A 72,089-nucleotide genomic window follows, 5' to 3' on the forward strand; every position below is an offset into this window, starting at 1 on the left:
GCTGCTGGAGTTTTTAAACACCTCACTGTCACTGCTGGACTGAGAATAGTCCACCAACCAAAAATGTCCAGCCAACAGCGACCCGTGGGCAGCGTCCTGTGACCACTGATGAAGGTCTAGAAAATGACCAACTCAAACAGCAGCAATAGATGAGTGATCGTCTCTGACTTTACATCTACAAGGTGGACCAACTAGGTAGGAGTGTCTAATAGAGTGGAAAGTGAGTGGACACGGTATTTAAAAACTCCAGCAGCGCTGTTGTGTCTCATCCACTCATACCAGCACAACACACACTAACACACCAGCACCATGCCAGGGTGAATGAGAAGTGGATGTCAATGAGAGTGCTGGCGCTAACATGCTGAAGTGTGGTGAACACAGATGATTGAGCAAGCGCTTGCTGCTATGTTGACGTAACAGCACTTCCTTCCTGCTGCTCTAAATAAGTCGGTTGCATTTATAGGCGATCATGGTTGAGCTCTGAAAGCCTGCAATAAGCACTGATGTACAAATGCACTTTTATGCAGGATTTACCCACAACTGGCTGGCTGGAGACCATGCCAGGCCGAGCTACCTGTAGGTACCTGTGCTGTAAGCTACTCTACAAACATTAAGCATGGTAACACTACAGCTTTCCTTCAGAGCAATGTTTCACTTTGTGAAGCTCCTCCAGGCGGTCCAGGTGACCTTTAAAAATGTTCTGCTTTCTCTGCAGCACAGAACATTTTAAATCCAGCTCAGTTTCTGTTTGCACACTGTTACAGAGAACAGAGAGAGAACAGAGAGGTTTTTATACATGTTTAGTCAGTAAAATTAAAGTGCATTTAGGCGCCAAGGTGGTGCAGCGGGATATTCCGCTGACGCACCAGCACCGAGTCTCGAACTCGGGAGTTCAGAAACTCGGTGTTGCCACCGTTCGGCTGGGCGCCATCTGGCGGGCATAATCGGCCACCATATCTGCAGGGTGGGGACCGGACTATATGTGGGTGGGTCTTCATACGCTGTGTAAGGACCCTGATTGGCTGAAGAGACAAGAAGAGGAGGGCTGTACCCGTGTAAAGAAGGCGTGGGCAGCGGCGTGCTCTCCTTGGATGCAAATCTGGAGTCTGTCAGCAGCGGAAGACAAATTGGATGAGCTAAATCGGGAGGAAAAATATGGAGAAAATGCATAAAAAAAGTGCATTTAGTCTTCAAACAAAGATTATAGGTAACACACATACTGTATATCACGGGTACGACTACTCAATCTTCCGAGACGTAAGTTTCCCCAGTTCTTCCAGTAAAAAATAACACCCGGCTTTACACCACAAAACAGATGCCAGAACAGAACAGCAGCAGCTCCGATGGATTAGATGCGTTAAGAAGAGAGGGACGACTTGCTACGAAACATCTGATGTGAATTTTTAACACAAACAGCCTGAATGTGTTTAAAATAAGCTGCAAGGAGGTGCCATGTCATTTCTTTATATTTAAGACTTACTAATACTGGGTCTAAGGACGACTCAGGGGAGTGTTGGTGGTGCTTGTGGGTATTAATTTGACCTGATTGGGGTCACAGTGTGTTTGTGACACCCTAAACACTGGGTGTAAAGTAGTCAAGAACCCTGAATGCCAACCACTCATATATTTAGCAGATTAATAAACAACTAGGCCTTCTCCTTCTCTCTCTCTTTCCCAAAATGTAAGATTTAAAGTAGCTTTATTGGCATGACTGTAATGAGGACCACATTGCCACAGTATTACAATAACGATAAGAACAAAAATGTAAGTAAAAGCAACAATTACAAAATAAGTGAGAAGAGAATTATTATTATTATTATTATTATTATTATTATTATTATTATTATCTATTTATTTAATAATTGTTGTTGTTATTATTATGATGTAGGATTATTATTATTATTATTATTATCATATGTATTTATGTATTTATTTATTTAATAATAATCGTTATGATGTAGGATTTATTAATATTATTATTATTGCATTTTTATATATATATACTGTATATATATTAGTAAAAAAATAACACAAAATAATTAAAATAAACAAATAAATAATCATAACATGAGAAGATTAAGTAATTATGTTGACCACTTTAACTTGTCCGAACTAGTTAACGACTGCTGCAGTTCAAGGACTCACCAGTGTACGAGTGTGTTGGCCATAAACTGAAATTAATCTAAAAGGGGGCAAATACTTTATATGTATTAAAAGTATGTTTGGATTCACAGTGTATCCTAGTGTGAATATGAACAAAGCCACACAGAGAGAGCGAGAGAGAGAGAGAGAGAGAGAAAGTATGTGACCCTGGTATGGGCTGAAAGATAAAGTCTGACTGTTACAGTTGAAGATAGCGGCTCTGCCAGGAATAGAACATTATTTTAGTGAGAACACATTTCTTCACAAGTACGATCAGTGTGGCATTTACACCGAGCCGCAATAATGAAACATTCTGTCAGACGTGTATCTAAACGTGAATATTTACTGTAAATGCTTCATTAAACAAGCACATTCAATACTTTGGGATAAATTGGAACTTCTACTGCAAGTCATGTCTTTTTTATTAACTTCAGTGCCTAATCTCACAATCTCATAAGTTCTTTTTTGACTGAATGGCCACAAATCCCCACACACACTTCCAAGTCCTCTGGGAAGCCTTCCCAGAGAAATGGTGGCTTTTATAGCCAGAAAGAAGGGAAACCTTCATACCAATGTCAGTGGTTTTGTAATGCGCAGTCAGACAAGCTAATAGTTTGGTGTCCTCATACTTTTAGCCATATAGCCCGTGTGTAAAAGTAATTGCAGCTCTTTGGCTCTGTTATTACACATTTATTAAACTGAATAACCAACAATTTGAGATTAAAAAGTAATCCTAAATAATCTAAAAATAAAAACATAATTTCATGTATTTAAGGTAAAACCAAATTAACCAATCAACGCTGTGTAAAAATAACTGCTGCAGGTTTAATATTGAAATGAAACAACATTCCTACGGGACCCGTACCAGTGCAGACCATATAAACAAAAAATATATGGGACATTTTTGGGACCAAAAGACACCATGAGATCAAAAACAAGTTGGTGAATAAATAAATAGAAGATAATAAATAGAAAATAAAATAAATAGTAAAAAATAGATAATAATAATAATAATGTAAACACACAGTTTCATGTATTTAACGTACAGCCGTATCACCACTGTGAAAATGTATTTGCCCATTAAATAAAAAATATTAATAAATAAATAAATAAATAAATAAATAGAAAAAAAATAATTACATAATAATAATAATAATAATAATAATAATAATAATAATATAATAATTATATTGTTGTAAACACACAGGTTCATGTATTTAACGTACAGCCATATCATCACTGTGGAAATGAATTTGCCCATTAAATAAAAAATATAAATAAATAAATAAATAAGTAGAAAAAGATAATTACATAATAATAATAATAATAATAATAATAATAATAATAATAATAATAATAATAGTTACATAATAATAATAACAATGTTGTAAACACACAGGTTCATGTATTTAACGTACAGCCATATCACCACTGTGGAAATGTATTTGCCCATTAAATAAAAAATATAAATAAATAAAAAAAATTAAATAAATAAATAAATAAATACAAAAAAATAATTACACAATAATAATAATAATAATAATAATAATAATAATAATAATAATAATAATAATTACTACTACATAATAATAATAATAATAATAATAATAATAATAATAATAATAATAATAATAATAACAACGTTGTAAACACACAGTTTCATGTATTTAACGTACAGCCATATCACCACTGTGGAAATGTATTTACCCCTTAAATAAAAAAATAAAAAAATCTATTAATACAGTAAATGTATGACTGTGCATACTTTTAATCAACCAAAAACTTTATATAACAATGTGTAAAAAAATAATTTCTGTCATGAATATATTTATTTATTAATTTTATATAGTAAAATAATGATTTTTATGAGAAACAAGTTCAGGAAGTTGATTTGGATGTTTGCTGGTAACTACAAGTAGAGAACGGCGAGACGTCAGCCCATCAGACTCTAAGTTTAGCTTATCAAACAATGAACGATACAGTGTGTATGAGTGGCACTCGTGATGTAGAAGACAGAGTGCAGCTCAGGAACGAGTTTGTGCTGGTGGGCTGAACCCACAACAATCAAACTAATGTGAGAGAAGCAGTAAAAGGAAGTGAAACAAGGTGGGGCCAACTGACAGTTTGACTGACTGATTAAGCTGGACTGTTGGACACCGAGACCTGGACATCGTTCACCGATTTCATCATGATCAACAAGGTAAGCACAAATGTTCTTAATTTATAGTGAAACAAAGATAGAAAGTAGATCAACTGTTTGATTTGGCCATGAATGAGGAAGACAATAGACGAGATGATGCAGGGCATCATGGCAGAGCAGATTACAGAACATGTGCTCCATGATACAGAGGGCAAAGGCCTCTCTGTTCAGAATCACCAGCTTTGCATATCTGGAGTGTCCAGAATAAGTCAAAATAAGCCGTTAAACTGACTTTATAAAATTCTAAACATAAATTCTTTGTCTGATTTTATCTGAAAAACAGCCGGATATTTCAGCCTTTATGTGACATTGCTTACAGATCTACAGTTGTGGCTTCATCACTATACACACACGATATACAATGTGATTAGATTATACAGTATATAGATCACGGGGGTCTGGATTACATTCTAGACTCAAGTTACTATCTGGAAAGTGACAATGTTCGTATCTTGTCAGTCCTTATTCACTTTCCACCAGGTTAAAACTTGGTGGAATGTAAATTATATGGTGAAATGCATCACTGTGCCTGATCAGTACATTTAACTTAATATAATAATATTAATATTAGAAGGTTGAATAAGGTGTTTCATACTTGGTGACCTTACAAAGCAAAGGCTCAAGAGAAATAAAATACACAGTTAAAAAAAATTTAATGTAACGTAGCATCAGTCCTCACCAGTGAGATTCAGGTGACCTTTAGACAAGGAACTTTTATGCTTCAATAATTAAACCTTTTTTTGATGTGGTGGAGAAACCCTTAATGAAATACCTTTTTTACATCATTTATCATTTTATTAATATGGCTACTGGCAATCATGCCATAAGCATGTCTACATGTTCTAAGTAGTTACGTACTCTCGCACATGCAAGACAGTGTAACACAGTTACAAGTTCAGCTGTGCATAACAAACAAAAGTTTTATTATTATTTTATTATTATTATTATTCTTTAATTATTACAAACCACATTTTCAAAAAAAGAGGGTTAGGACAATTTGTAAAACGCAACAGAAAGACGAATCTGAATTACAATGGACAGAAACGTCTATTCTCATTTCAATTAGCGTCCTCGGTTCCCAAATCATTAGTGCAATTAAATCCAAAGGTTTGAGATGACACAATATAGTAATAGTATTAGTAAGGGACATAAGGGACGTTTTTGGGACCTGAAAAATGAAGGAGACAGGACCAAAAGACACCAAGAGACCAAAAACCAAAGTTTGGTGATTGGCCAGTACATACAGACAGATAGACAGACAGACAGACAGACAGACAGACAGACAGGCAGGCAGGCAGACAGACAGACAGACAGACAGACAGACAGACAGATAGATAGATAGATAGATAGAAAGATAGATAGATAGATAGATAGATAGATAGATAGATAGATAGGTAGGTAGGTAGGTAGGTAGGTAGGTAGGTAGGTAGGTAGGCAGGTAGGCAGGCAGGCAGGCAGGCAGGCAGGCAGACAGACAGATAGATAGAAACACAGACAGACAGATAGATAGAAACACAGACAGGCAGACAGATAGACAGATAGATAGATAGAAACACAGACAGACAGATAGATAGAAACACAGACAGGCAGACAGATAGACAGATAGATAGATACTTGCTTACTATAGATACTGGAAACTTGCTTTTATTTTATACACTTCCTGTCCACTTTATTAGAACCACATGTATATCTGCTCTTAATTGTAATCATAAAAAATTCAGTCATTTGTCGGCAACAAAATGCATAAGTTAGAATTAAATAGTACCAAATGAAAGAGTAACAGAGCTTTGATGATCTAAAATTCAGGGGAATTGGAGAGTTTATCATTAAATTCCCCACATGATTTCTAACTAGAATAAGTTCAGATGATGATGCAGGATCAGCTCCACGTTTAACACTGATCATGTTCTGTATTTATCACATTACTCTAACCTGCCTGAGCTGTAAGTCTGTAGCTTTGTGTTTATGCTGAATAAATGAACTGGTTGATTGTATTTGAGCTGATTTGTGCATGCGAGTGTGTGTGTGGTTGTTTATGCGTGTGACCTGTTTTACAGAGAGTCTGGAGAGGAAGCTCAATTTTACTCTTCCTCTTCATTAGAGGTGAGTCAAGTGAAACCCACACACACTCACATTTACTCAGAGTCGCTCAGAGATGACATTTCTAAAAGTGGGTTCTGTAGTAAGATTAATTCCTGTGGCTCGGTCTGATGGGTTGAATCAAACTGGGCATAATTATGTAGGCACAGAGAAGTCCACTGCTAAAGACATGTATTCATAATTACCAACAAGGAATCTAACATTAAACATTATAGAATTAATAATCTTAGTTGTATGTTAATTTTTATCCCAACTCAACATACTTAAAGCCATATGTTTTATTATTATTATTATTATTATTATTATTATTATTATTATTATTATTATTATTATTATTATTATTATTATTATTACTATTATTATTATTATTATTATTGCTTATTATTATTGTCATCATCATTTATTATTATTATTATTATTGTTATTATTATTACTGTTATTGTTATTATTGTTATTATTATCATTATTGTTATTATTATTATTATTACTATTATTATTATCATTACTATTATTATCATTTATTATTATTATTATTTTATTTTATTTTTTAATTTTTTTTATTATTATTATTCATCAGTTCACAAGTTTAATGTCAAACACAGTCATGGACAATTTAGAATCTCCAATTCACCTCACTTGCACGCCTTTGGACTGTGGGAGGAAACCAGAGCTCCAGTAGGAAACCCACACAGACATGGGGAGAACATGCAAACTCCACACAGAGAGAACCCGGACCGTTCCAGCTGGGGCTTGAACCCAAGACCTTCTTGCTGTGAGGCGACAGTGCTACCCACTGAGCCACCATGCCCCCCGTTATTTATTTATTTATTTAGTTAGTTAGGTAGTTAGTTAGTTAGGTAGTTAGTTAGTTGTTTTATTAAGTATGTGTACTAATCAACAGTGGCAGTAACGTTCTGGAATGTCATCTGCACGTCCCTCTTAAGAGTGTAAAGCTAAGCTCATCTGTAATACCTAATAATGAAATAACTTTAAATAATTCCTTTTTAGTGCTTTTACATGCACTCAGGATTTTATTCTATTTTGCATAATTACTTTTCCATTTCCAGTGTCTTAATAGCAGCACTATAACTGCAGTTATAATGTTCACATTAGGGCAGCACGTTGGCGTAGAGGATAGTACTGCCACCTCATCAAGAAGGTCCTGGGTTCTATTCTCCGGCTGGACGGCCAGGGTTCTTTCTGTGTGGAGTTTGCATGTTCTCTCTGAGTGCGAGGGCAGTTGTAGCCTAGTGGTTAAGGTACTGGACTAGTAATCAAAAGGTTACTGGTTCAAACTCCACCGGTTGCCACTGTTGGGCTCTTAACCCTCAATTGCTTAGACAGTACTGTAAGTCGCTTTGGATAAAAAGCGTCTGCTAAATGCCAAAAATGTAAATGTACAATTGAGTGGGTTTCCTCCGGGTGCTCCGGTTTCCTTCAACAAGTCCAAAGACATGCAGTCAGGTTAATTAGTGCTATGGAAATTACCCTGTAATGGACTGGGCACCTGTCCAGGGTGTTCCTACATTTTGCCCAATAAATCAGACCCACCGCAACCCTGACCAGGATACAGCAAATTGAATAAATAAATGCTCACACTATTGCATGATAATAATTCTCTTCAAACCCTAAGCAGGGGAAATACTGCAGACTAAAAACCTCACTCCGGACAAGCATAACCAGCTTTATTGTTATCAAAACCCTGTATAAAGTGTAGGTTTTGTTCCTGAAGATCATATTTTCTTCTAATGTATCATTATATAATAATTATTGAATTTTTTATTGATATTTTGTTAGTGTGCAGCTATCAGGAGATGCTCAGACATGTACAATTTCCAGTTCAGCAAATAATGCTCTGGCTTTTTAGCCCATAATGGGCTTCTAGTTTTTTTATTGTTTGTTATCGACTCTCCTGAGGAGATGTCGGGTCCATGTAAATGAAATTACATGGTTTAACTTTTCTACATTCTTTGTTCTTTTAGCTTATGCAGAAATAAATGGGACGGACGTATCAGAAGTCAACAGTTCCTCACCGAATTCCGTCACCTCTGGGCCTACAGAAGCAAACACAGGTAGTACTTTATTCTACTTAAATACATATTAATTCCCTTTATTATCCTAAAGTGTGGGTCATGTTTTAACTTTTACATCTGTAAATAGTTCTGTGTGTTTTATTAAGGACTGAATTCAGAGTTAAATAAGTAACTGAAGTAAACAATATGTCGATAGATACTAAGGTTTGTTTTAGAGTTGCATTACACAAGCACTTAAATTTGGGGTGGCACGATGGCTAAGTGGGTAGCACTGTCGCCTCACAGCAACAAGGTCCTGGGTTTGATCTCCAGGTGGGGCGGTTCAGATCCTTTCTGTGTGGAGTTTGCATGTTCTCCCTGTGTCCCAGTGCATTGTAGTGCTGGTCCCAAGCCCGGATAAATAGGGAGGGTTGTGTCAGGAAGGGCATCTGGTGTAAAACTGTGCCGAATCAATAATGCGGACCACGATCCACCGGCGACCCCTAACGGGACCAGCCGAGGAAATGGATTCCACAAGCACTTAAATTTAGGTTCACATTTACAGATTATTAGAAAGTTGGGACATTAATTACAATATCAGCAAGACTGTGATGTTTTTTGTGTACATCTTATCAAGCTCATATGGTGAACAACAGAACTATTGCAATTTTTGGGGTGTTGGTGGTGCAATGCTCTAATTCTTTAACGTTCTAGCCCACCACTGCTGAGACCTTGAGCTCTTGAGTTCGAATCTCAAGTGTAAATAATCTTAAAAATGATAATCTAATAATCTCTGGAGGTAAATTTATTTGCCTTTTTATTCAAGCTTCAACAAATATTTGGCAGAATTAAAGCTCACCTCCATTGTTAAAATTCAAACATTCGTAAATCAAAATTCATTAAATTATAAGCAAAATTGTGTTTATTTTTTCACTTCAGTTATTTAACTTTTTTTCCTTCATTTCTAGGTATCTTGCAAACGAATGACTCCTATACTTCCCCTGACAGTGAACAGCACACTAATAAGACGACTGCTGCAATTACAATGGGTAAAAAAGAAGTTACTCCTTCATTAACCTGATGTTTGAAATAAAAAAATTAAGACGTGAATTAAATAGCCAGTTACACTGTCTGTAATTAGACATTTTTAACATAATTAAAACAGAAGTTCCTAACCTGTTTTGGCCAGTGATGCTTTGTTAGCCCCCTTTCATGCTGTTCTTCAATGGTCAGGACTCTCCCAGGACCCATACCGAGGAGGTATTATTTGGGTGGTGGATAATTTTCAGCATGACATGGTGGTGGTGTGTTAGTGGTGTTGTGCTGGTATGAGTGGAGCTGATAAAATGGACAGTGAGTGTAGGAACAAGGAGGTGGTTTTAATGTTATTGCTACCCAAAAACTAAACTGTAGAAGTTAAATGTAATCGCTTGTTGAGATATTTTAAATCCTTTGTGTCAAAGTGGTAAACCTCCACCTGCCCTCCTCTATTTATTTTATTCTTATGTTTCTGATTTTATTTTCTGTACAACTTCTGGCACAAGAATTTTATTCAGGATAAATAAAGCTCCGTCTTATCTCTTCTTATTTACCCAAGAATGGCTGTGTCATTTGTCCAAATCATTTCTTATCTTAAATTGCTTCTTTCCCAACTTTTTATGAAACATGTTGTTATTTTAAGACATTTATTTTACGGTGAATGTAAATTTACAGCAAGATTTGAATACTTCATTCTGAACACACTTTATTAGGGGCAAAAATAATAGTATTTGTTTAATGTTCATCACATCACATGGCGGTGGGATTACAAGGATGATCAATTTTACTGCTACAAAAGGTAAAACACAATTATAAAACTGCTTTTCTTTTAACCTTATATAAAAAGTAATACATTAATAATTAATGCAAACATTAAATAGCTAATTATGTCATTAGTAAAATTAAATAATAGATAATAGTAAATAATAGAAGCAGAAGGATCATTGACATGTTCAGTACTTGAGCTTGAGGTGCTTAAGGAACCTCGTAATCTCTAAACTGTTTCCTTATAAACATTAAGCATCCTTATGGCAGTGGGACTAAACAAATAGGCATTTATCCTCTACATGAAGGAGCTGCCAACTGGCACCTGGAGGGCATTGATTCAACCTGCATTAAACACATTTGCTTTTATTTTTCAGCCTGTGAGACCAATTTAAGGTGATATAAACACAGCAGTATCGTAAAATGCCAGCAGAGGATAAAATATAGAAAATAAAGACTAGATTTACAAGACCATTTGGCCATTGCTTGACCCTTGATTAGGGTCCTTCCTATGTGTGTGTGTGTGTGTGTGTGTGTGTGTCCTGCCTTATGCTTAATGAATCAGACCCACTGCAACACTGACCGGGATAAAGCGGTGATAAAACAGACACTGAATGAATGAGTGAATGAATGATGTGGATGGAGAACTGCTCTTCTTCAGATGACCTCAGTTATTCACACTTAATGATTTGCTTTATAAAGGACCTCACGGCTCCAGGGTCCTGTGGACCAAGATTTAATCCTCTATTCTGGCCACAGTCTTTCATACTACTTCAGGTACTTCAGTTTCCTCCCACCTTCCAGAAACATCCATCAATTTGGTGCTTTGAGTTGCAACTTGGTGGAAGTGAATGTAAATTAATGTATAAATAAGCGTATGAAGCGTAATGCAGTTGTAGCCTAGTGGCCAAGATACTGGACTAGTAATCGAAAGGTCACTGGTTCAAGCCCCACCACTGCCAGGTTGTCACTGTTGGGCCCTTGAACAAGGCCCTTAACCCTCAATTGCTTAGATTGTATACTGTCACAGTACTGTAAGTTGCTTTGGATAAAAGTGTCTGCTAAATGCCAGAAAATGTACATGTATGATGACAAGCAGGGTTGCCAGATCGCAACAGTGGTTTCCAGCCAAAAAACGTCTGAAAATCCGCCAAAATGCATGAAAAACCGCCCAAAACAACACAGGATAAGCAGATGATGTTTAGCATTTCAAAAATAATAAACCAGTTAAACCACCATGACCTACAAATTAATATCTTAAAATGTACAGATCAGTAATTATAAATTATAAACAACAAATTATTATTATATATTATGCGTCTTACAATCACCTGTAGCAGGTAAAATCCAATGCTTTAATTCAGGGTCACTTTTCTACTCCTTTCGGTAATTTCTTTTGTATTTTCCCCACTGTGGCATTGTGAGCGCTAAACAAGACAAAGCCTAGAAAGTCCAAAAAAAGCCTAGCCTATGCCGTTGCCATCTAATATATGAATCACTGTATTGATGGGTGTGGCAACGGTGTCTTTTGAACTGGAAAGAATAACCTGTCAATCAAACTTTTGACAACGGGTTGGATGTAGTGGTGGGCGGATCGATCCAAATATCGATATTATCGAAACCAACGTTGGTATTGGTATCGGATCAATACTAGTGTGATGGGATCCATACTTTAGTTTTACTTTTTCTCCGCTACATTCAGCACGTTTCTCTCATTTCAGCAGAAAGTAAAGACCATGTCTGTACAGACTCCTCCACTCCGCTCACATCTTACATGCTCACCTCGCTCCTCCCCTCCTGCTCTGCTGTTTTTTGTTGTGGTACCGTTACCTTGTTATGTTGTTCAAATCCTAACACACATCAGTACGTTGGTAGGCATTGGAAGATTGTACGTTTTTGAATACTTTGCTTTGCAGATACAGAAATAGGGGCGATTTTATGGAAATAATAGTGTAAACTATACGTACGTAAAGTACGGACGCACCTTACGCACATGAATCGGAGCATGTGCAGTGAGGCTCTTATTCTGTGTGTTTTGGTGAATGAGAGCTCTTTTCTTTTGACTTTGTGCTTAAAAATGTAAACAGAATAGCATCGATTTTTTTTATTTTAAATAAACAAGGACACGTGTATTCGGTCACTATTAAAAATTGACTAATTTATTCACCCAGCAAACACAACTTTGTGGTATGAGTTAGCCGCTTTGTGGTGATACTTTAGAAAGCAATAGTTTTTTATTTATATTTTAAGCTGCCAAAATGATTACAAACCAGCCCAAATTTTGTCCACCCGCCAAAGCGAGTTTTTCCCCGCCAACAAAATCCACCCAGTTCGGTGGAACACTGATGACGAGTAGCCTCTAGATTCACCACGACCCTGACCATGACAGAGCATAAAGTCCTGCCTCTCTGTCTGAGATACCCAGCATATTGTTGGGTATTTCTAGGATCTGAATCCAAAACCTTCCGGTCTGGAACACAGTAGTAACACTGAGCTTTTACTGAATGTCTCTGTGCTGTGAAATGACGGCAGCCTGTGAGGAAAATGAAGCAGCCTGGTTGTCACTATTCACACTCTAATTCAGAGCATATCAAGGGCACACAACTCAAAAACTAATTAGCAGGTAATTAAAAAAAGTGTTCGACCCTCACTGCATGTTAAGAGGCTTAAAGATATGCAGGATTTTTTTTAGCTGGTGTGCTTTATGGCGCTCTATTAAAGCGAGCACGTACCCTGCTGAAATAAAAGGAAGGAAAAAATTGAAAGACTGTTCGGAGCAGAAATGAGTGCACTTGGAAATTAATTAGAAGTAATTATGGCTGAATTCTTGTGAGCATGATAAGCTTTGCTTCCCGGCGCAGGTTATTTCACGGCATGGCGACCATTGTTCTCTACTTGGTGGGAAAAATGCTGGTGTTCATAATGAATTATATTATATTAGATAGATTCTTTTTTCCTACAGTCATTCTCTTTTTCCCTAAAATTGCAGGTCCCCCTTCAGCTGTTTCAACATCTAAACCTCAGCCTGAGACGACCACCATCTGGGGTAAATGCAAATTTTTTACATACATTTAAATTCTATTCAGGATTTAAACCATTAGAACCAGTAACACTGGTGTAGAGTTAGTATCAGTCCTGTATTAGCTGGGATGATAAGTTTGGGGTCATTACTGTCTCTTAACCTGTATAAACCCTACACCAGACATTAGAACAGTCTTTGGGATCACAGGTAGAGGGCGACAAAACATCTATTGTGTACCACCGAATTGCTTGAATAGCCCTCATGATCTACCTGGAAGCTTTTCACAGGAATAGGGAATGTTTCTGTAGGAATTTGTTCCCAGTCCCAATCGGTTAGAGGAATAGTTGTAACGTCAGGCACTGATGTTGGACAGAAAGGCCTGGTTTGTAATTGACACTCATCTCATGAATGTTCAGCTTGAGTTTCTCCACACCAAAGTCATCAAACCATTTACATTTACATTTTCATTTTCAGCATTTAGCAGACGCTTTTATCCAAAGCGACTTACACAGTGAGCGGAACACAATGAGCAATTGAGGGTTAAGGGCCTTGCTCAGGGACCCAACAATGGCAACTTGGTGGTGGCGGGGCTTGAACCGGCAACCTTCTGTTTACTAGTCCAGTACTTTAACCACTAAGCAAAAAAAAACAAAAAACTAAGCTATCACTGGCCATTTATTTACTTTATGAACGTTGCTTTGCACACCGTGGCACAGTCATGCAGACAGTAAAGGGCCTTTTCTAACTTGTCTTTACACAGTTGGAGTTATATAATTTGCATTATATTTTGGATTGTATTCACCTGTTATGAATTGGGTGTGGCTGAAACACCTGAATCCGATAATCTGGATGTGTCCACATACTTTTGGCCATAAAGTGTATAGGCAAGGCAAGGCAAGTTTATTTGTATAGCACCTTTCATACACAGTGGGAATTCAAAGTGCTTTACATAAGGAAAAAATTAATTAATTAAAAGCATTAAAACATTCCTGAGATCTAGAACCTCAGAAAGACTTCTTGCAAACATTTAGTTACAATTAAGACAACATGAAATTAAAACAAGAGAGATAAAAAATTAAGAACATGAAAACTAAAAGAAAATATAGTAAAATATACCCTACAATTTAGAAGATCTGTTGATGCATGCTCAATAATCCAGGTACACAAACCCACAAAGTTGAATCAGTTCATCTGGACACAAGTTTGTTGTAGAGATACGTTTTGTCACTCAATCCGAATGACTTCTTCAGTCTGGAGAAGTCATTCTGATTGAGTGACGAAACGTATCTCTACAACAAACTTGTGTCCAGATGAACTGATTCAACTTTGTGGATACAATTTAGAAGAGCATGAAAAACTAAAAGAAATATGGTAAAATGAGGGTAATAGCAAAAATTTCAAGCTCAATCATAGGCACAAGAAAAAAGAAAAGTTTTTAACCTGGATTTAAAGATTTCTACATTTAAGGAACATCTATCTCCTGGCAGTCTGTTCCAGTTATATGCAGCCCAACAGCTAAATGCTGCTTCACCATGTTTATATATATATTATGTTTATATGTATATTAGTGTATAGAGATTAATTTGAAAATCTGTAATGTGTTTTAACTTTGTTTGATTTTATATATACACCGATCAGCCATAACATTAAAACCACCTCCTTGTTTCTACAATTACTGACTGTAGTCCATCTGTTTCTCTACATGCTTTGTTAGCCCCTTTTCATGCTGTTCATGGTCAGGATCCCCACAGGAGCACCACAGAGCAGGTATTATTTAGGTGGTGGATCATTCTCAACACTGCAGTGACACTGACATGGTGGTGGTGTGTTAGTGTGTGTTGTGCTGGTATGAGTGGTCCACTCAATGTCCACTCTATCAGACACTCCTACCTAGTTGGTCCACCTTGTAGATGTAAAGTCAGAGATGATCGCTCATCTGTTGCTGCTGTTTGAGTTGGTCATCTTCTAGACCATCATCAGTGGTCACAGGATGCTGCCCACAGGGCGCTCTTGGCTGGAGTTTTTTGGTTGGTGGACTATTCTCAGTCCAGCAGTGACAGTGAGGTGTTTAAAACCTCCAGCAGCGCTGCTGTGTCTGATCCACTCATACCAGCACAACACACACTAACACACCACCACCATGTCAGTGTCACTGCAGTGCTGAGAATGATCCACCACCTAAATAATACCTGCTCTGTAGTGGTCCTGTGGGGGTCCTGACCACTGAAGAACAGTGTGAAAGCAGGCTAAAAAAAAATATGTAGAGAAACAGATGGACTACAGTCAGTAATTGTAGAACTACAACGTGCTTTTATATGGTAAGTGGAGCTGATAAAATGGACAGTGAGTGTAGAAACAAGGAGGTGGTTTTAATGTTATGGCTGATCGGTGTATAGCGCTAGTTTGTATTTGCTCATTAGGCTAAGTCTTAAGCATTATCTAAGTCAAGAAATAATCATTTTAAATAGGGTGCTTAATATGGGAGCTTTTAACAGAGTTCCCCCGACTGTAATATGTTTAGAAACATCTGTTTTATTTAAGGGTGGCACAGTGGTGTAGTTGGCAGTGCTGTTGCCCTTACAGCAACATGCAGTCAGGCCAACTGGAGCTCGGGATCACAGGTAGAGGGCGACAAAGCATGCATAAATAATATAGGAGTCCAGACACCCTGACCACCACCACCACCACCATTTGCTTGAAGAGCCCCAATTCTTCTATTTGGAAGCTTTTCACAGGAATTGGGAATGTGTCTGTATGAATTAGATGTGCTTTCAGTGGTGGACAGGGGTTAAATATGCCATTAGGTGGATTGGCAGGTGGTAAAAGTAAATAAAGAAGTGTAAGACGCATCCAGCATGCAAACTAGCGTTTCCAGCATATGCTTCAGGGAGTGGCTACAGATGTACAGATGATGAATGACCAAAATAATACATTCCATTCCATGCAAATAGGTGACAAATTAAAGGAAAATAGAAAATATTTATTTAGTTGTAATGATGTTTGCTGTTGTTTTTATTACAGATGAAGAATGGGACAAGCCCTTCAAGAGCGGTTAGTTAACTCATTCACTCTTTACTTCTTACTTTTGATTGTCAGTAGCACATGGCGTGTGTGTGTGTGTGTGTGTGTGTGTGTGTGTACTGTATATAAACACTGTATAAAGTAATTGCTCCCTTTACTGTTTGCCTTAGATATTGCATATTTGTCACAATAACTGACTTAATATTAATAAACAAAGCGTAATATTAAACACAGAGACAGGGTTACACACTTTATATATTTACATTCATTGTGACCACTTTTAATAATAATGATAATCTAAGACCGACGGAACGCCTTTGTTGGTCGTATATACATCTACACATGTACAGCATGATGTACGGCGCCCCTGGAGCCAAGAGGGTCAGGGGTCTTGGTCAGGAGCTCAACAGTGGTTGAACCCACAACCTTCCAGTTGGTAACCAACAGCTCTACTGAGCTACCACTGCATCTTTTAATTTCCAAAGAAGGTCCTATCGCAGCACTTCTATTGAGTCTAAGTCAATACTTAGAATTTTGTCTGCTGTAGATCCAGATTTTTGCCTCAGCTTCATCTCATAGACAGATTCCCAAAAAGACTGGATGTTTTCCCTCTAAATAAAAGCACATTGTGTAGGTCAGGGGTTTTCAACCTGTGGGGCGCGCCCCCTGGGGGGAGGGGGGGGGGGTGCGGAAGTACTTGTCTAGGTGGCAGTGAGCATTCAAAATAAACAAGCAGGAAATACCTTAATGATCAGGGCATCATAAAGGGGGCTTTACATTTTTACACTGCTATAAATACTGTACTGAGACCAGTGTGTGGTGCAGATTACACAAATCTGAGGAAGGTTGGACTGACCATTGCGGCGGTGCTTTTCCTGATGGGCATCATGGTGATTACATGTGAGTAAAGGTCATCAGGAGTTTGAAGTTCTGTTAATGTAAATGAATGTGTACATTAATAATGATCTGTTTTTATTTAAGGTGGTAAAATGAGGTGTAACCAGCGCTGTCAAGTGGGTAAAGGGAGGTAAGTGTGGCTCTGTGTGTGTGTGTGTGATGTCCAGTATGTTCTCTCTTGCTCCCTGTGCTATAATGTGTTCTTTTGTCTGTCCAGATCATACGAAGTGACCAGAATGTGAGTCAGAACATCAGGAGCAGATCAGCAAGCCAAAGTGACCACAGCGGCACGAAACGTTACAGAAGCCGATGTGTTATCAGTGCACAGTGTGAGTGTGTGTGTGTGGGTGGGTTGTGATGTAATTTATTCCCACCGTTTGATAGATGGATTGACATGTGGAACGCCGTTAGAGATTAATTAAGTGTGTGTGTGTGTGTGTGTGCAGTGTGCGTGTGTGTACATGTGCTCCAGTGTGTTTGTACAGTGTAAACCTGAACTCCTGGTCTGTTGGAAAGGGCATGTAGGAGAACCAGACATGTACCATCATGCCACGCTAAAGGGCGTCCACTCCTTTTAAGAAACCATAAACACTGATGTACACACACACACACACACACCCACACACTAATACACTTCGATCATCAATACAGACATCCTTATCTGATCATGTATTTTTCTAACTGTTTATATGTATTTTTAAAGTAATTTCCTCGTGAATCAGACCTAATAGAGTTTCAGGGTGTGTTAAAAATGACTCGGCGTGCCCTCAGGAGGTCGAATATCGTTTTTGGAATGAAAGCAAAGCTGAAAATAACGTCAGCGAGAGAAATAAAGCTTTAATAAAAGAGTGAATAATGATTAGTTCCTTGTGTGCTGAATCATCTGACTGATCTCTCGGCTCTCTCAGCCGGATCTGTCGGTACTCGCCCGCTGTTTGTCAGAGTGTGAGCGTACGGAAAATGAGAGGCTTTTCACGTGTCCCGAAAGCTCATGAGAACAATGGAAAGAGATGAACATGCTGACAGCGCAGAACAGCTATCATCAACATTATCTCACTGCTTGGACGTTTCCATCAACATTAAGTCAAACAGCAGTTGTGTAATGCTAAACATGGTTCATACACACAGCATTTGAGCCTTTAAATCCCATCTGCGTCAGGACCTTTATATTTCTGTATATACCACATGGCCAAAAGCTTGTGGACACCCCTTGTAAGTCCTGGGTTTAGGCATTGTCTGTTTATCAATGCTTTATTCTTGTCAGGGTCGCAGTGTGTCCACTGAGCGAAAGGCATGAACACCCTGATCAGGTCGCAGTCCATCACAGGGCAGACATAAGGTGTGTTTGAAAACCTAGTGAGCTCTCTACATAGATGCATTTTACGTCATCATACCGCTCCAGAAAAGGAGGCTGTTCGAATACATAGATGCCTTAAAGTGCTGCCTAGTAAAGTACCTTAAATCTGAACGGTATTTGACAGAATAACGAGGGAGCATCCGATGCCGCCTTAGCGCTGAAGGCAATCCCAGCATTCAGTGGTTATAAATGTAACAAATCTTTATTTAAGAGAAAGAAAAGCTTAAAAATTATATGAAATGCTTTTTATTATTGATTTTATTATTATAAAAACTAAAATAAGAGTTCTCAGCAGTTCTGTTGGGGAAATGTAATAGTTTTCTGAAGTTTTTAGAAGCCTCTGTAATAGGTTTGTACTTTGGACCTTTCAAAACTTTAAACCAAACAAGCTTGTAGGATGCTGTAATTAAGCCTTTACTCTGTATCCCTGACATTTTCTACTCTTAAAAACAACAGGGTTTAGTGGGTTAAAGAAAATGTTCTTTTTTATATTTGCATTTTTGCTGTTCCAAAATCCTAAAAGGTTATAAATGAAATAGTTCTATTTACAGCTGTAACCATTATTTTTGATACAAAACCCACATGGATGGCGGTGCGTGGTTGTTCCAGGAGTTCTTGTTATTGTGAGGATTTTGTGCACCTACACCGATCAACATAACATTAAAACCACCTCCTTGTTTCTACACGCACTGTCCATTTTATCAGCTCCACTTACCATACAGAAGCACTTTGTAGTTCTACAATTACTGACTGTAGTTTATCAGTTTCTCTGCATGCTTTGTTAGCCCCCTTTCATGCTGTTCTTCAATGGTCAGGACCCCCACAGGACCACCACAGAGCAGGTATTATTTAGGTCGTGGATGATTCTCAGCACTGCAGTGACACTGACATGGTGGTGGTGTGTTAGTGTGTGTTGTGCTGGTATGAGTGGATCAGACACAGCAGCACTGCTGGAGTTTTTAAACACCTCACTGTCACTGCTGGACTGAGAATAGTCCACCAACCAAAAATATCCAGCCAACAGCACCCTGTGGGCAGCGTCCTGTGAGCACTGATGAAGGTCTAGAAGATGACCAACTCAAACAGCAGCAATAGATGAGCGATCGTCTCTGACTATCTACATCTACAAGGTGGACCAACAAAGAGTGCCTAATAGAGTGGACAGTGAGTGGACACGGTATTTAAAAACTCCAGCAGTGCTGCTGTGTCTGATCCACTCATACCAGCACAACACACACTAACACACCACCACCATGTCAGTGTCACTGCAGTGCTGAGAATGATCCACCACCCAAATAATACCTGCTCTGTGGTGGTCCTGTGGGGGGTCCTGACCATTGAAGAACAGCATGAAAGGGGGCTAACAAAGCATGCAGAGAAACAGATGGACTACAGTCAGTAATTGTAGAACTACAAAGTGCTTCTATATGGTAAGTGGAGCTGATAAAATGGACATGTGACTTTAGCAATTTCCAAAATTAAGCAATTTTTCCCTGCATTGTTTTTATTTATTTATTCATATTTATAATTTTTATTTATTTATTTTTTATTCCCCCCCTAACAAGACCAACATATAAAATAATGATTTTCCATTGGTTCTACATAATCATGATGCAGAGCACCTTAATGTACAAATTTATTGTTTTATAACACATGTAAAGACAGAACAAATCAGATACAACAACAATATCAACAAAACACTTTCTCAACACCAAGAGACCCAGTGATACAACATAAAAAATAAATGAACCTAAAATATAAGAAGATGCTACTGATCATTATTTACAAATAACAAGACCTGATATTTCTGTATTAAGTGATCAGAAGCTGTCGACTGACTCTATACAGCATAATTTGATGTTTAAATGGTTGTTTAACAATAAAATATCCAGCCTAATATGCTGTCAAAACAGCTTTGACCCACTGAGACATGGATTATACAAGACATCTGAAGAGTACCTTACGTTGGTCTGAAATCAATGAGTCTCAGCTAATGTTTCAGGGTGAGGTCGGCATTTCAAGTCAGCCGATTTGGCACTGCTGATCAGATCTGCTGTATTTCACACAAATATCTACCATCGGATCAATATTTATTTCCCTGATCATGATGTTTTGCCTCTATACAGGGTGAGTCAAAATTGTTAACACTAATGGATCTATTCCCCACAAAATGTGTGTCCAGGCTGGTACTGTCGCTTGCTGGTTTTTGTGTGTTTAACATGATGGCGAATAGGTTAAGACTGTAAATCATCTTACACATATGAAGTATGTTGTATAATTACTCCTGCCAGTAGCTGTCACTGTGTATCAGACAGAGAGGACAGTGAGTGAGAGAGAAGAAGAAATTCGGCTCAGTAAAGTATTCTTCTTTCGTGCAACTACACCTACAAAATACAACACTTCTGAAATAAAGAAGGAAATAATAGAGAAATATGAGAGTTATATCTGGTAGATACGTTTTATGAAAAAAGAAGGAAATGTATTATGGTGTATGGTACAGCACACGTACTGTACTGAAATGTGATGTGTTTTTATGTACAGTACTACTGTGTATTGTTGTTTATTACAGTAATGTCTATTCTATAATTTAAGATTTTAGGGAAAATATACTTGTATTTATAACAAAAAAGACCATTTAAGACATTAGAAAGGTTAGGTAAGGGGGGGTTTGGAAAGTCTGGCACAGATTAATTCTAATTACATGATTTCTTATGGGAAAAATAGGTTTAACTAACAAACATTTTGACTTAAGAACAGCCCTTTAGAACCAATCAAATTCGTAAGTCAAGGGTCTACTGTAAATGGTTTCCGCCATTCAAGTGTTAACATCATTTTGACTCACCCTGTATTTATATTATTGCACTCATAAGTGCTATAATAAATAATCCTAATTATAGTCCAATAATTAGACAAATACAGCTTCAAATAATCTGTTTTAGGATAGAACAGGTAGATCTGCTGGTTGTAAAAAAAACTTAAAATTTATTTAAAAAAATAATCACCACCATATAAATTCTGCCTATATGAAAAAATCATAAACCTTTAAATCTAAATAAAGAGCATCTAAATACTACTGAAATGTTTATATGAAATGGCACAAAAGCAAAAACTCTTAGTGACTGACTGTATATCTACATTGTACTGTAGTCTACATTGATTAGCCTACACACACACACACACACACACACCATACACACACACACACACACTTCTATTTCCCTGTCAAGCTCCAACACCTCGAGGCGTCAGCAAACAGAACGTTTTTCTTATTTATATGAAAGACCTGAAGCTAGAAAATGGAATGAATGTGAGGATTATTGCATTACACCTTGTTAATAGGTGAGATTTACCCCTCTTGACATGACATGCAGCGATGCCTCAAAGAGATTCATCTTAGAAAAAGTGCCCAGATGCAATCGTACCCCCACTCAAAAAAGAAAATCTAACAGGGTTTATTTGTGGCATAGAGGACACACACACACACACACACACACACACACACACACACACACACACTCACAAAAGAACTAGAAACACATAAAAAATAAAAGAAAAGTTCACTACACTTTGTCTCTCTTAAGCCAGCAGGTCATGCAAATTAAACAATTACCCTGCAGTCACTATGGGCATTAAACAAATAAATAAATAGGAAAAACTGTTTACATAATAGAATTATTGTAAAATTGAAGCAGATCATTTAGCAGGGCTAATTATTAGGAACCATTAAAAAATAAGTAGTTAGGCTGCTCAGGTGGCACAGCGGTAAAACACTCTAGCACACCAGAGCTGGGATTTCGAATACATCGTATCAAATCTCAGCTCTGCCATCCGGCTGGGCTGAGCGGCCACATGAACAACGATTGGCTTGTTGTTCATCCAGGGAGAGAGCCAGATAGGGACCTCATAACTGATGCAATTACGACCTCTGCTGGCTGATTGCTTGCTGATTAATGTAGACAGGGTGTGGCTCTCCGTGCACAAGGCTGATCCGCATATGAACTCGCCTCGTGCATGTGTCGGAGGGGGCGTGTGTCAGTTCGGTCTCCTCAATCGGGGCGGGGGTCAGCACCAGTAGAGAGGAAGCGTAACGCAATGGGGTAAAAATTGGACACGCTAAAAAAATCTGAAAATAGAGTAGTTCATTAGTTTTAGGTCCAGAATAATAATAGGAAAAATTATAATTATATTAAAACAGTATTGATTATATTATATTATACATAATATTATTTAACCTTTGGTCTTAAATCTAATAAAAGCTATAATAGTAAAACATAAACAGACAGTTGTCAGAGGAGAACAAACACGGTGCTCTGAGGAGAACAAAACAACTCTTTGCTATGACTAATGTGCTGAACATGACAAACGCTGATTTACCAGAAGAGGTAAATAAGCAGAACGTTCAGCTGATGGTCTTCAGCTGTTTAAAGTGCACCAGACGTAGAGCTGATAAAGAACAACGAAGCTCGGCTAAGGCAAAGTGTCACGTTCAGGGACTTAAAACCGACAGTGAAACACCTCGTCCTTACCCAAAAAAAACAGCAAAAGTGGAGGAAAATAAATCTCAGGTCCGTGATGTGGACGATAAAACACTCGACGAGGACGTTTGAACAATAGAGTGCATTCATTTAAACCTGATCCCTCTGAAAACAAGAATAAGCCCATGAGCGGAGGATGAAAAGCCCAGGTCGCTGTTAATGACGGCGGTATAAATGAAGGGTTTAGCAGCAGGCGTGGTTTGACAGGGGGTGAGTGGGACAGAGGAGATGGTTGGAGTTAAGAGCCTGGTGTTTATGGCTGTGCTGGGGCGTCCCCGATGAGATCCGGGAAGAAGCGGCGCTGGATCAGACACCTTTTTGGCCCTGTTCTACTGGTACAGTGTACACACTACAGAGAGGCAGAAAGAAAACACAATTAGAGTCTGATTTAATGTATTTATTGAACATTTAAGCCCAAGACAGGTCCTTAATACCTAAAGGTTTATCAGAAGGTCTAAACCTGAGGTAAAATACAGTTCATACTGGTTTGACACCCTTATTATTATTAATTTAGGATCCATTCCTCAAAGCCTGACATTTCTTGCTGATTATATAAACAAAACAAAACAAAAAACTGGGTTTTATTTATTGATTTATTTTTATATTTTTTGCATGACAACCTTTGAGCCCATGGTGACGTAAAGCTTGACTATTAAAGCGCTTGAGCATGTTCTCAGCAGCCTTTTGTTAATGGACGTGTTTTAGTGAGTCTGCGTTTGGATCTGACCCCTAAAATTCACGTACTCACTCACTTTCTTAACCGCTTTTCAATGGGTGCAAGGCACACAGTAACACTCTGGTTGGGTGCCAGTCTAGCGCAGGACAGACACATACACATGTTTTTGGACTGTGGGAGGAAACCGGAGCTCCCAGAGGAAACCCAGGCAGACACGGGGAGAACATGTAAACTCCACACAGAAAGGATCCAGACCAACCCGCCTGGGGATCGAACCCAGGACCTTTTGGCTGTGAGGCGACAGTGCTACCCAGCATTAATTTGCCAGATTGGGTTTAGTATTTAGATTTGCCAGATAGTATTTAGTATTTAGGTCAAAAGTATTTAGATACTTGGCCACTTGACCATGGCCTTGTTTGACATCCTATTTCAAACCTCTATGTGATCTTGTCAGCTATTACAACAGCCACTCTTTTAAGACGGCCTCTGACAAGGACTGTGGAAATTTGTGCCCATTCAGTCATAAGAGCAACTGATCTTGGTCAAAAAAAGCCTCAGCTGAGGTTCCAGTTCATTCCAGAGCTGTTGAGTGGGGCTGAGGTCAGGACTCTATGCAGGACACTGGAGTTTCTTTAAACCGAGCTACAGTATTTCAAACCTCTATGTGATCTTGTCAGCTATTACAATGGCCACTCTTTTAAGAAGGCCTCTGACAAGAATTGTGGACCCATTCAGTCAGTAGAGCAACTAACGTTGGTCAAGAAAGCCTCAGTTGATGTTCAGGTTCATTCCAGTGCTGTTCAGTGGTGCTGAGATCAGGACTCTTTAAACCGAGCTTTTATTGTCTTTATAGAGCTCGTTTTGTGCACAGGAAGACATTCATGCTGGAATAGGTAAGGGCCTTACCTAAACTGTTGCTGTAAAATCTAAGGCATTGATTTATTACACCTATTGGCATTTGTAGCTGAAATGTGTTTATTAATTATTAAATTTCTGGATTAGCCCCAGGAAAGCCACAGTGGTACACAATGTTCCTCCAGATTGCAGATATAAGGAGACGATGACAATGAAGGCTGGGTAACTTGAGTAAACTTGAGTGTATTTTCAAATCCTTAAACCTATAAAACACTAGACCTCATTGTGTAGAACATCTCATGCTGTGGTTTTATGCGGCTCAGGTTGCACGGTGATTAAGTGCTGCTGGCAGCTTTGCTTGAACTTGACGTTTGAATAGAGAAACATTTAATCATTGCTTAGAAAACACGAGAGTGAATAAAGCTTATTGTAGGTGGGTGACGTATTCATGCTGTTCAAACAGCCCAGATTTACCTGCACCCTTCCCATCTGTTGGATTTCTCCTGAGTGTATTCTGAAACCCTGGGTATAGGTTATGTGTATATGATTGCTTCTACAGCTGCTCTCATTAACTTTTATTTATTTATGCAGTAACCACTTTATTTTGGTCAGGCTCATGATGCATATGGTGCATTTCTTTTCTTTTATTTTCATGTTTTACCGCCGGTTTACCCTGGTCAGAATCACTGGGTGCAATGCAGTAACATATACAGGACGTCATTCTATCTCGGGGCCTGGGCCACCCCACCATCCCCAACGCGCCCCAGACACAGCCAATCATGGGGGATTCAAACCCTGGACCCCAGCAGTAGTAGGCTAATGTAATTTACCACTGTGCCACCCGAGCACCTAAACTTATTATTATTATTTTTCTTCCAATTCAGCGCATAGTCAGTTTGTCTTCCACTGCTGGTGGATCCCTGATTGCAGTCGAGGTGGGTATATTGCTGCTCACGCCTCCTCTGACCCATGCACAGCCCTTAGTGGAACCTTTTTCACCCATGCATTCTGCACAGGCGCCTCTATATCTGCTAATCAGGGTCCTTACAGAGCGTTTGAAGACCCCACTTATATAGTCCGGTCATCCCACCCTAGCAGCAACGTGTCTGCTGCAGGCACTGCGGAATATGCCCACTAGATGGCACCCAGACGACCGGTGGCAACTGTTTTATAACTGTTTATTGCCCAAAACAGGCTGCCAATTCATTACAGGACATCACATATTCACACTTTCTCAACAAGTGGGAATTTTAAGCAGCAGATCCCCTGTCTGCATGTTCTTGGGAGGCAAAAACACACATAAATGCATGATTCTTATCACTGTATCTATGTTTAAGATAAATCAGTTTGTCCTGCACTGTCCAAAAACTAAACTTTATCTAGTTAGTTAGTTCCTGGTCTGGAAACATTAAAAAGAACAACTGCCATTTAAAGAAGCTAAATAAATGTACCAGAAATGCTTTGCCTAAACGTTCTGCTACTGTTTTTTTTTTTATGTATTTTTATATGTAGATATAATCTCGAGAGCTGAGTTTATACTTTTTAGGCATCTGGTAAAAGGGTGTCTTGTTTTTGCAGTCGTGCAAGCCCGATCTTGTTCATGTTTGTCCACCCCTGCTATAATCTTAAACATCCCTGCCGGTGATGTCACCTCACGCTGCAGTTCAATTCAACACTTAAGTACACAGACAGGTATGGCGATGTGCTAAAAAGCACCGGTTTGAACAATCTCTGGCTTTATTCCAGCGACTACTGCCAAATCCTACAGCAGCTGCAGGGCCGAGTGGTGGAAACACACACACACACACACACACACACACACACACACTGTCAGAGTATTGATGCGAGTAATTTAGCTGCACCTTTATCTAGATTGGAAATCAATCATATCATGTAGAAAGACTTTGATCAAACACACGTTTATCACTGGAACTTGTTCTGTCTACTGTGCTGCGTCTGTTTTGTAATTTAAAATACACTATAAAAATATATAAACTCGTTGCCCTTTACTGGTTTTATCTATTAGGCAATTTTTATTAGACTATAATTTTGGATCATGAAACAAAACTGTAAACTAATCAAAAACAGACTGAGTCTAAACACAAAAAAGTGTCTGTTAACTAAATAACTAGCTGCCCCACCCTTACTAATGACTACCACTAATGTACTGATGTTTAAGGTGTCACCAGGGTCTGTTTTAGATCCGTCCTGACTTCCTGTACATGTTATTTTTAAGTAATGTGAGAAGTCTCAGCAGACCAGCCACTCCTGGGTAGATTTATCACCATTTCAAGTTTGTTCCATATGACAAAAATACAATCACTGTGGTTCATTGTAGTCCTAATTCTTTTGAAACTGATTTGTAATTATTTTCAGGTGTATTTTATGTATTCATGTATTTTTTTATTGCATATAGAGCAACACGTTACATTTTAAAAGCCTCATTTTACAATTTTTAAATCCTTCACATAGAGAAAAATTGCTTTAAAATGCAGGAGAGAAGCAGTTATGCAGTACAATTAGAACGTAACCACTCGTTCAGATACTGGTGCCCACCTTTGAAGTGATTTTCCACTATTAGTTTAGTCTAGGCTGTTTTGTGCACGATGAGTGTGGTTAATGCATCAGTGGTAAAACATCACACTATTCTAGTAGTGCTTTACACATGTGATAAACTATATGGTGCAAAGATGTAGCATGTGATTTCAGATAGAAGCTGTAATGGATGACAGTGAAGTCAGTGAAGTCTACTGCCAATAGTTTTACCACAATTCCCAACAGCTTGGTGGTGGTATTAATGCTATTTAAATCAGTTGTTTTCCTACTTAAGTAGTTTTGCTTTATAATGCATTGTTTTATTTATTTTATTTATTTTTAGGTTCTTGTTACAGTCCTATTTTAGAATAGAATATTTGTCATTTATACATATACAGACGTACAGTACAACAAAATTCTTTCTTTGCGCATCCCAGCTTGTTTTTTGAAAGCAGAGAGGGGTAAGGGCCTTGCTCAAGGGCCCAACAGTGGCTGTATGGCAGAGCTGGGATTTGAACCCTTAAACTTTCAATTAATAGTCCAAAGCTCTATAAATTAGGCTACCGCTGTCCCTAACCCTAACAAAGCATTACATTTGATATTAGCGTTTCTGTGTTTAGTCTCACAGCAAGAAGGTCCTGGGTTCAATCCCCAGGCGAGGCGGTCCTTTCTGTGTGGAGTTTGCATGTTCTCCCCGTGTGTCTCACAGTCCAAAAACATGCAGTCAGGTTAATTGGAGACACTGAATTGCCCTATAGGTAAATGGGTGTGTTTTTGAGTGTGTGTGTGCATGTGTGTATGTGTGTCTGCCCTGCAATTGGACTGGCGCCCCATCCAGGGTGTTACTCTGTGCCTTGCGCCCATTGAAAAGCTGGGATCTTGAAAAGATTGGATAAGCGGTTAAGAAAGCGAGTGAGCGAGTTACTGTGTTTATCACAGTAGCACCACAATGTCCTCAATCCTAATACATATTTGTACTTCTGTTAGCTTTATTTGTCTTGGATGAGTTCAGTTGGACAGATTTCTAAATGCGGTGGCTGATGTTTACATTGTGTGCTGTTCTTTTATTATATTCTGTCCTCCACCCACGGCCTGTTACAACAGTTACAGCAGATTTATCCCAGTACATGCTTCAGCGAGCATCAAATGCAATCACATTTCTTCTTTCTTGGTAGGAGTTCATTATCTAGTCAATGATATTAAGTGTTTGGGAACCCCTGATTTAAAAAAACCTCCTGCTCTGTTATTGTATGTTTACAAATTAGCGAATGAGTTCCTACCCTTGTTCCTGGTTATGCAAATAACGTCTGAAAAGAACCACAGCTGTGAATGAAAAACAAAACAAAAGCAATGTTAATAAAAAATTGGCCAGTGATCGCTCTGAGCATAAAACAAATGACAGTAATACTGGTTCGTCATAAAAACTCATGACCTTAAGTGGCCTTGATGATACGTGTTGTAACATCACCACTCCCTAACCAACCTGACACAACTTGAGGGTTTTCATAAGAAAGAAATTAGCTTTCATCGTGTACAAAATTAAGGCTTCACTGCTGGCTATAACATTCACAAAGAGTTGCTCAATCATTAGACATTAACATAAAAGCCGTTTACCTATGACCGCCACGACGGCCAGCGCAACCAAACTCACTGCTGCTATGATGATGCTTGTAGTGGTTCCATCTGTAACACACACACACACACACACACACAGAAGAAGTTGATTAAGTCTAGGCATAAAGTAATTCAGTGGTTTGTTGTTTAAATATTTATAGTCTCGTATGGAAAAGCAAAATCAATTGTGACCACGACCACAGTCTTTCTGAAATCTGATTCTGTTTAACACCTCAAACTTTAGTAAATGGCATATTCATTTTATCAGCTTTACTTACCATATAAATGCACTTTGTAGTTCTACAATGACTGACTGTAGTCCATCTTTTTCTCTACATACTTTTTTAACCTCCTTTTACTCAGAGCAGGTATTATTTAGGTGGTGGATCATTCTCAGCACTGCAGTGACACTGACATGGTGGTGGTGTGTTAGTGTGTGTTGTGCTGGTGTGAGTGGATCAGACACAGCAGCGCTGCTGGAGTTTTTAAACACCTCACTGTACCTGCTGGACTGAGAATAGTCCATCAACCAAAAATATCCAGCCAACAGCGCCCCATGGGCAGCGTCCTGTGACCACTGATGAAGGTCTAGAAGATGACCGACTCAAACAGCAGCAATAGATGAGCGATCGTCTCTGACTTTACATCCACAAGGTGGACCAACTAGGTAGGAGTGTCTAATAGAGTGGACAGTCAGTGGACACTGTGTTTAAAAACTCCAGTAGCGCTGCTGTGTCTGATCCACTCATACCAGCACAACACACACTAACACACCATCACCATGTCAGTGTCACTGCAGTGCTGAGAATCATCCGCCACCTAAATAATACCTGCTCTCTAACTATACCACTGTGTCCACTGTGCAGTTTGGAACACAGGCAGTTTTAATCACTGATGTTTTATTGATCTTTAGCTTTAGGAGACAAATACTGATTAATGAAATTAGATTTAGGTTTAGTCTCGCCCTAGTAACACTTCTTTCCCAATCACTTCTTTGTCCTTCAACTAAAATCTCACACAAGTCTCTCCAGGCTTTGTGTGTTTATACTTGTAGTTCGGTTCTCTTGGTCCGGACCAAACAACGAAATGATGCCTTGTTACATTTTAGTCCTGGTTTGCTTAGAATTCACACTGACAAATTTATAATTGAAGCAAAATAAATAAAAAGAACAATGCACCATGCTGAGCTTAATGCACTTATCGGGGCTGTGTGTGGTGGTGTGGTGTTTTTACCAAGCAAGAAGTGAAATGGATAAAGGAATCAGAAATAACAGCACCACCAATTTCTCCTTTGCACGCAGCAAAAACCTGCTTTATTTTAGTGTCACATCTTGTGACATCACATCCTGTGTTCATGGTTTATATTGTGTACATACTGGAAACAAATTGCACCAGAACTTGTTAAGGAATAGACCAAGACCCCCCTGTTTAAGCGAGTTCAAAAGGAAGCGTTCACACTTACTGTAACAAACTGCACTAACAAAGCAATCGCACCAGGGTTCAGTATAAACACAAACTAATTCTGGTTAGATGTCAAGTCTGGTTTTGTGAGATAAGGGTACGTGTGCACCTTCCAGTACGTCTGTTTAGCAGCAAAGCTGAATCTGGTTTAATAGATGCCATCTTACCGTTGCTCACGTCTTTGACTGATCCAAGATTAGGAGGTTTTGTTACAGCGTCTAACTCCACTGCACACACAAACACAAACATGGTAAATGTAAAAAAATCATATATCTATATATTCATATATTTATTTAATTACTAATTCACAAATTTCAGTATACATTATATTTTAAATAGAATAGTGGTGGGTCCAGAGTCTACCCAAAGAAAACAACCATAACATTGAAAAATAAGGCACCGGTCAGTGTTAGTTCATGGTTGTTTTTCCAAGTTGACACCCTTGGTAAACATGGATAAAAGGGTCATAACTGCTGTCAGTTTCTCTGGAAATGTTAAGCTAAGCAAATGGTTTGGTAGCAACACCTAAACTCACTAAACAGCTGAGGTGTCATATACACCGATCAGGCATAACATTATGACCACCTTCCTAATATTGTGTTGGTCCCCCTTTCACTGCCAAAACAGCCCTGCGACCGTGCTGTGATGCTCTGTGTATTCTGCCACCTTTCTATCAGAACCAGCATGAACTTCTTCAGCAATTTGAGCTACAGTAGCTCGTCTGTTGGATCGGACCACACATGCATCAGTGAGCCTTGGCCGCCTTGACCCTGTTCCTTCCTTGGACCACTTTTGATAGATACTGACCACTGCAGACCGGGAACACCCCACAAGAGCTGCAGTTTTGGAGATGCTCTGACCCAGTCGTCTAGCCATCACAATTTGACCCTCAAATCCTCACGCTTGATCATTTTTCCTGCTGCTAACATCAACGTTGTGGATAAAATGTTCACTTGCTGCTTAATATACCCCCCCCCCCCCACACACACACACACACACACACTAACAGGTGCCGTGATGAAGAGATAATCAGCGTTATTCACTTCACCTGTCAGTGGTCATAATGTTATGCCTAGGCGGTGTATAATTTTGGCCATATAGTGTACTTCCTTAATTTATTATTTTTAACTCATGTGCAGTTACAGTTTCACAAAAAAAGTGTCAAATAATTCATCTCATTAATTCAGATGTGAGGAGTGAAGATTAGCGCTGGGCTAACCACACCATTCACTGTTTCTGTTAAAGAAAATGACGTATAATGTGTTAAAGTACATAAACACCTAACGTTGTGCTAGTCAGAACATCCTGTTAGAAAATGTTCAAAGAAAGGAGAACTGGGCTCTCAAATTCTCTCTTCCTTTTGTGGTTACAGTGAAGTGAAGTTGATTATATGTGCTGTTTGCTAGGTGCTGACGGTGTGATTTTTCACAGAAAGTTCAACAGGCTCATTCAGCTCATTTCTCTTCTCGTGACACGGTCTGAGGTGAGCAGTTCCTTTTTTAAAGTTCAGCAATCCAATCGCAGGGTGATTGCTGAGCTGATGTGTTAGACAGTGAGACTTTAGCATGACTAACAACCTTTTGTCGGGCTAAAGCAGACTTACTTTCAGTATCATCGCCAGATTCAGTATCATCTGAAAAAGAGGAAAATGAAGTGTTGTTATTTTTTTTTAAATCTCAACGGCTTGCTCTACCTTTAAAATACACATAGTGTAAAGTCAGATCAACCCACTTTTCTACAGTGATTAAATGGTAAAAAAGGCACTTACCTGTTACCAATCCACCTGAACCTTCAGTAATGTCTGGTGTAGCAACTAAAGACACAGAAAAAGAACAATATAATAATAATAATAATAATAATAATAATAATAACAACAACAATAATAATAATAATAATAATAATAATAATAAATACAAGCTGTTTTTGTTCAAATTCTATCTATCTATCTATCTATCTATCTATCTATCTATCTATCTATCTATCTATCTATCTATCTATCTATCTATCATCTATCTATCTATCTATCTATCTATCTATCTATCTATCTATCTATCTATCTATCTATTTATATGTGTCTATCTGTCTGTCTGTCTCCATCTGTCTGTCTATTAATCTATCTGTCTGTCTATCCATCTATATATCTGTCTGTCTGTCTGTCTATCTATCCACCTATATATCTATCTATTAATGTTATGGTGCCAGTACTAGACCTTGCGCTCCTTTAGAAAACCAGCAGGAAAATTACTCAAATTTGTACATAGTTTAAAACTGGTACCATTACAAAAGTTCACCAAAACATGTAGAAACAAACTGGGGTGGCTGAAGTAGCAAGAAGATTTTTGGTATTAATTTAAAACAATATTTAAGTGAAAGTATTTATGGGCTGTCGGGTGACTCAGTGGTAAATTATGCCAGCCCACTACTGCTGGGATCCAGGGTTTGAATCTTTAACGGTGCTATCGGCCGGTCCACATACAGACATGATTGGCTGTGTCTGAGGAGGAGGACGACTTAGGTCCTGTGATGGATTGGCGTCCTGTGTGGGGTGTTTTACTGCATTGTCAGGACCCTGTGCAACCATGACCAGGATAATGTATTGATTCAAATCAATAACTGATGTGACTGCTTGAAAGACGTCCTTCTGCAAAGCTAAGCTTTAACAGCCTGCTACAGAACCGTACAAGCATCATGCCATCTTTTCTTTCTTCACTTCTGACTCTACCGCCTCCTGCTGATGACTTCTTTCAGCCACAGTCTTTCAAACCCCTCAAACCCCCTAATTCACTCACCTGCTTCTCCCCTCTTTCCCTAGAATAAGAATAAGATGTACCAATACTCTGGATCCTACCCCACATACAATCCTTCAAACAATCTCCAAGGACCTTCTCCCCTTCATCACACCCATCATCAACAACACCTTGACTTCTGGCATTGTCCCTACAGCTACAGGAAGGTACAGGTTATCACCCTTTCTTAAGGAACCAAACCAGGATACCACAAACATAAACAACTATAGGTTTATATCAGTCCTCTCTTTTCTGTCCAAAATTCCTGAACAGGCTGTCTACAGTCAGTTATCTCTTTGTCTCACCCAGAATGACCTTTGCGATCAGTATCAGTCTGGCTTTAAGAAACAGCCCAGAGCAGTACTGATCCTTCTCGAGTTTGACACTGTAAACCACGGCATTCTCTTGTCCACCTTATCCAATCTACCTGAAGCGTTCATACCAGGTGTCATGGAGGGGATCTACTGTACATTCAGTCCATGCAGACTTTCAACTCAAGTCCCACAGGGTTTTGTACTTGGTCCTTTTCTATTTTCCATATACACCCTTTCTCATATCCTCCCATGACTTATTTTACTATTCCTAGGCTGATAATACTCAAGAAAGCTCATCCTGTCCTTCTCTCCTTTACACACCCTAGTCTCAGCTCGCATCTCGGCGTGTCTGGCACATATCTCATTACGGATGTCAACTCATCACCTGAAACTTAAACTCAGCAAGACTGGAGAATCTGTCTCCATGCCAATACCTAGTCGTTTCTCTCGATGACTCCCAGATTAAACCATCTGATAATGGAAGCAACCTTGGTGTTGTCCTAAATAGCAAGCTGCCCCCATCTCCACCCTGCAAAGATCTTCCTGGTTCTTCCTCTTAAGATCAGAACTATTTTACCATTTTTCTCTAAATAAGACACATAGATAATTGTCCAGTCTCTTGTCATCTCGAGTCTGGACTACTGCAGCTCCCTCTTGACACATCACCCCACTGTGTGCTCGCTTCACTGGCTTTAAAACCAAAAACGGACCAGCCCGACATACCTTAGAGGAACTGTCAAAACCCATTAGGTCCCACATACCCTTCAGGGCACAAGTTGGACTCGTCTTGATCTACTAGTCAAAACTTGAGGAAGACGGGCATCAAGACTTTTCTCTGTACTAGCATCATAATACTAGCACTAGAATTAACTTCCTTTGTCCGATCGAACAGCTATGTCATTATAAATAACGTCACTGATGTTTGTTTTTTGGCAACAGATTGTTTATTTGACCAATTTTTGTCCAGCCTTTCAACTGGAGTCCCACAGGGTTTTGTACTAGGTCCTCTTCTGTTTTCCCTTGTTTTTTGGCAATGTTTATTTGACCAATTTTGCTTTCAATTTTCAGTCGAATACACTAGATAGTCAGCTAACATTGTACAATTGTGTAACCAGCATTTTAATAGTCGTAGATTAACAAAACACGGTCAACGTAAAAATGTACTTAAAAAAAAAAAGTAAGATGAAATTAGTTTTACTTCACATGTTTACATTTTTATGACACTTGTGCATTACTCACTCAATTTTAATGGCTTTTATAAATACTTGATATTTTAAATCTATAGACGCTGCACTGAATGCCACTATGATCAGTGCAGCAGTTACCAAAAAGTTGGGGTTGATTCATTGAAACAGTGCTTGGACCCAACCGGAAATAAAATATCATTAATCTTTTGGTATTATAATTGTGAGACACTGAACTTACGCTTAACTGTGAGGGTCAAAATCAGAAGGAGTAACCGTAACATTGTCGGAATCTGCAATGAGAGGAAGAAAAATACAAATGTAAGCATATAGGAAATCTCTGGATATGACGATGGTATAGTTATAGTTATAACATGTTACATTACAATAACTTCAGAGCTTTAAAAATTAAACAGTCTGAACCCTGAATGTTTCGATCATTCAGTATTAAAAGTGTGCACAAAAAAGGGCTCATGCAAAGTGTTTTTATGTAAACTCGGATCAGGATGATGCAGTTACAAAAGATTATTTATATATGTATTTAGTTAGTTAGCTAGTTAGTTAGTTAGTTAGTTAGTGTAGTCTTTAACACCCTTAGGTCATTATCATTAATCGTTGTGCCCCTTTAGGTAAAAAGAAACATTGCACAGTCATGTCAACTACTTACAAAAGTACAGTAAATAAACAAAAGTGTTTACCCCCTGAATTCATGCGTTTTAGCCATAACACTAGCTAACAGGTGTAATACATCAATTATATGCTTTCAACTTGCACCAACAAGGTTTATGAAGGACATGAAGAAGAAAAGCTCTGTTTAAAGAAACTCCAGTGTCCAGCACAGAGCCCTGACCTCAGCCATATCAAACAGCTTTGGAATAAACTGGAACATCAACTGAGGCTTTCTTGACCAACATTAGTGCCCAGCCATTCAAATACAGTTATCATATTTGGACTGAATGGCCAGAACTTTCCACAGATGTACTTCAAAGTCTGTTTTCTGTTGGGGGAGGAACAGTGGCTGATATAAGGACCCTTCTCGATCCCCACTGTACAGCTTTGGAATGAACCGAAACATCAACTAAGGCTTTCTTGACAGACATCAGTGCCCGGCAATACAAATGCATTAAAATTTGGACTGAATGGGCACAGATTCACACAGACATACTTTAAAGTCTTGTGAGAAACCTTCTCAGAAAAGTGGATGTTGTTATAGCTGGGAAGATCTCACAGAGGTCACTCTATTTGTTTCCAACAGGCTTATGGTCATGTGTTCAAATACTTTTGGCCATATAGTGTATTTCAATAAAGAAAACAATGGGGAATTAAAATCTATCCATGACAAGCTGACGTTATTGTGCGTACACTGTACATCTGAATTTATTATGGTAGTATCTGGATGAGATCTCTGGCTGAGGCCTGTGGGAAGCAGATTGTGTGGGAAATCTGGCAGGCATGTCATTGTGTCGAGTCGGTACATGCTGGCTGTACATGACACGCTGAAGATTCTCGGTGTTGCTCTAGATTTAATGCACAGCTCAGCAGGAATCGGGAGTCTAGGTGTCGTGTTGTGTCTTCCTGACCAATCAGGGCGTCGCAGATCTAGATCGAGGTACAATGTGACATAGTGTGTTAATGCGCTTCAGTTTGGCCATACATTTTTGAATGGCAAATATTGCCATGTTGCTTGAGACATGCTGTATATACTTTCATATAAATGTTAGGACATTCAAAAAGTCTTTTTATCTGCTTGTAAAACAAAACAAACACACAATGAAAGCAGTTGAAACAGGCTGTGTCCCAAATAGCACATGTTGCACTAAATAGTGTGTCTACTTAGTGCACTGTTAGCAGCAGAGTTTATACAGTATGTAGTTTGGGACCCAGCTAAGAAATCCCTTGGAAATATTGACAGCATGTCAGTTCTGAGTCATTCATTCATTCATTCATTCACTGTCCTATCATCTCTTTATCCTGGTCAGGGTCTTGGTGGGTACGATTCATTGGACGTAAGGCAGGAAACATCCCGGACCGGTTCAACAGTCCAGTGCAGGGCACAAACACACACACACATTTGGAGTAATTTTTATTAGCTCTAATTGACCTGACTGCATATCTTTATATCTGTAGGAGGAAACCGGAGCCTCAGAGAACCCTAGATGGACACAGGGAGAACATGCAAACTCCACACAGAAAGGACGTCCAGGGTCTGTGTGTGTGTGCCCTGCGCTGGACTGGCAACCTGTCTGGGGTTTTTACTGCCTTCCGCCCAATTAATCGTACCCACCAAGACCCTGACCAGGATAAAGCAGTGATAAGACAGTGAATGAATGAATGAATCCCTCAGAACTGACATGCTGACATGTATATATATATATAGTGGACTGAAGCTAAACAATAGGCAGCTTACTAAGAGAAATGAGTGCAACTTTGCTGGTTTATTAACCCCCTACGATTGTATTTAATCCTTGTTATATATGGGGCGTCTAGGACCCCAAAAACCCCAACATTAATGTATTGATTTAAATGTAATTTTGTGTGTTCTGTTTAAGAGATGTAATGGTTCTCAGGTTGATCTACATGCTGCTCGTAACAGCCAACTTCACACGTACACAAACCCACATTTACTCTTCAGACCAGCCGATAAGTTTTGCATACAAGATAAGCTTCACGATAGCGAGCTGTGACAGCCGGCCTGTTTTTTCTACCCCCTGCTTAGAAATAACATTTCCATTCAATGTGTTAATTATTATAGAAGCTTTATGGGAAAGTGTCTTTGTTTCAGTCCTCTGAGAACCATTCAGTTTACAGAGTGTGTAACGTTTAGACAAATAATGATTATCCGAGGCTGATTTAGATAGTTTGGGCACCTTAGTTCTAGTGGAGGAAAATAATGCTAATATATGCAAATATATATACACTGATCAGCCGTAACATTAAAACCACCTCCTTGTTCCTACACTCACTGTCCATTTTATCAGCTCTACTTACCATATAGAAGCACTTTGTAGTTCTACAATTACTGATTGTCAATGGTCAAGACCCCAACAGGACCACCACAGAGCAGGTATTATTTAGGTGGTGGATCATTCTCAGCACTGCAGTGACACTGACATGGTGGTGGTGTGTTAGTGTGTGTTGTGCTGGTATGAGTGGATCAGACACAGCAGCGCTGCTGAAGTTTTTAAATTTTCACTCACTGTCCACTCTATTAGACACTCCTACTACACAGATACATGGGGTAGGGTATAAGAAAATAATATAAGAAAATAATTTTCTCCACATACTGCTATATTAACCCTTTCTTAACACCACCATTCACATTCAGCTGCTTATAGTGATACTTTGTGCCTGCACAAGTGGTGTACAATTCAATTAGGACAAAACGTGGCTCTCTATATGCAATAGAGCTTTCTGTGCGAATCCACCAGTGGTGATAGTTTGCAGCTCTCCTCAGCCAGCACGGGGGTGATGCGTGCAGCACTGCGAATTCCAATAGAGAATAAAAAAAAAGAAGTAGATCTAAGTAAAAATTTATAATGTATACATCAAATGATAGTATTTAAATTTTGAAAAAAAGGAATTAAGTAATAGCTTAAACATGTTTAAGGTGGCGCACCCAGCAGAGCACATTTATTATCCATTGTAATCACCAGGAAGTAGATTTTGAAACAAAGGGTGTCAGTGACAATAAACAAACTTGTTAAAAATATTTGGGTAAAGGTTGTGCTTAGGATAAGACCCTTTTTGAGGAGGAAGGAAGCAGCTCGGCACCATTTCTGAACACTTCCACGGCAGAATTTAATGAGAGGTAATTCCTGGCCATATGCTATTTGAGAGATTGAAACAAAACAGGCTCAATTGTGAGAGCTCCCGAGCAACGGAAGCTCAGCCCGGCCAGCTGTTTGTCTCGAACACATCTGTGTGGCGTATTAAGTGAAACAGGTGGCACAAGGAAGTGGAACTGGGGATTTGTGCTAAAGGAGGGGGTGCTGGATCCACGCCAGGCATCAAAACTTTCTTTATCGCTCGGTTTACTGAAGTGAAACCATGTACAGATTAAAGATTTAACTTTATTTTGAACAGCAGCTCGTGTGTAAGCCGGCTGAGTCACAGACGTGCTGTTAATGTATCACCGACTGTATCATTTAGTTTCTATGTGATTCACTTTCACAACAAAACACTCATTTCCCCGGTGGGCAACAGCACTAGGCAAAGATGCCAAAATGTTTGTGCTTGTTAAACACCTCATTTCAAAAGCTGACACATTTCATACGGTGTGTAATTGGTTCTGTTTTGGGAATGTCTTCACGACTGCAGGGATTCACTTCCAAAAGCACTACTTTATACACACATACCTGTGTGTGCTGTTTAATAAGTAGCCACGAATTCAAGTCCCATAACTTTTGAAAGCTTGGGAATTATAGAATAAGATAAAAAGGTCACACTAGAAGAGGTCTTCTAAACCAGTGGATCATTATTACCAAGTCGCACAGAAATAATAAATAAATAGAGATCGCTACATCAGCAATGAAAACACTACTTTTACGGGTGTTATTGTCTCCAATCACCTCTAGGTGGGAGCAGCGTCTCGTTGCAGCAAAAAAAAAGCTCATTTGTGAGTAGTATAGTTATTCTATTTTAAATCCCCCCGCCCCGCCGGTCCGTGAAATTACATCTTATATGAAATCAGTTCATGGTGCAAAAAAGGTTGGGGACCGCTGTTCTAAACTGTATCATCAAAGTTGGAATCATTCCTTATATATAACTGATTTAATACACCTCTAAAGAATAGTTGTGGCTAAAACACATGAATTGAAAAGTCAGACGGGGCGTCCCAGTCTGTAATCAGACTATTATTCCATACCGTATCAGTCTAGTCTACAGGAATAACACATTTCTAATCTAAAAAACTCGAATGAACCTGGAGCCTTTGGTACATAGTGTGTTTGTGTAGCGAACAGTGTTTGCACACTCAGGACATTCTGTGTGCATTTGCTTGCATACATTTGTACAGGAATGTGTGCCAGAAGTAAATAAAATCCGAATCCTGGAACACTTTTAGGTCGTCAAGAATTCATTTATATATTCAAATCAAGTGGTTCTACTTAAACAAGGTCTCATCAGTGTTTAATACATTCATGTTTTTAGTTTGTTTTGTGTAAATAAAGATTATAATGGAGTTTAGATCAGGGGACTGGGACAGCTATGGCTTTAAAAGCTTCATTCCGTGATCATCAAACTCTTTTAATGTGGATTGAAAATTAGATTTTTATAATTGTTCTTTTAGGATCCAGTTTGTTTGTATATTAGGATTTTAACGTCATGTTTTACACTTTGGTTACATTCATGACAGAAACGGTAGTTACTCATTACACAAGATTCATCAGTTCACAAGATTATATCGAACACAGTCATGGACAATTTAGTATCTCCAATTCACCTCACTTGCACGTCTTTAGACTGTGGAAGGAAACCGGAGCTCCTAGAGGAAACCCACACGGACACGGGGAGAACATGCAAACTCCACACAGAAAGGACCCGTACCGCCCCACCTGGGGATCGAACCCAGGACCTTCTTGCTGTGAGGCGACAGGGCTACCCACTGAGAGACTTAGAGACACTTATAGTACAGATCCAGTTAAGTTAATGGTTAAGAAGTTTCCCAGGGCCTTTGGAAATACAAAAAAGCATATTACGTACATTCACCTACACCATATAACAGTTCATAATATATTATATTACAAAAAATGTTGGCAGTTAGTTAGGGTCTAATAATATAAGAGGCTAGGTGAAAGGTCAAAATACTACTATATTCCCAGGTTTTTTTTTTAAACTTGTACGAGGGATCTTCAAAGAGTATCCGCATATTTTAGTTGAAAACGATGAGGGTGGGAGGAAAAGTAATCGGTCGTGTCTGAGAGACGCTTTTAGTCCGGATTTAGCTCCATCTGATTTCCACTTTTTTGGCTGCTCAAAGAAGGGGAAGAAGATATTAATGTGATGATGATGTGAAAGCAGCGCTGCATCAGTGGCTACGAGCTCAACCAAAAAAATTTTTCTGCTGACGGCATTAAAAAAGTTGGTTTGTTGGTGTGATGCTGAAAAAAAAATGCATTGCAAAGGAAGGTGGCGATGTAGAAAAGTGCCTCACGGCATGGGGTGGCAAAAATATTCATGTGTTTCTTCTTCCAGTCACGTTCAACACAGCCCTGGTTGTTAAAAACAGGTGATACAGACAAAAAGTTGTGTACCCTGTCTGGATTAGGGTTACCAAGACCCACCCCTGGAGCCACGTATGGGATGGCGTTCACCAGCGAACGTCTGGGCTTATATGGGCTCAACACGGTGAAGCTTGAGGTTGAAATGGCTTTGGAAGCGTAGACTGTCCTTTTCTTGGAAAGGATAAAGCTTGAGTTGGTGTTTGAGATGGCAAGGTCTAAACTGGATATAGTCGACCTGACGTCCACTCACAGCATTGGTTCCAGAGTGGAAAAAATGGTTTTAGACTTTTGTGAGAGTCATGGACTGTCGATAACAAACACCAGGTACGGACACAAGGCTCCTCATAAGTGTATTTGGTCCCAGAGAACCTAAGGCTAAAAGTCAGTGATTGATTTTGTGATTGTATATCCTGATTTGATGCCATATATTATGGAAACTGGGTGAAAAGAGGGCAGAACTGGCAACTAATCACTACTAGGTGGTGAGTTGGATTAATTACATGAGGCATCGACCGGATGTACCAGAAGACACTTCCATTTAAGACAAGTCAATTTTAGGGCTTTATTATGATATTTTGTTGTCATCTTTACTTTCTGTGTGAAATTGGGCTTAACTGATTGAAGCCAAGGGCGCATGAAGCGTTACCCACAGTGCAAGAGTTTATAAACATGCAAATATTTTTCACTTCACCAGATTATGTAACACAACAATATGCTAGCTGATTATTTGTCAGCTTTATTTCTGGTGTTGTGTAATTAATAACCAATATCTAGTGAAATCAAAACAGGGAGATGGTGTCTGATTTCAACACGCTGACCAGACAGAAACAGATAAACAAACATTAGTTCCTTCGCAATGTGCAAAAAGAGCTACACCAATCAGCCATAACATTAAAACCACCTTGTTTTTACACTCAGTGTCAATTTTATCAGCTCCACTTACCATATAGAAGCACTTTGTAGTTCTACAATTACTGACTGTAGTCCATCTGTTTCTCCACATGCTTTGTTACCCCCTTTCATGCTGTTCTTCAATGGTCAGGACCCCCAAAGGACCCCCACAGAGCAGGTATTATTTAGGTGGTGGATCATTCTCAGCACTGCAGTGACACTGACATGGTGGTGGTGTGTTAGTGTGTGTTGTGCTGGTATGAGTGGATCAGACACAGCAGCGCTGCTGGAGTTTTTAAACACCTCACTGTCACTGCTGGACTGAGAACAGTCCACCAACCAAAAGTATCAAGCCAACAGCGCCCCGTGGGCAGCATCCTGTGACCACTGATGAAGGTCTAGAAGATGACCGACTCAAACAGCAGCAATAGATGAGCGATCGTCTCTGACTTTACATCTACAAGGTGGACCAACTAGGTAGGAGTGTCTAATAGAGTGGACAGTGAGTGGACACGATATTTAAAAATCTCCAGCAGCGCTGCTGTGTCTGATCCACTCATACCAGCACAACACACACTAACACACCACCACCATGTCAGTGTCACTGCAGTGCTGAGATGATCCACCACCTAAATAATACCTGCTCTGTGGTGGTCCTGTGGGAGTCCTGACCATTGAGGAACAGGGTGAAAGCAGGCTAAAAAAAGTATGTAGAGAAACAGATGTACTACAGTCAGTAATTGTTGAACTTCAAAGTGCTTCTATATGGTAAGTGGAGCTGAAAATGTGTAATGAAAATGTGTCCAAACTTTACATTTCCAAAGTTCGCTCAGTTATTCAACCAATCAGACGACTCAGGCTCACTTTAGCTAAATCTCTCCTCATAATCACAGAGAGCAGCGGCACAAATAAATCCCTGCACAGCCAGTATGATGAGCTGAGCCGGATAATAAGCTGAACCGATTTGGAAATGTGACCTGATGATTGCAATTTTTAGTGTCTTCTAAATTTAAAGCTACTGTACAAATTGTGGAACGGCCTTGTAGATATAAAATCATATTAAATTAGCTTTTTACGTGGGTTTGTGTCTCAGTTCTAATCCCCCAGTTATTAATCACTCCTGCTTTATGAAACGGAGCTGGTGGCACTCAAAAGCAGGGTTAATAGTTCCAAAACTTCCTATAGAATTGTGGGAAATAATGAACAAAGAATCTTGTCATGAAATAAAAGGACAAAAATATAAATAGCTGCAGGCTGCGATTTCCAGGGTCCGAAGTACTAATTAGCCCAATGTGGCCCATGAGTTTGGAAGCATTCCTGAATGAAGATTGGACACAGAAGCACTGTTGTTATAGTGCTGCATGTTATAGCGTCACCTAGCACTGCAATTAGACCATATTTTTTTTACCATAGCTTTTATAATTTGGTGACAATCGATGACTATTAGACCATAGTTAGAGCAGTATATACTGTACGTGCTTATGCTTGGCACCGCTCCACCCATGTTACTTATTGGCATCTGGCAACGACACTGTACAGAAATGTCATAATTTCTTATCACATTATTAAAGCTGACGTTCACAGGGTTCCTTTGATACCACATTTGTGTATGTGGGGTGACAATTTAGAGACTAATATCGCATTTAATGCAAATGTGCTCAAAATCTAAAAAGTGGGTGGAGGTACATGGCTCTTGAGGCTGTTTTGTAGGGCGTGAGACAAGTAATCAAGGGGGAAAAATAATTTGTGCCATACAACAGCATTCCCAACCTTTTTTGCACCACAGACCGGTTTCATATAAGATATAATTTCACGGGCCGGCGGGGGCGGGGGGATTTAATAATATAGCTCACATATGATGTAACATGAGCTTTTTTCACTGCAACGAGATGCTGCTCGCTCCCTCCCAATAAGACAATAACACCCGAATACTTTTCTAGCGATCTCTAATTATTAATTCTTTCTGTGCAGCCCGGGAATTAAAAGTGGTTGGGGACCACTGCCATACAGAGTAGGAGATTTAGAACTATAGACCTTGAAGTTTGATGCTATGCTATAGCGCCACCACCAGGCCAATCAAGCGCCTGAGTAGTGGTGGGTAGGGGGGTTCTCATGCCTGTACAACTTATGGTTTGGTCTGTGAGTCTCGTTTTATCTGCATAAAAGAATAATAAAGAGGAAGAAGAAGAAAATCCTAACAAAACAATAGGGTTCCTGCACCTTTGGTGTTTGACCACAAGGTTTCTGGACGTCCAACTTCAAAATCATGCATTTATATTGAGTTTTACAGGTTATACCAGCTTTTATTTTTGTGCCAGTGATTTCCAAACAGTTTGGAGTGTCTGTGGGAATTTTTGCCCATTTATTTAATACATTAATGTTGGGAAATTCATCCTGAAGGTGTTTATTGGTTCAGTATTCAAACTAAAACAGGAAAGAGCCTTCGGGAAACAAAAAATAGAAGCATCTAAATTATTTAAGACAATTTATTTATATATTTCACACTTTTAAATGACCTTTACCTTACTCAAAACAAGGACAAACGACCCACTGAGCTGATAACACATGAGTGTGTGTGTAGGTGTATGTAAGTTTGTGTGTAAGTGGAAACACACACATTTTCACACACATTGAAAGAGATCTCACAGCAGGTACGATGTGAATGTGGACGATAAGAATCTGTAACATGCTGGCGGAGCGGGTTCACGAAAATAAACTGCTACGCTGCCATTCAAAAACACTGCAGTGATACAAAGCCACATTGAAACGAGTGGAAACAAACCTGATCCAAACCGGACAAAGAGCTCAGTGAAAGAACAGGAACAGGAACAGATCTGTTTATTCGCTCACTGTGTACCACTGCGGCGTAAAAGGAAATCATTCCTGCTCCACTCTCTACAATGTCTGAGTCAGTTATGAGCAGCTCTGACCTGTGCACAGATAGGCTCGAGTCCAAAAAACAAGCCCTAGTGCTTCCTTCAGTTACAGCCTGAACAGTCCCTACTCCGGAGTTATATATTTACAGTCATTTCCATTCCCAGTCCATTTAGAAAGTGCACTGTTGGAGAACGCCAAACCCTAATTCATTTATTTCCTTGAGCTGAGGAATACATTACTGTTGTTTGTACATTAAAAACAGTATCCTGGATGTTTCATTTCTTAAATATGCAGCGGCAGTGATGCACTATATGGACAAAAGTATTGGGACACCCCTTGTAATTGCAAACAGGTGTAATAAATCAAGTATACACAGAACAGTCATGACATTAAGTCAGGTGGTGGATCATCTCAGCACTGCAGTGACACTGACATGGTGGTGGTGTGTTAGTGTGTGTTGTGCTGGTATGAGTGGATCAGACACAGCAGTGCTGATGGAGTTTTTAAATACTGTGTCCACTCACTGTCCACTCTATTAGACACTCCTACCTAGTTGGTCCACCTTGTAGATGTAAAGTCAGAGACGATCACTCATCTATTGCTGCTGTTTGAGTCGGTCATCTTCTAGACCTTCATCAGTGGTCACAGGATGCTGCCCACGGGGCGCTGTTGGCTGGATATTTTTGGTTGGTGGACTATTCTCAGTCCAGCAGTGACAGTGAGGTGTTTAAAAACTCCAGCAGTGCTGCTGTGACTGATCCACTCATACCAGCCCAACACACACTAACACACCACCACCATGTCAGTGCCACTGCAGTGCTGAGAACGGTCCACCACCCAAATAATACCTGCTCTGTGGGGGGTTCAGTGGGGGTCCTGAACCATTGAAGAACAGGGTGAAAGGGGGCTAACAAAGCATGCAGAGAAACAGATGGACTACAGTCAGTAATTGTAGAACTACAGAGTGCTTCTATATGGTAAGTGGAGCTGATAAAATGGACAGTGAGTGTAGAAACAAGGAGGTGGTTTTAATGTTATGGCTGATCAGTGTATAAAGGTAATAAATGCTTCCAGAATTGCAGTAACGGTTTACAAAAGGCTTTTCCTGTTCCAGCATGACTGTGCAAGACGTGCAAGAAGAAAAGCTCAGTTTAAAGAAACTCCAGCGTCCTGTGCAGAGCCCTGACCTCAGCCCCACTGAACAGCTCTGGAATGAACTGTGTCCAGCCTTACAAATGACATGACAGGGTGCCAGTGCTTCCCCTTAGAACCAGACCCACCACGACCATGATCAGGATAAAAAGGTTCTGAAACAGTCACAAACAGCCCGTTTCTAGTGCAACTTTGGGTTTACGCTGTTCAGGAAAAGCTGGTCGGTGGTGTTTAGGTTGTTTATGTTAATGCTGAACCCGCAGGCATTTCTCAGCTTTTTTTTTTTGCATGTTTATCAGCAGTGCGAGGACATTTCAGCTAAGCCTGTAGCAAAATGTTGAAGTTAAACAGGAATTTTCTCCACTTTGCTCTATTAAATGATTTGAACTTAGTAACACCTGCAACGCATAAACTATCAGCTCAACACTTCGCTTCAGATCAGATCAGACATGAAAAAAGTGAACCGTGGCTTGTATGCTGAGGTGGATACGTAAGTGCTTAGATATCTAAAAAGTTCAGTTCAGGACTTTCTGAACGCTTCAAGTATTGATGTCAGCAACCCACATAAAAGACATTTTATAGCAGACAGGAACAGTTTAACAGAAGTGAGAGTATGAGTGATATTAAAACCTCAGAAACATGCAGAGGGTTTTATCTCCTTCTTTTAAAACGCTAGTGTTTACAACATCCTGTTGATTCATTCATTCATCTTGATCATAGCAGGGTTCCAATATAGATTGTAATACTTTACAATTCAATCGCCTGTACTGTGTAACACAATCTAACCAATTAGGGTCATGAGGGGGTGCTGGAGCCTATCCCAGCTTTTCAATGGGCGAATGGCACACAGTAACACCCTGGACAGGGCGCCAGTCCATCACAGGGCACACACACAAACACACATTCACCTATACTGCATGTTTTTAGACTGTGGGAGGAAACCGGAGCTCCCGGAGGAAACCCACACAGAAATGGGGAGAACATGCAAACATGCACAGAAAGGACCCGGATCGCCCACCTGGGGATCGAACCCAGGACCTTCTTGCTGTGAGGCGACAGTGCTACCCACCGAGTCACCCATACTATGTAACAGAATTTCTCAAAGGTTTTGTACAGTTTTGAAAGTCAGCAAAGTATTTTGTTTTGTCTGATTTAAGTGTGTCTGAAGCTGAGAGGGTTAAGGGCCTTGATCAAGGGCTCAGAAGTCACTGCATGGCAAAGACAGGATTGAAACCCACAACCTTCTAGTTGTGAATAGGCCAGAGCTCTGTCCACTAAGCTACCACTGGCTACAGCAAAACATGATTGGTTCTTCTCATATTTGTCTCTAAAATCTAGTATTGCATTAATCAAAATTCCCACTAAACAAAAAAGTGAGTTAAAATAAGTTTTACTTCTTAGAATATATCTCTCACTACTCTTAGATCTTATAACAGAAGTCAAGCACTTATTATATGAATAATTCAATACAATTTAGAATATCTGAGGGAAAAAAAGCTGTTAAAATCAAGACTTTTAAGACTTTAGGACTCAACCAAACCACAGCGAGAGCCATTATCTCCAAATAGAGGAAACTTGAAACTGTGTTATGCAGCAGAGCAATGGTTCAAATGATTAAATTCACAGAATTAAAGTGTCCTAGTTCAATTCAAAGAATTAAACGGCCTACTTAAAGTTCTGACTCAAACTCAAACAAGCTGCTGTGGTGAGATTTCCATTTCTGGCATTAAGCAGAACCTTTTTTCCAAAGCAATTCAGGGTTGGGAGCCTTGCTCTAGACCTAAGCAGTGGCAGTTTGGCCTTTGTGGGGGCATAAACCAACAACCTTTTAGTTACTAGCACTTTAACCGCTGAGCTACCACTGCCTCAATGCATGAAACAAGCTGCTCATACTGGGAAACACTGGCAGAGTGTCTGAATTATAACTGTCATTGTGGTCAGTGTGGTCAATGGTGACATTAATTGTTATTTAGTGTTTAATAGAAATGAAATATGTGCAACAGAATGAAATGTCAGAATACTATAGAATGAATGTAAACATTTTCCCCAGGTTTTGCCATTTACATTAAGGACCTGTAATTAATGACACTATGTGAGTAAGAGTATGTGAGCACCCAGTCATAAGATAGATGGACATCCAATTTCAAGACTTGAGGCAAGAAATGGAGTTTCCCACCACCCTGCCCCCACTACCCACCCTTTGCAGCCATAACCAGCTAATTATTAAACCTTTAGTAAATAGGTTCATAGGTTTAAAAGCCAGAAACAGAGTAACCACACATTACAGAGCTTTAGAATTGCAGTAATTCGTTCTAGCATATAAACCAAATTACCAAACTCTAATTTTATATAAACTCTAATCTAATATAAAAAAGGGCAGTTGTAACCTACTGGTTAAGGTACTGCACAAGTAATCAAAAGGTCACTGTTTCAATACCCACCACTGCCAGGTTGCCACTATTGGGCCCTTGAGCAAGGCCCTTAACCCTCAATTGCTTAGACAGTATACTGTCACAGTACTGTAAGTCACGTTGAATATAACCGTCTGCTAAGTGCCTACAATGTAAATCTTGTATTTACATCTTAATCCTTTTATCAGCAATCCATTGCAAGGTGACACATTCAGTTACAAATCAATAAGGCATAATATTATGACCACCTTCCTCATATTGTGTTGGCCCCCTTTTTGCTGCCAAAACAGCCCTGCAACTGTGTATTCTGACACCTTTCTATCAGAACCAGCATGAACTTCTTCAGCAATCTGAGCTACAGTAGCTCGTCTGTTGGATCGGAACACACGGGCATCAATGAGCCTTGGCCGCCCATGACCCTGTCGCCGGTTTACCACTGTTCTTTCCTTGGACCCCCCTGATAGATACTGACCACTGCAAACCGTGAACACCCCACAAAAGCTGCAGTTTTTGAGATGATCTGACCCAGTCGTCTAGCCGTCACAATTTGGCCCTCGTCAAACTTGCTCAAATCCGTACGCTTGATCATTTTTCCTGCTTCTAACATCAACATTGAGGATAACATTTTCACCTGCTGCCTAATATATCCCCCCCACTAACAGGTGCCGTGATGAAGAGATAATCAGTGTTATTCACTTCACCTCTGAGTGGTCATAATGTTATGCCTCGTCGGTGTAAGGTGCCAGTACTTGGTGGAAATCCATGTAAACCATAGAAAGAATGTGCAGAACCTTTTACAAATAGTCATCAGACGTAAAGACCTTTAGGTCCCACTTTACCAGCTGTGTCAGAACACCACTCCTATGACTACAGAACTTAAAAATGGAGGTAATTGATGCCTATAAAACACAAAAAACCTCTAGCTGACAATTTTACAGTCCCAAATGCCATTAAAAGAGCACTAAGTACAGTAGTAAATAAAAGTTTAGCTTACTGTTTGCTGTCTAGACAGGCAAAGCAAAACTGCTGGTCATTGACTTCAATGGCCTGCAGGAAGGTTCAGCTGACACATGTGAGGTAAAGCATTGTATTATTGCCTAGTGTTATTTGTGTAAATATAATCAGCATTGAGAAGAAGAAATAAAACATAAAAAAATAACCTGCAATCCCATCACAAAGGTCTATGTGTAGACGGTATGTATACTGTATTTCAAACACAAGAATGTTTTACCTTGGCTAACAGGTGATGCTAACATAAGTGGGTATAAAGGGAACCTAGTCATTTATGAGCAAGTACAGGTTGTATTTCATGACTTTATGAAAAACTGTGAGCGAATAGTCCAACGTATCAACAATTGCAATTGGAGATTTTACCATTTACAGTCCAAAACATTATTGAAAGATTCAGTTAATCTGAATACATTTCCAAACATAAAAAACAAAGCCTTTATGATAAACTAACATTAAACTACAGTGAAAGCTTGAGCATATTGCTTTTTCAACATAAAAAAAAATCATTAAAACATGTTATATGACCAGGAGTGTGAGAATCTGCCAAAAATATGTATCCCCCCCACCCCCAAAACACCCTCATATTTACAGGTACTCTGTCTTACAAAACCTTTCCTACCTAATGTTGAGTTTTACACACCTACAGATACACAATTACACATGCACACACAAAAACATATAGCACACACACACACACACATACACACGTACAAAGACGGAGCTTTTCTGAAGATTAACCGTTGTGAATCAACAGACAGAAAGAAAATAGAAATACAAGATAAAGAAATAGAGTCTATTATATACAGTAAAGTAACATTGTTAGCGGACTTACATTACGTCTGGTGCTTACGGCAGGAACAGGAAACGCACCCACGTTAGGTTTTAAAATATACTGATCTTACACTAGCACTGAAGGGAAAACCACGTGTACACAGTCAGTCTAATAGCTGTCTAAGATTATAGTGTGTGTGTGTGTGTGTGTGTGTGTGTGTGTGTGTGTGTGTGTGTGTGTGTGTGTGTGTGTGTGTGTGTGTGTGTGTGTGACATGACCACCTTATTCCTCTCTAGTTATCATAATTACCTGCAGATGATGACTTCTCTTTGCCCAACTACATAAATATAGTTTGACTGCACCAAGTACAATGTACATAAGACAGTTAAACGGGAAAGGGCCTTCCCTGAACTGTTGCTGCAAATTTGGAAGCATATAATTTGCTTTAAAAACTTTATTTATTACATGTGTTAGCAATTGCTGTGGCTGAAACATACACCGTTTAGGCATAATATTATGACCACCTGCTTGTTTCTACACTCACTGCCCATTTTATCAGCTCCACTTACCACATAGAAGCACTTTGTAGTTCTACAATTACTGACTGTAGTCTATCTATTTATCTACATGCTTTTTAGCCTGCTTTCACGCTGTTCTTCAATGGTCAGGACCCCCACAGGACCACTATAGAGCAGGTATTATTTAGGTGGTGGATCATTCTCAGCACTGCAGTGACACTGACATGGTGGTGGTGTGTTAGTTTGTGTTGCATGCAGAGAAACAGATGGACTACAGTCAGTAATTGTAGAACTACAAAGTGCTACTATATGGTAAGTGGAGCTGATAAAATGGACAGTGAGTGTAGAAACAAAAAGGTGGTCATAATGTTATGCCTAATTGGTGTATGCATTCAATAATTAGAAGGAGCATCCCAATACTTTTGTCCGTGTATGTCTTTTACTAGTGTAACATTAGATTTTTGTGGCAGTTGTAGCCTAGTGGTTAAGGTACTGGACTAATAATCGAAAGGTCACTGGTTCAAGCCCTATCACTGCCAGGTTGCCACTGTTGGGCCCTTGAGCAAGACCCTTAACCCTCAATTGCTTAGACAGTATACTGTCACAGTACTGTAAATCACTTTGGATAAAGTGTCTGCCAAATGCTTTAAATGCAAATGTGGATTTTTAATAAATTACTTTATTTTTGGGGTTAGATTTACACCCACTCATTGGCGGTTGCTTGGTTAGTCTTTTTGTCTACAGCAGCGAGTCGTCTGTCTCTCAGTTTTTTTTTTTTGGTCTGTGAGCGTTAGAGAAGTGAGAAGCTCTCGGGTTCATGTCGATAATGTTACAGGAGGAATGTAAACAAGCTATGAAAACAACGTTTGTTGGCAGTCTGCCTTACACGTCTGAACTACTTCTAACAAGCTGAGCTGATCATACGAGTGCACTTGCACATTGCTACATTCTTTACGTTCTAACTGAGACGTCTGCTGGAATGATGAGATGCATAATTATTATTAAATGATAATTGCAGTGACAAAGGCGGTGCGACAAAAGTTGTGCAGTGCTTAACTTCAGGCGAGGTGGTAAAACTGCTGCATGCACTGGTCAGTCAGGCTTGAGAAATAGTACTGGACTAGATTTTGGCTTTTGAACTTTTTACTGATCACAGTCTGGCTGCATAGATTTGATGTCTGGCTGTTTTTATTACATAATAGACATTCAGGTTCTGTTTCTTAATGCAGCTCTGGAATGGTTTCAATGGTTTTGTGAGTAATTGGGTTTGTAAGTAGTTTTGAGGCCTTTGCAGTCACATGTTGGACAGAATTTTTCACCATCATGAAAACACTTACTGAGATGTTTTTTAAAGAACTGAGAGATTTCCATGCATGTAATACAGTACAAATCCTGCCAAAGCAAGGGCACTACTGGTGGTCAAAAACACTTGGGTAAATATTGTAAAATCCCCTGTGCTTATTAGTAAATCATGGTGAAGTCAAGATTTGCTGTTACATTTAACCTACCAGTGTTTATTTTATCTTACTAGTGAATACATTTTCATGTTTTATTCATTACCAAATTATAATTGTTAATCATCAATATCATCACTACTTTTTACCCAATTTTAGGACTCTAAACATCCACAATGCACAATAAACGTAAGAGGGTTTTTTAGTAATATTTTAAATCTTATAAATAAAAAAATACTGTTATTCATTTTCCTTTCTCACTCACTTTTTTAACCGCTTATCCAATCAGGGTCGCTGCGGGGAGCTGGAGCCTATCCCAGCTTTTCAATGGGCGCAAGGCACATAGTAACACCCTGGGCGTGGCGCCAGTCCATCGCAGGGCAGACACACATACACACATACACACACCAATTCACCTATAGGGCAATTCAGTGTCTCCAATTAACCCGACTGCATGTTTTTGGACTGTGGGAGGAAACCGGAGCTTCCGGAGGAGCTCCCAAAGATGCAAAATCCGCAAACACTGTAACGTGAATATTACTAAACTTACTAAATTATGAAATTACTAAAATAAAAAATAGAGTCCAAATACTGATTAGACAACAAATACAAAAGCCTTAATATCACAAAATTTTATCATCTACATGTTATTAAAAACAATGAAATATTAAATTCTGTATTTTACTTCATAAAGCAAACCATGAACCACAGTGATAAAACGTAATGGGAACAAATTTACACAAAGATTTATCCAAAACCAGGTTTTCAGGTCACAAAACCAGAATGTAAAGAATGTTCTGACACTGTTTATAGTCCTCAGGATGTTTTATGGTCAAGCTGTTTGCTTGATAGCTTATCACTGAGTCTTTTCAAAAACTTATGTTCTACTGAGGTTTTCTGTACCTGTTTATTGTCTGGGGTTCTTAAACAGTTGTGTTAAATAAATAAAATAAATAAATGAATACATAAAATAAATAAATAAATGAATAAATAAATAAATTAATTAATTAAATAAATAAATAAAAAGCCTTATCGAGTTTTATAAACACCAGAAACACATCTTTAAAACCAGTTAGGCTCTGGGAATTTGCAAAGTGCAATCAATGTACTTTAAGTGTTATTATTATTATTATTATTATTATTACTATTATTATTATTATTATTATTATTAAAGTAGGACAATACAAATATTAAAAAATACATGTGACCTCCAAAACAGGTAAGAACAGAAGAATGAATGATAGAAAAGAATCAGCATCTTGCAAGTATTAAGTCAGTAATTAAATAAAATAAATTTTAGATTGCTTATGTTCTGAGCTTTCCATGCAAGTAATATTTGACAATTCTTACAGCTTTGTGCAGTGACAGGAGTGGCTGCTCTTCTACCTGTTCCTGTTAGATGTTAACCCAAATGTTCAGCACAGTGCTCACAAAGCCCCCTTTTTTATTTCTAACACTTCTTCTTTTTTTATGAACTCTATACATGAATACATGACCAATGCAGTTGTAATGTTGAAGCACTTCATTGAGCAAGTATTGCATGTATCTTCTGTGCATTTGCAATGCTGTACTTGTAATGCACTTGTTTGCAAACTACCTGCTACATGGCTCACAGTGTTATCTGAGACATTTGCATAAAACCTTACTGACCTAACAGTTGTTTTCATTTGCAGTAAAATTTCTATGCACATCAATAATAAAAAGTGCTAAAGCAGAACGCACTTACCAGAGAGCTGTCACTATTAATAAGTAGAAGATGTGTGTTAGTACGGTACGTCTCTCACTGGACTCACTCTGTAACTGGCTGTATGGGAACTTCCTGGCTGTCTTAATGCTTTGGCTGTTTAGGATCTCTAAGCAGGGAGAGGTGTGGACGTCTTACTGGCTGACGTTTCATGAAATTTAACACCTGCCCTGAGTTGTACATGCTCTCTGCTGACTGGGATGTGTGTTAGTGATATACTTTACTACACCTCTGGCAGCCGGCCTGTTTACACATTGCTCCTGGTTGGTTTGTATTGCTTAACACTAAACTTTATTAGAATTTTCAGTAATTAAAATGTGCTAAAAATAAGAAATAAAGATTTGGATAAGAAATGTAATTCCTCTGTTTGGAGCAGGGTAAAAATTGTGCACATTTTACACCCAGGTTAACATTTCGCCCATATTTACCATATGTCTGGAGGTTAGCATGTTCTTCTCTGGTTTTTCCTGTCATTCATTGCAACGTTTGAATTTTGCTTGATTTTTAGCAGCCTAGACCTTTGTACACTGATGGCCACTGATGGCCTATTTGGTAAGAATTGTGCATGTTGTAATCAGGAATATTATGAATATTAGGCTGATGGACATTATTCATTATCCAAGTGATGAGTGTGGAAGATATGAGCATCTAACATGGACAAACACTGATCAGCCATAACATTAAAACCACCTCCTTGTTTCTACACGCACTGTCCATTTTATCAGCTCCACTTACCATATAGAAGCACTTTGTAGTTCTACAATTACTGACTGTAGTCCATCTGTTTCTCTAAATGCTTTGTTAACCCCCTTTCATGCTGTTCTTCAATGGTCAGGACCCCCACAGGACCAGCACAGAGCAGGTATTATTTGGGTGGTGGATCATTCTCAGCACTGCAGTGACACTGACATGGTGGTGGTGTGTTAGTGTGTGTTGTGCTGTTATGAGTGGATCAGACACAGCAGCACTGCTGGAGTTTTTAAATACCATGTCCACTCACTGTCCACTCTATTAGACACTACCTACCTAGTTGGTCCACCTTGTAGATGTAAAGTCAGAGACGATCGCTCATCTATTGCTGCTGTTTGAGTCGGTCATCTTCTAGACCTTCATCAGTGGTCACAGGATGCTGCCCACGGGGTGCTGTTGGCTGGATATTTTTGGTTGGTGGACTGTTCTCAGTCCAACAGTGACAGTGAGGTGTTTAAAAACTCCAGCAGCGCTGCTGTGTCTGATCCATTCATACCAGCACAACACACACTAACACACCACCACCATGTCAGTGCCACTGCAGTGCTGAGAATCATCCACCACCTAAATAATACCTGCTCTGTGGTGGTCCTGTGGGGGGTCCTGACCATTGAAGAACAGGGTGAAAGGGGGCTAACAAAGCATGCAGAGAAACAGATGGACTACAGTCAGTAATTGTAGAACTACAAAGTGCTTCTATATGGTAAGTGGAGCTGATAAAATGGACAGTGAGTGTAGAAACAAGGAGGTGGTTTTAATGTTATGGCTGATCAGTGTGTATATATATATATATATATATATATATATATACAGTATATATATATATATATATATATATACAGTGTATCACAAAAGTGAGTACACCCCTCACATTTCTGCAGATATTTAAGTATATCTTTTCATGGGACAACACTGACAAAATGACACTTTGACACAATGAAAAGTAGTCTGTGTGCAGCTTATATAACAGTGTAAATTTATTCTTTCCTCAAAATAACTCAATATACAGCCATTAATGTCTAAACCACCGGCAACAAAAGTGAGTACACCCCTTAGTGAAAGTTCCTGAAGTGTCAATATTTTGTGTGGCCACCATTATTTCCCAGAACTGCCTTAACTCTCCTGGGCATGGAGTTTACCAGAGCTTCACAGGTTGCCACTGGAATGCTTTTCCACTCCTCCATGACGACATCACGGAGCTGGTGGATATTCGAGACTTTGCGCTCCTCCACCTTCCGCTTGAGGATGCCCCAAAGATGTTCTATTGGGTTTAGGTCTGGAGACATGCTTGGCCAGTCCATCACCTTTACCCTCAGCCTCTTCAATAAAGCAGTGGTCGTCTTAGAGGTGTGTTTGGGGTCATTATCATGCTGGAACACTGCCCTGCGACCCAGTTTCCGGAGGGAGGGGATCATGCTCTGCTTCAGTATTTCACAGTACATATTGGAGTTCATGTGTCCCTCAATGAAATGTAACTCCCCAACACCTGCTGCACTCATGCAGCCCCAGACCATGGCATTCCCACCACCATGCTTGACTGTAGGCATGACACACTTATCTTTGTACTCCTCACCTGATTGCCGCCACACATGCTTGAGACCATCTGAACCAAACAAATTAATCTTGGTCTCATCAGACCATAGGACATGGTTCCAGTAATCCATGTCCTTTGTTGACATGTCTTCAGCAAACTGTTTGCGGGCTTTCTTGTGTAGAGACTTCAGAAGAGGCTTCCTTCTGGGGTGACAGCCATGCAGACCAATTTGATGTAGTGTGCGGCGTATGGTCTGAGCACTGACAGGCTGACCCCCCACCTTTTCAATCTCTGCAGCAATGCTGACAGCACTCCTGCGCCTATCTTTCAAAGACAGCAGTTGGATGTGACGCTGAGCACGTGCACTCAGCTTCTTTGGACGACCGACGCGAGGTCTGTTCTGAGTGGACCCTGCTCTTTTAAAACGCTGGATGATCTTGGCCACTGTGCTGCAGCTCAGTTTCAGGGTGTTGGCAATCTTCTTGTAGCCTTGGCCATCTTCATGTAGCGCAACAATTCGTCTTTTAAGATCCTCAGAGAGTTCTTTGCCATGAGGTGCCATGTTGGAACTTTCAGTGACCAGTATGAGAGAGTGTGAGAGCTGTACTACTAAATTGAACACACCTGCTCCCTATGCACACCTGAGACCTAGTAACACTAACGAGTCACATGACATTTTGGAGGGAAAATGACAAGCAGTGCTCAATTTGGACATTTAGGGGTGTAGTCTCTTAGGGGCGTACTCACTTTTGTTGCCGGTGGTTTAGACATTAATGGCTGTATATTGAGTTACTTTGAGGGAAGAATAAATTTACACTGTTATATAAGCTGCACACAGACTACTTTTCATTGTGTCAAAGTGTCATTTTGTCAGTGTTGTCCCATGAAAAGATATACTTAAATATCTGCAGAAATGTGAGGGGTGTACTCACTTTTGTGATACACTGTATATACAGTATATATATATTTTACATTCATGGCATGATCAGATGCTTAATGCTGGGACTTGAACCAGCAGCCTCCTGCCTTCTACTCTAATTTCTAAATGCAATTTCTTCACTGCATGCACAACCCCGTCCCTGGAGGGCTGCTGACCTGCACACACCATCTATGATGTGTGAAGCCACAGACAGTTTCTTCAACATGAGTCCTACAGATGTTACACTGCTTACATTTTCTCACACACTTTAAATAGAAGCACTTCAAATACAACTACATTCAATAAAACTGTATAGCTGGCTGATTAATTGACCCGGGTTGGACTTCCAAATCAAAAATGTTTAATGTTTTTAGGACTGGAGGCTGGAGGTGATAGACCTGGAACACAGGCGTGTTTGCGTCGATGCTCTCTTGACCTTTAAGCCAAGTTTTCTGACAGCTAAATTACTGCTAAGAACTTCTCATCCTGTAATTGTTTGAAAAAATCCACCCACCCCCCGTCACTGTGTGAAGGCTTTTTCTTATGATCTGTGATGTGACATCATGGACTTATTGACTTAGTTTGTTTAATTATTATTAGTTCATTCATCTTTATTAATATAATAGTGTGATAAAAGTTACTGTAAACAGAACACCAGACTCGCACCAAGGAGAAAAAAAAAATAATAATAAGTAAATAAAAAGACCTAGTGGCATGTACAACCCCAAATCAGAAAAAGTTGGGACGGCATGGAAAATGCAAATAATAAAAAAATCACAGAGTTTATTACATTTACTTTGACTTTTATTTGATGTCAGACAGGATGAACCTGAGATATTTCATGTTTTATCTGCTCAACTTCATTTCATTTGTTAATAAACATCCATTCCTGCATTTCAGACCTGCAACACATTCAAAAACAAAAAAAAAATTGGGACAGTAAAGCATTTACCATTTTGTAATGTTGCCATTCCTTTTCACCACACTTAAAAAGACGTTTTGGCACTGAGGAGACCAAGAGATTTAGTGTTTTAGCTTTTATTTTGTCTCGTTTTTCCTGCAAACACGTCTTAAGATGTGCAACAGTACGGGGTTGTCGTTGTCACATTTTTCCTTTCAAAATTCTCTAGTGGGGGCAGGTCAGGACTGCAGGCAGGCCAGTCCAGTACCCGTACCCTCTTCTTCCGCAGCCATGACTTTGTAATGTGTGCAGCAGGTGGTTTTGCATCGTCTTGTTGAAAAATGCTGGACGTCCCTGGAAAAGACGACGTCTTGAAGGCAGCACATGTTGCTCTAAGATCTCAGTGTACTTTTCTGCATTAATGCTGCCATCACTGAAATTTTAATGACCTTTACCAAGGGCACTGACATGCCCCCATACCATGACAGACCCTGGTACTAACACACCCCATACCATGACAGACCCTGGTACTAACACACCCCATACCATGACAGACCCCGGCTTTTGGACTTGTTGCTGATAACAGTCTAGATGGTCCTTTTTGTCTTTGGTCTGGAGCACACGTGCAGACCTGAAATGCAGGAGTGGATGTTTATTAATGAATGAAATAAAGTTGAGCAGATAAAACATGAAATATCTCAGGTTCATCCTGTCTGCAGTCAGGCACTCTGCATTTTTATTTTATTTGCATTTTATTTGCATGATTTGGGGTTGTATTTAGGATATTGAGGTAACTAGACTCTGTTAGTGCAGACAATGTTTTAGAACTGGGTGTGAACTGGTGCCGTGGTTTCTTCCTGGAAGTAAATGGGTTGCTTCTTTAATGTTAGGGGAGATAACCTGCCCCAGTAGAGCAATTAAAGTCCCTCAGGATCTGGTTCAATGACAGGAACTAGAATCATATCAAGATTAACATCCATATCAGATTATCAGCAGCACTTTTAATGTACTTGTAATTGTAATGCAGTGACAAAAATTGCCCTCCATTATATGAGAAGATTTTTGGCCATTTGGGAGCTCGCACAAATAAAGCGGAGCATATTATAATGGTTTGGACATCCCCCAAACAAGAGCTGATTCAGGTATGTTCCACCAGACAATGACAAAAGGACACACCCAGTTTTCGCTGGAGGGAATAATAATCCACAGCCGGCTTAAGAACACCTGAGGATCCCTCAAGAAGGAACTGAGACCTGGGGTCAGAAATCAAGAAGTCTGGGCTGCATGAAATGAAATGATGAGGTAGGTTTTCCAGCACACGTTCAGGATTTGGGAGCTTATTTATTCATTCAGTCCAGTTCCATCATGCTGGCTCTAATGTCAATTCCAGAAAGTCTATCTTAGTAAGGCAGAAATACGCCCTGGACATGGCTCCATTCCATCCCAGGGTATTATACACTCATTCACACTTACGTGCTCAACAATACCTGCCACAAATGTGAGTGTTTCTTTTCTTTCCATTAATCCTAATTAAACTGTGTTTTCTTTAAGGAAATTAAGATTAGGGAGGAGTGCTTGTTTGGACGCATTGGTCTGAGTAATGCAGCAACCGTTTTGTATCACTTTAATCCCGCTTGTTCTCCTTCAGTCCTGACATGCCTAGCCAACTCCCAGTGAAGCACATCTGGTTAACTGTGCCCGATCCTGTAGCCACGGTAAGAACTGGAAAGACTTGGGATGATGTCAATGACGTCAATCATCAAGAGTAATCAAATAAGTTTGCGAAAGCAAAACCATAATTCATTACACTCCAGATCGTATTGCAGGCATTATGTAGACCAGTTACGAACTAACATATCAGAACCAAAGTCCTTACTATTCGCCAAGTACCAGATGTACAAGGAATTTCTCTTGGTGCAGGTGTCAACATATACACATCTAATTAAATAATAGACAATTGAACACTGTACATAAACATAGAATATAGAACATAGAACAATACAACAGCGACATAGTGTTCAATGAAGATGTAAGATTATTACAAGTAAATAAGGTGCATATGTGCATTGACTGCGTAAGGGAAAGATGTGGGAGGCATGTGTGATGTGCAGTATGTATGATAAGATCCATGTGCATTCTGTTAAAGCGGAGGATTGTGGGAATAGTCCTTGTTTAGTATGGCGATGGCCTGGGGAAAGGAGCTGTGAATGTGGCGATTGGTCAGAATCATTCTAAAACTCCTACGTTTCTATATTATAAAATTGGTGGCGTGGCATTCTATTGGGATATTAACTATGGGTATTACAAAATAATTCTAACTAGTCATTATGCCCTAAAGACTCCAGTGATGTCTTCTGTTTACAAGTAACCAGTTACTTGTTTGTAGGGATTTGGGGACTGTGGTAGCCTAGTGAGTAAAGCTTTCTGCAATCAGTGGGAAGATTGTTGGTTCAAATCCATCCTCTGCTATGCAGCCACTGTTGGGCCCTTGAGCAAGGCCCTTAACCCTGCCTGCTCCAGGGGCCGTACAATAGCTGATACTGTGCTTTGACACCAGCTTCCAAACAATCTGGGATATTTGAAATGACAAGCACTGTAATATACTTTAGCGGCCAAACAAGAATGTATTACTTTTATTGTAAATCACTATACTAAATATTTACAAAAATATACACCGATCAGGCATAACATTATGACCACCTTCCTAACTGACTGGTCTGCGGCTACGCAGCCCCATATGCAACAAACTGTGATGCTCTGTGTATTCTGACACCTTTCTATCAGAACCAGCATTAACTTCTTCAGCAATTTGAGCTACAGTAGCTCGTCTGTTGGATCGGACCACACGGATCAGCCTTCGCTCCCCACGTGCATCAATGAGCCTTGGCCGCTCATGACCGTGTCCCCGGTTTACCACTGTTCCTTCCTCTTGTGGGGGAAACACCCCACTAGAGCTGCAGTTTTGGAGATGCTCTGACCCAGTCATCTAGCCATCACAACTTGGCCCTCGTCAAACTCGCTCAAATCCTTACACTTGTTCATTTTTTCTGCTTCTAACACACCAAGTTTGAGGATAAAATGTTCACTTGCTGCCTAATATATCCTACCTACTAGCAGGTGCTGTGATGAAGAGATCATCAGTGTTATTCACTTCACCTGTCAGTGGTGATAATGTTATGCCTCATTGGTGTATATTTATAAGCATTACTATGAATATTTAATGCAACAAGTACTATTATTATACCTCATACAACAAGTATAAACCATGTCTCTAGGCCACTTAATAAGGATGGAGGTCCATGTCTGGTTTCTCTCAAGGTTTCTACCTTGTAGTTCTTTGCTTGCCACTATCATCCTTAGCTGCTAAACAGGATTTTTTGATATTTTTTTACAAATATATACAAATATTTTTTTGTTTGAGAAATTTAAAAAGCACCATAATATTTTTATGTACAAAACTTCAATGGAAAAAGTTACAAAGGCAGAACAAATACCTTAAACATCATAGTGAGTATGTTTAATAAAGTTTTGCTAATCCGCTAATTGACAGTTCATGAAACCTCAGTGGAAGTATTATGAGAGAAATAAATCCCCAGTAAATGTCACTTCCTGTACAAATAACTTCAAGATAAAAAGAAGAAGAATAACAAGCGACTGTTTGATTCCATCGCAGAAAAGGACACTCCTACCCAGCTCGCGGCCAGAGAATGATTATTATGTGTTTAAACAGCAGACAGTTTGATTTTATATCCACAAATTGGGCTGTTATTCAGTTTATTTAGTTGACAATAAGTATAAGTGCACCCTCTGCTACCATTACAACACTGGTGTGTTAAACATGCTTTACTGCTGACTGCTATGTATAGGATAGTATAAGATATAGGATATAGGATAGGATAGGATAGGATAGGATAGGATAGGATAGGATAGGTGAGGATAGAACAGGATAGAATTGGATAAAATGTATTATGGCATTAAATGTAAATATATAAAAACATTTACAAGAAGTAAAATCATAAATGTATCACATGATTACAAGAGAAGCCTGAGAATTCACAATTTGTGCAACATTTGGTCTTTTAAATGTTCCTGGTTGTCTTTGTCATCCTGTATCGCCTGCCTGATAGTAAGTGTTCAGATTGTGAATGGAGAGGATGTAGCGTGTCCTTTATTATTTATAATTATTTATTATATAGTCAGCAAAACACTTTTAGCTAAAGGTTGCTTTTAAACGCACACCACTCTCACCGAGTAGGGACCATGTAGTGAGTTCTAAAGCTGATTTAATTAATTATAGACACAACGTTCTGTTTACTTCCACACTTGTGTACAAATAAATAAAAAAACCAGTAACTGTTACATTAACAACACTCGCTTGCTTTTTGGCAAACCTGAAAGCCTAGCCTGACCATGCCAGGAGGTGATTTGAATACAAATGTTTCCCAAAACCAGATTTTGGAATAAATCAGGGTTTTTCAAACTTTTTTCAAGCAACCCACATTTTGTCCAACACAATGCATCTTACTTTATCAATACAAGATGTAACATAAAGCCTCCACAGGGGGGCGTTCTTGTACAGGTTTATTTAATTATTATTATTTTTCTCCCCAACACATTTGATAAAACCTGGTCTAAATAAAGATTTTGTTAATATTCACAGCAAATATAACTATACAACTGTAACTATAACTATATATGGACGGTGCTAAATAACTATAACTATACATATATATGTAAAACAGTTGTGTAAAGTGCAGGTGCAAATGATAAATAATAATAACAGTCTAGTGTGTAATCCGGGGTGTTGATGGTATTAACAATGCAAATGATAAATTAGGTGAGAGCTTTCCTTCTGGACCTCATCAAGAAACAACTGGTCCATGTTATTTTTAATGGGTTCAGTCCCATTTGTCCTATTTATATGGGCACAGAGAATCCTTAGAAGGCCATGCATGAAAGCATGAATGTCTTGAGCAGTTATCTTTCCTCTAGATCATGGTACTGCATGCATTTTGAAATGAATGCACAGTGTGCTATTTGAAAGGTGGTCAAAACCATATGCACCCTATCCAGTTCGGAACATCCTGGCACCGTTTGGTTTTACAACCTGGGTGCATCACCCATTAAAGCTGAGTGAAGCGCTTTGGTTTTCAGTCTCAGTCAGTACACTAATTGAGCAACCTGCTGATTCATGTAATTTTTCAGCAGTTGGGCTGCAGGTGGAGGCGTGGCCGCATGACTCCTGGCACTCGCCTCAGCCAAAACTGCTCCCGGCCCCGAGGGCTCCAGACTGCATCCTCAACAACAAGTACTTTCAGCTGCCTCAGCAAAAGCAAGCCTACTAGTTCTGCCAGATTTCAGCGTGATCGGCTCCCGGCAGATTTAGAGCCAGTAAAGCGATTAAGGTGGACCTGTCTGAAGATGTACAGTTATGCATGGTGGAGACCTACAACCTTAAATCAGACAGTATGAACTCAAGGTACTGTATCTCATGTTTTGTCTGGTCAACTTCATTTAATTTTTTAATAAACATTCATTCCTGCACTGCAGGCTTGCAACACATTCCAAAAAGAGTTGGGATGGTAAATGAGAGCATTTACCACTTGTAAAGTTGCCACTCCTTCTCACATCACTTAAAAGATGTTTAAGCACCGAGGATACCAAGCAATTAAGTGCTTCAGGTGTAATTGTGTTCCATTCCATTCCTGTCTTAAGGTGTGCAACAGCACAGGATTGTTATTGTGGCATACATACTCTTGTCAGGGACAGGTACCCGTAACCTAACCCTAACCCTAACCCTGGACGTCCCTTGAAAAGACGCCTATCCAATTGCTAACGTACAAAATGAGTTATATTAAATAAACAATACACCTCCAAATGTATAACAGTTTGGCACTTATGTACAGCTCTACACACACACATGGTTTGACAGGTTTGGCATGCAGTGGTGTGAACTTGCCAGCAGGTGTGACACAGAATGGAAGCAACGGACTGGAGCTGTGCGTCTTTAGTCCAAAGCCCAGGTTAATAAGTAGGTTTTAAATCCTAAGCCTGAGAGTTTGAACTTAATGAATTGCTAACAAAAGGTGGAGATTATTCCATGTGCGGGAGGTTGGACACCACTATGATCGACCAAGGACAAATTTCCTCTGTTTAAAGTGTCTCTGCACAGTGGTAGATGCTATTTTAAACCGTTAAAAGTGCAGTTTGGCTTTAAAAGTGGAGGTTTTATTATTTTAGTAATGTTATTCAGCTATGTAATAGGCATTAGTCACTGATTTCACAGTTGTAAATGAATGCAATGCAAGCAATTGAGGATTAAGGGCCTAACTCAGGGTCACAACAGCTTGGTGGTGGTGGGGCTCGAACCAGCAACTTTCTGATCAATAGTCCATCACCATAACCACTGAGATATCACTGCATAGTACTTATAGCTGTACATACACTGACCAGGCATAACATTATGACTGACAGGTGCAGTGAATAACACTGATTATCTCTTCATCACGGCACCTGTTAGTGGGTGGGATATATTAGGCAGCAGGTGAACATTTTATCCTCAAAGTTAATGTTAGAAGCAGGAAAAAATGGGCGAGCATGAGGATTTGAGGGACAAATTGTGATGGCTAGATGACTGGGTCAGAGCATCTCCAAAACTGCAGCTCTTGTGGGGTGTTCCCAGTCAGCAGTGGTCAATATCTATCAAAAGTGGTCCAAAAAAGGAACAGTGGTAAACCGGCAACAGGGTCATGGGCGGCCAAGGCTCACTGATGCCCGTGTGGTCCGATCCAACAGATGAGCTACTGTAGATCAAATTGCTGAAGAACTTAATGCTGGTTCTGATAGAAAGGTGTCAGAATACACAGAGCATCAGTTTGTTGCGTATGAGGCTACATAGCCGCAGACCCGTCAGTTTTTGAATACATTTATTAATGTTTGCATGGGGTGAAGCGGTGAGGGTGGGAGGAGAAGTAATCGGTCGTGTCTGAGAGACTGAGAGAGACGCTTATAGCCCGGATTTAGCGCCATCTGATTTCCACATTTTTGAATGCTCAAAGAAGCTTTAAGGGGAAGAAGATTTTCATGTGATGATGATGTGCTACATGCTCAACCGAAAACATTTTTTGCTCATGGCATTAAAAAGTTGGTACTCGAATACATCGTATCGAATCTCAGCTCTGCTCTGCCGGCTGAGCGGCCACATGAACAACGATTGGCCTGTTGTTCAGATTTGGGTGGGACTAAGCCGGATGAGGTCTCTCTCTCATGACTGGTGCAATTATGACTCTGCTGGCTGATTGATGGTGCCTGCACAGAGATGAGAAAAGAGTGCTCTTAGGGTGTTTCTCTCCGTACACAATGCTGAGCTGCACTGCACTCGTCAAAGTGTAGGTGATAAGATGCATACGGCATGCTGCCCACGTGTCGGAGGGGGCATGGGTTAGCTTCGTTCTCCTCAATCAAAGCAGAGATCGGCATTGGTGGATTGGAATTGGAGAAAATGCATAAAGAAAATATATATATAAAATAAAGCTGGTACGACGTTGGAAGAAATGCATTGGAAGGTGACGAAGTAGAGAAGTGACGTCATTTTCTTTTGAAGTTCTTAGTAAATAGAGTTTAAAAAAGTGTGTAAACATTTTTGAGTGCAGTGCTATGGCCACTAGACAAACTACATGACCCTAGTATACACTTTTGCCAGTTTTTTAAAGTTCTCTAGAACTGTTAGCTCAGTAAACACTCAGATATTGCTCTGCAGGTTGTGTCAACAATAGTTGGTTTAAGGACAAAGGGGTTTCTTGTCAATACCGGCGTGCTCCAACAGGAAAGCAGTATACAAGTCTTGGTGTTGAGGAGTTGAACAACAGGTCACATATTTTCAGGCTTCCCTAACAAAGCCTGGGGTTAACCCTGCAGCAAATGAACCGACAATCAGACACCCAAGTGAATCATTCCTTAATCAGTCCATGAGTGAATACAGAGGAATAACCCCCAACCCCCCCCCCCCCCCCCCCCCCCCTCTGAGAGTTCAATGCCATACTGGAGGTGAAGTTTTATATAAAGTAGGAATATACACCGATCGGGCATAACATTATGACCACCTCCTTGTTTCTACACTCACGGTCCATTTCATCAGCACTTTGTAGTTCTGCATGCTTTGTAAGCCCCCTTTCACGCTGTTCTTCAATGGTCAGGACCCCCTACAGGACCACCACAGAGCAGGTATTATTTAGGTGGTGGATCATTCTCAGCACTGCAGTGACACTGACATGGTGGTGGTGTGTTAGTGTGTATTGGGCTGGTATGAGTGGATCAGTCACAGCAGCACTGCTGGAGTTTTTAAACACCTCACTGTCACTGCTGGACTGAGAATAGTCCACCAACCAAAAATATCCAGCCAACAGCGCCCCGTGGGCAGCGTCCTGTGACCACTGATGAAGGTCTAGAAGATGACCGACTCAAACAGCAGCAATAGATGAGCGATCGTCTCTGACTTTACATCTACAAGGTGGACCAACTAGGTAGGAGTGTTTGATAGAGTGGACAGTGAGTGGACAGGATATTCAAAAACTGATCCACTCATACCAGCACAACACACACTAACACACCACCACCATGTCAGTGTCACTGCAGTGCTGAGAATGATCCACCACCTAAATAATACCTGCTCTGTAGTGGTCCTGTGGGGGTCCTGACCATTGAAGAACAGCATGAAAGCAGGCTAGAACTAAGTGCTTCTATATGGTAAGTGGAGCTGATAAAATGGACAGTAAGTGAAGAAACAAGGAGGTGGTCATAATGCTATGACTGATCTGTGTAATCATCAACACATTCAGACTTCCACAAACAAAAATGAGGCAATTCTGACTAATTAACTGGTTGATATAATAAGGCGTCTGACTCTCATGGGAGTGGTCTCTTCCAAGCTCGTCCACAATGCATAGGAGAAACTAAATACAGTAGTTTGATTATTACAATGGTGTAAATCACACCAGACATCAGGGGAACGCTTTTTAACACCTATGGAAGATTTCAGATGGATCAATTCGACATCACTCGACTCCACCGTCAACGGAACACAAAGTGAGCTAAGATCCTCTGGAAAATGAATCCCTGCCAAGTGTATTACAGCTGATCTGGTGGCTTATGATGGCCCAACATCTCACTAAGCCACTTCATGTTGATCATTCTTTAATGTGACCCACTGTAGGATTATCAGTTAATCAAAAAGAAGCCAGCTAGCTCTCACATCATTTCCATTTTTAATACACTTGGATAGGGAGTGAATCAAATTTAAAATGTATGTTCTCGCCGCTCAGGTGGCGCAGCGGTAAAACACACGCTATTCACCAGAGCTGAGATCTCGAATACATCGTATCGAATCTCGGCTCTGCCTTGCTGGCTGAGGCTGAGCGGCCACATGAACAACGATTGGCCTGTTGTTCAGATAAGGGGCGGGATTAAGCCGGATGGGGTCTCTGTATTAAGTCTCTATTTATTATTGTACACTGATAAAATAACATTGTTTAGTAAACACTCTAGTATAATAGACGCAAAAAGATAATAAGTTAACTGATAATAAGTTTCCTACCTCTCGCCCAGTGAATCAGACCCTCTGCGTCCCTGGATAGGATAAAGCCGTGGTAAAACAGACAGTAAATGAATAAATGAATGTAAATGGTAACAGGCACAGCTAAACAGATTAGCTGCCGATAGAAGCTTTTATGGAAGGTAAGCAGGAAAACTATTAAAAGTAAATGTACTTAGAAATGTGAAATGAAAAGCCAGCGAGCAATAAAGCACCAAATTTAGGCTGGATGTGGATGTGAGTTAAAACTCCTAAAGCTGTTTTAATCATCCAAATCACTTTCCTGTACAAAGTAAAGGTCAGAAGCGGTAATAAGTACAGAAATAACTCTACACTCAGCAAAATGACATTTTTGTAATTGGTTCAGAGAGAATGGCGTAGGTTAAAGAGAAATAGCAAGCGCTTGCTTTGTGCCTGGGGGCCAAATACGCGGGTCCTGATGTGTGATTTCTAATATGGGTAGTTAATAAATCAAATACAATTACTTCTTTTTCATAAAAACAAATAGATAAGATCTCATTACCCTTGTAATAATGCTGCCCTACAGCTAGTGCACACTACATGTCTTTCTGTTCTCCAATGCACAATACGGGAATCAATCACCTGCATTTAGACTTGCTGTGATCATAGGTAGCAATAAATAATGAGTCTAATCAATCACCAATGAGTTTGAGCCATAACAAAAGCAAAATAACTGAGTAAGTTTAGTAAATCATGGTATAAGTTAATGATTTAAATATCAAAAGTTTGATTCAGGTATATGTCAGATCCTTTAAAGCACTGTGTGTCACCCTGTGAAGAATTGACAGCCTGTCCAGGGTCTGTCCAGTGTTTCCAGTAAGTGCTAGACCCACAGCAACCCTGACTAGAATGAAGCAATTAGTAAAAATTAGGGGGGAGGGGGGTGCTGGAGCCTATCCCAGCTTTTTAATGGGCACAAGACACACAGTAACACCCTGGACGGGGCGCCAGTTCATCACAGAGCAGACACACATACACAAACCCATTTACAATTTGCAATTCAGTGTCTCCAGTTAACCTGACTGCATATTTTTGGACTGTGGGAGGAAACCGGAGCTCCCGGAGGAAACCCACGCAGACACATGCAGGGGAGAACAGGCAAACTCCGCACAGAGAGGACCTGGACCGCTCCACCTGGGGATCGAACCCAGGACTTTCTTGCTGTGAGGCGACAGTGCTACCCACTGAGCCACCGTGTCGCCCTGTGATAAAAAAACAACAGTAAAACTAAAATTTTGCCTTTAAAAGTGACTAAAAGTGGCCTCCCCACCACTCCTGGCAATTCTAGGGGTCTATCCTACATTTAAAAATATTATACATTCGGCCTACTTTTTATGTTTACGTTATTATAACACATTTGAGCCACTGGATTGCCAAAGTATTTGCCCAGACAATCACAAACTATTACTATTAATATAAAACTGTATAGTCAGTCAGACCGTGTCCAGTTTCAGGTTTAGGTGCTTGTGTCCAGATTAAGTGTTCAGTAAGTCTACAAAAGTGGACTGTCATTTAAATTGTTTGTGTGCCATCTAGTGGTACTAGCAACGGTAAATAGCAACATAACAATACAATTGAAATAAATAAATAATATAAATTGAAATAAATAAATTAAATAATGAATAAAAATGCATACATACAAAAAAAAACCGTATTAATATTTTGACCACAATGTCTGGTATAGGGACTGGCAGAAATATGTATGTGGTATTCAGCCAAAAACAGGCTTATTTAACAAAAGTAAATTAAATGTAGCTACAAAAACAAATCCTTTACTTTTTTCTCTTGTCATTACAATGCAGACTTGTATTAGACATTGTTTTATGGTTACTGGCATAATTTTGCCTTCATCTCGTTTTTAGCTTATATAGCTGCAACAAGGGTGGCATGGTGGGTACAAGTGGGTAGCACTGTCACCTCACAGCAAGAAGGTCCTGGGTTCGATCCCCAGGTGGGGCGGTCCGGGTCCCTTCTGTGCGAAGTTTGCATGTTCTCCCCGTGTCTGTGTGGGTTTCCTCCAGTCAGTCCAAAAACATGAGGTCAGGTTGATTGGAGACACTGAATTGCCCTATAGGTGAACTGGTGTGTATGTGTGTCTGCCCTGGGATGGACTGGCGCCCCGTCCAGGGTGTTACTGAGTGTCTTGCGCCCACTGAAAAGCTGGGATAGGCTCCAGCACCCCCCGCGACCCTCATTTGATAAGCGGTTAAGACTGAGTGAGTGAGTGAGCTGTAACAAACCGGCCTGCAACACCTCCTTCCACCAGCAGAGGGCAGCACAATACGTCTATATCTCAGGAGGTTCATTAGCGCTAATGTGCTGCAGGTGAATTGAACGTAATAAAACCCGGATCTGATTCAGACTCACCGCTGAGTCTTTGTTTTATAAGAACGCAGTCGGCATTGAAGCGATTTCCTGAAAAAAACAAACAAACAAAAAAAAAGAGCTAAAGAAAATATTTCTTATAAGAAATTGAATAAACGAATCGTTTATGTGATCAGTTTGTCCGTTGACGAGGGCTGATCTCCTTCTGTAACAACTGAATCGAATAAAAGAGTCGTTTACGTGATCAGTCTTGTCGAATGACCGGGCTGATCGCGTTCGTGAAATAAAAGTCATACTTTTATAATTTCAAGTGAGTTACAAGTGTAAATCAATCGCTGTTTTCGGCTTCCCGAGAGCTGGTCGTGTTCATTTGTAAAAAATGTCTAATTATTTTATTTCGCCTTTAGATTCGGTTTATGAGCCGATTCAGTTCAGTTTTGTTTCTTAGATTCATGACTCAGTTTCTTAGTTTTCTAAGCTACTAAATAGCACGTTGTGTAGAACTTTTATTTTTGACCTTTTACAATTTAGTATCTGCTATGTTTTCCCTTTCATTTTGTTTTGTTGTTGTCTGTTGAGTCACTCAGTTTGACAGCTTTCTTTGCGTCTTCTGTATTTGATCCTAATCAGGCACTGCACTTGGTTCCTGAATCAACTTCATAGCGAGTCATTCCACAGTTACAATAGACCCTTTATAAAGATAAAGTTTTATAGTCTACCAACTAACAATCATCATTTCAGTTTACTAAATTAAATAAAATCCCAGGTCGGGTGTGCAATGGTGTGGTAAGGATGGGGCTGGGAGTTTTTAGCTATTTTAGCTGAAGCTCATTTCTGCTGTGTTCATAAATGTACATCAATGTATAAAACATAATTTAAGGCAGTACAATTATGGCTCATATTTGTATAAAGTACGTAAAGAAAGCACAGCTGGATGTTTTCCTACTAGTATGCTTCTGGTGCTGCAATGTTGCAATGCTGATGTTGGCCTTGTGGTCTTAACAATTATTTGTGGTTCTTAAGGGACTGCAAGATTGTAATTAAAAGGTAAAAAAGTTGTCATGCATGCTCTGACTGAGGCTTCACAGAATTACGACCCAATATTTGTGCTGTCGAAGCCCAAGTTAATCTTTGGGATGAAGTTGTGCTAATGACCTCAAGAAGCAGCTCACGATATGACTAAAAGCCCAACAACTCATACTGCTGACTGACCAAAACAGTCTAGATTAATTTCACACACGTTTAGGTAAAGAACCTGTTAGTATTTTGTTTTAAATGTAGCTCAGTGGCACCATGTTAGCACAACTGTTAGCGTGGGCGTTGCTCATCGACATGAACTCTAAAGACCTGTGTTTAATCCTTGCCTCCAAATTCTTATGTTCTCATTGTGTCTGTCTTGTGTTCCTCTCACACAGTTTGCAAACTACATATGTTAAATGCTACTCTGTTCAATTTGTATTTATTTAATGAAACAATACATTAAATAAAATTTGTTTTTAATATGATCAAATTAGTATTTATTTACATATTATTATTTATTGTAGCTATGGGTCAGCACATAGATGTTCCAAAATATGTTTCAGACCCCAAACGTTTACTCTTAGCTCATATTAAACATGTCCTGCCAAAAGAAGCTAAAATTAATATTTTTACAGTAATAGTATACTGTGTACTGTAATGCTGTCTTAAGTATGTCTTAAGTGTATGCCATTCCATTATACAATTTTATAAAATACAATTAAAAACAAGAATATGTTATTTAATTATCTTAATTATCTTAACCTTTTTTAAATTGACAAACCTACAAGGATTTGCAATGTTAAGAGTAAGAAGAAGAAAAAAAAGAAATGTAATAACTTTTAACCACAAGAGGTCAGTAAAGTGTTGGTGTTCAGTAGAGTTTGTCTCAGTTACTGGTGTTTAGGTTCATTATGTTTTTGAGCAGGGAAATCAATTAATAAATACATACACACACATACATAAATACAACAGCCTTTTTATTATTATTATTATTATTAGTAGTAGTAGTAGTAGTAGTATGTTTTTAATATAATGCTATGTTTCTGCACTGACTTAATACAGTAGTAACAGGCAATCAAAATACAAAATATCAGGAAACTTACTGAGACTTTTTGAATTCTATACACCTCACCATAAATTTCATATTTTGAATGAGAGGCGTCTTTAGCAGATGCTTTTATCCAAAGCGACCTACAGTCTGTGACGGTAAACAATCTGAACAATTGAGGGGCCTTGCTCAAGGGGCCAACAGCAGCAACCTGGCAGTGGTGGGGCTTGAACCAGCGATTTTCTGATTACTGGTCCAGTACCTTAACCGCTAGGCTACAGCTGCCCTGTGCAGTTTTGTCTAAGCCAGTGGAGATGTAAAGCTAATTTGACTGTAAACAGTGTCACCATTCTGTCCCATGTTCTTTGTAAAGACTGGAGATAAACTAGCTGTCTTTATAAGAGGACATAGAGGTTA

At 39.5% G+C, this 72,089-nt stretch overlaps 2 protein-coding genes across 3 annotated transcripts; one reads left to right on the plus strand and one right to left on the minus strand.

The window, feature by feature from the left end:
• The first annotated feature begins 4,270 nt into the window (after positions 1–4,270).
• Positions 4,271–18,056, plus strand: fxyd5 (FXYD domain containing ion transport regulator 5). Its single transcript, XM_063016879.1, has 9 exons — positions 4,271–4,342; positions 6,400–6,445; positions 8,425–8,514; positions 9,423–9,503; positions 13,247–13,303; positions 16,301–16,330; positions 17,126–17,200; positions 17,282–17,327; positions 17,415–18,056. Exons 1-9 carry the CDS (start codon positions 4,331–4,333, stop codon positions 17,437–17,439), a joined length of 462 nt encoding a protein of 153 aa, XP_062872949.1. The 5' UTR covers positions 4,271–4,330; the 3' UTR covers positions 17,440–18,056.
• A 2,121-nt stretch (positions 18,057–20,177) lies between these two features.
• Positions 20,178–53,744, minus strand: si:dkey-262k9.2 (uncharacterized). 2 transcript variants are annotated; one of them, XM_063016626.1, is made up of 8 exons: positions 53,615–53,744; positions 34,756–34,807; positions 31,999–32,043; positions 31,834–31,863; positions 30,398–30,457; positions 28,770–28,838; positions 28,436–28,478; positions 20,178–23,438 (listed from the first exon to the last, which is right to left on the minus strand). In XM_063016626.1, the coding sequence occupies exons 2-8, from the start codon at positions 34,796–34,798 to the stop codon at positions 23,396–23,398; spliced, it is 333 nt and encodes a 110-aa protein (XP_062872696.1). In that variant the 5' UTR covers positions 34,799–34,807; positions 53,615–53,744; the 3' UTR covers positions 20,178–23,395. The 2 variants fall into 2 exon arrangements, with proteins under 2 accessions (XP_062872696.1, XP_062872695.1); XM_063016625.1 differs by having other exon boundaries at positions 53,548–53,744.
• Positions 53,745–72,089: the final 18,345 nt, after the last annotated feature.

This window comes from Trichomycterus rosablanca, chromosome 20 (genome assembly GCF_030014385.1).
Source record: "Trichomycterus rosablanca isolate fTriRos1 chromosome 20, fTriRos1.hap1, whole genome shotgun sequence".
In the NCBI taxonomy this organism is placed as follows: domain Eukaryota; kingdom Metazoa; phylum Chordata; class Actinopteri; order Siluriformes; family Trichomycteridae; genus Trichomycterus; species Trichomycterus rosablanca.

Coding starts and splice junctions, on each gene's coding strand:
- fxyd5 (XM_063016879.1), top strand. Junction 8,515..9,422: donor GCCTACAGAAGCAAACACAG/GTAGTACTTTAT, acceptor CTTCATTTCTAG/GTATCTTGCAAACGAATGAC. Junction 13,304..16,300: donor TGAGACGACCACCATCTGGG/GTAAATGCAAAT, acceptor TTTTTATTACAG/ATGAAGAATGGGACAAGCCC.
- si:dkey-262k9.2 (XM_063016626.1), bottom strand. CDS start 34,798: ATGTTACGGTTACTCCTTCTGATTTTGACCCTCACAGTTAAGC. Junction 31,864..31,998: donor TTCAGGTGGATTGGTAACAG/GTAAGTGCCTTT, acceptor CCTCTTTTTCAG/ATGATACTGAATCTGGCGAT. Junction 28,839..30,397: donor AGTCAAAGACGTGAGCAACG/GTAAGATGGCAT, acceptor TGTGTGTTACAG/ATGGAACCACTACAAGCATC.